At 35.8% G+C, this 72089-nt stretch overlaps 1 non-coding gene across 1 annotated transcript; it reads left to right on the top strand.

The window, feature by feature from the left end:
- Positions 1 to 58028: 58028 nt before the first annotated feature.
- On the top strand, positions 58029 to 58135 carry LOC128281982 (small nucleolar RNA R71). The gene has a single exon (XR_008272292.1). It is a non-coding gene; the product is annotated as a small nucleolar RNA R71 (small nucleolar RNA).
- Positions 58136 to 72089: the final 13954 nt, after the last annotated feature.

Raw genomic sequence — 72089 nt, 5'->3', positions numbered from 1 at the left:
GGATTTGTAGAGGATTTTAGGGAGGTAATCTTGGGAAGTTGAAGAGGGAGAGAAGGTTGTGCTGAATATGGACTCTACACACCCATTGAGTTTTGGTTTAGTAAGTCTTAGCTTTAGGATTGTTTGTTTTGGGAAAATTGATTGGTGTTATGGGTTTGGCTGTGTTCCTCTCACTTTAGTACTTTTGGGGTTTTAGTTTTGGGTTTTATTTTTCCATTGCCAATTTCTTCTTCTTTTCTGTCTTCCAAACTTTGGCCGAGCTATTCCATTCTCTTATGACCGAATACTGACTCTTCTTTTATCTTCTCTATTTTCCCTCTCTGACCTTTTCCGATTGCATCTTTGGTTCTTCGTTCATGCTGTATACCCTTCCTTTTCTCCTCTTTTCATGACATCCGTTTATCATAACACTTCGACTAGTTACCGCACTCCTTCCCCTTTTGTGCTTCGACTGCCATAGTTGCTCCTCGAGCAATTAGATTCAAGTGTAAGGTATTTTCACTCCTTCCATAACGATCTTTCTTTTCTTTCTCTGGTATTGCTGATTATTCATTTTTGGTATGAGGGTTCAGTTACTAGTCTTCTTTCTCCTGCCGAAATAATATCTGTCTGACACCTCTTTTCTTTGACATTTTCTGCTAGGAAGCGAGATTGTTTCATCTTGTGCCTTGGATTTTAGAAGTGTTTTTGGGTGTTGGCCGAATATTACTATTCTTTATTCTTGGCTTTCATTTACGTAAGGCACTATACATTTGGTTTGTGGGATATGTGGATGGAAGTAGTTTACAAGTAGTATTTGGGTTGCAGGAAATCTCTAAGGATTGGAAGCGGTTGTTGCAACGGTGCTTGGGTGATCAAAGAAGGTAAGTGATAGGTTTAATTGTGAGCAAGTGTTGGTTAGGGTCTCTTGCAATTTGTTGTTGGGTATCTAACTGAAGTCTTGATTGTGTTAGGTTTTGGGCGCGTGGGCTAGTAAGCGCATTCCTGCAACTAGGTGTGTAATCACACTACTTAAATCGTTAAACGACAAAAGCTGAAAAACTGTTAACATTGGTGCCATGCGAGCGTGCGTTCACCCATATGGTCAGATAAACATATAAATGGGAGCACGCGACTGTAGAGGTCACCACGAGCGATCCCGTGGGCATAGGTCATTTTGGGCCACATTTGGCTGAACTGGGTTGTGTGGGCCACACGGAATTGTGAGCCCCACACAAGCAAATCACGTGAATGTGTGAAGTATAACAGGCCAGGCTGTGTAGTTCACATGGCCAAGGACATAATTGAGCTTAATAGGACAGACGAGCGAGTAGGCCCACATAAGCTGTAGTAAGGGCGTGGGCACATTTTCGCTGTTTAAATTGTGAAGGTTGCATGGGTCGCTCGAGATGACCGTGGACCTACTAGCAAGTCGGTAAGTATATCTAGACCCTAAACTATGAAATGAATGTTATACCCCTATAAGGTAAATGATGGATATACCCCTGTATGTTATATGACTATTGAGCATGCCATCTTTATTGTATGAACATTTATATTATGTTGCATTGCATGGGGTGGGATATATGATATTGGAGGAAGTGTATTGAAAGGCTATAAGCCTATACTGGCAGCTTTGCTACAAATAGTGTTAGTGCCGAGACCAGAACTATATTTTGGAGTGTAGGGATGGGTGGGTCGATTTTATCCCCAAATAGAGTGTAGGACTAGACGGAGTGGAGTGTAGAGGATGGATGGGTAAGATCTTTGTATGCACATTGATACTGTTACTATATTGGGCTAAGGCCCACACTGATATTGCTACTGATATGGGCTTAGGCCCAGACTGTTAAACTCTATATGTTTGACTGTCTGATAAATATGGATTACACACTGAGTGTCATAAACTCACCTTTTCTGCCTATCTATAAAGGTAATCCTTAGGCGGGCCGGTGCTGCAAGGGACTTAGGGATGGCCACACCACTGTTTATGTTTCGTTTTGGATTTTTAGTAAAAGTAGTTTTATTTGGACAAATTTTATGTAATAAGGTCGTTTTAAGTTTTTATTTTTACTTGGGTATTTATTAAAATTGATTTATATTTGTTAGTAGTAGGACACGAGTTTTTCAAAAAGTAAATGATTTTAAACTACCAAGCTACACAACTTGTTTTAAAAGCTTCTGCAACGAACAATGTTTTCAAAGCGTAATAACGATTTAATATGGATCATGTTTTGCTAATCAAACCCATAAATTAACAAATGAACAAATAAGTTAACTTCTCTTAAAGAACACAGATGAGGTTTCAAAACAAACACACTTTTCCAGTGAAACTACGCTGGTCAAAACTCACTCCAATGTGACATCACAAGTTTAGCCATAACGCCTAGGCCGAGTTTGGGGTGTTACATTGTACGAATTCGAAGAAACAGAATCAGCTACTAGATGACTTTTAACTTTCCCCGATCTAATTATGTTTTCTTTGGTGCTTGATCTATATCAATTCAAATTTAATTTATTCACTTTCACATTCATTCAAATCAATCCAAAAACACATATTTTGGGTACTTTACAAACTAGCCCTCACATTTTCATATTTTGACACTTTAGTCCCTATTTCACAAAATCACAAAATACACATAATTTCTTTATACACATGCTTAGCTAAATTTTTATGGAGTTCAAACAAGTCCATATATTTCATTTATTTCACATTTTAGTCCCTCAATTTACAGATTTCACAATTTAGCCCATTTTACTCAAATTCATCAAAAATTCAAAGCAAATATATGCTAACCCAATACATGTCTTTCATTTACTAACATCAAACTTCATAAAACTCCTAATTTAATCAATGGCTCAACTTAGAATCATCAAAAATTTCAAAAATTCAAACATGGGCTTGATAGAACTTTAAGCAACGATCACAAAAACGTAGAAACTATAAAAAAACGGAACAAAATTCATACCTCTATTGAGCTTTAGCATAGCCAAACCCTAGATGGCTCTTTTTATTTTCTTTTTCTTTGATTTTCAGTTGAGGAAGACTTAAAATGAGCAAACTTTAGCATTTCTTTTATTTAATTCATCATTTATACATAGATTACCATTATACCCTTAATTAATAAACATTTAAATCACTAACATATAAGGCTATTAATGTCCACTCATACTTCTAATGTTCAAATATCAATGTAAGGACCTTTCATTTACAAAGACATATCAAATAGGCACTTTACCAATTAGAAGGCCACTTTTATGTTTTACGCGATTAGGTCCTTTTATCAAATTAAGCACACAAACGATTAAATTTTCATACGAAACTTTCACAGATGTCATTTCATATATTATAAGCACTGAAAATAATATTAAAATATTTTTTTGACTTAGGTTTGTGGTCCCAAAACCACTATTTAGACTAGGGTCTAAACTGGACTGTTACATCACCAATTTAACAACACCCTTAACAAAGTTTCTCTAAAAGAAAAAAGAGTTTGAGTGGATAGGATAATGGCAAGAGAGCTTCGAAAAACTTAAAACGATACTCACCAAAGCACCTGTGTTGATTCGACCATAGGGAAGGAATTTATGGCTTACAACAATGCCTTACATAGTGGGCTAAGTTCCTCATGATTCAGGAAGGAAAGGTAGTCGGTTATGCTTTCAGCAACTGAAGGTTCATGAGAGAAACTACCCAACCTACAATTTAGATGTAACACCCCAAACTCGGCCTATATGTTTAGCTCGAATCTGACGTGTCACATTGAAGTGTTTTACAAAAACCATGTTTCCATTAAAAACCCTTCTTAATAATTAAAAACTTATACCCTTTTTAAACCTTATTAGAAAACCTCAATTTGAATAACATTCTTAACAACTTTGTAAAAATCTTGGCGATTCTGGAAGCTTAATTTAAAAACAATTGCGGATACGTGATGTTTTGAACAACGATGAGTTGCTTTGGAAAACCGTGTTCTAATACTAGCAATTATAAGAACAATAAATAAAATTCCAAATTAGAAATCCGAAAAATTACAACGACTTTACTACAACCCACATAAAAATATTTAGAAGTAATAATAAAAATGTAACATAAGCGGTGTGTGTGGCTTTCTCAGAGCCCTTCGCAATTGCGATCCGTCTAAAATGGAAATTACGAAAGGTTAATAAGCAGGTGAGTTTACTGAAAACTCAGTGTGAAATTCCCTACTATATAAAAGGAACAGTCAGTCATATAAAAGAATTAAAAGTTTGGCCCCAGCCCTACTTACAATTTCAGTATCAATTGGGCCTTAGCCTATTATAACAGACAGTACCAGATGGGCCTTAGCCCATTACAGAATAAGAAACATTATCAGAACTAGAATCAAAATGAGAATTAGAATTAGAATCATGTGACAGAATCAGAATCAGAATCAGAATCAGAATGTGAATGCAATCCCAACCCAATCCAGCCATCACACCACCTGTACCAGCCTATCACACCATGCGGGGAATAACTCAACCCACCTAGCCCACACACCAATATGTAGCAAAGCTGCTAATAACAGAATATTGTGGTAGAGCCACCAGAATCAGATAATATGGCAAAGCCACTTAATAGAATACGTGGCACAAAGCTATCGATAACGGGTCTATAATTGGCACTAAGCCCACAATATCAATACAAAGCCTACAATAACAGCACACAGCCTTCGGTAACATGATCGACACTCAGCCATCGATCGGTCCACAGTCGTCTCGCCACATTATCAGAAACGTGGCACAAAGCCATCGATAATGGGTCTATAATAGGCACGAAGCCCACAATAACGGCACACAGCCTTTTGTAACATGGTCGACACTTAGCCCTTGATCAGTCCACAGTCGTCTCGGGTGACCCATGCGACCTTATCAAATTAGTACGAACATACGGCTCTTAAGCCTTTGGTGGATCCATAGTCGTCAAGCAACCATGCGATACTAATAGATTAGATCTTCCTCCGTACAAAATCCCAACCCACGCAACATGTCATGTATGCAGAATGTCATGCCCATATTTGAATCAAACAATCACAGTCAAGTCATTCATATCACCAACATATATTCACAATCAAATCCGTCAACCACACAGTCCAAGTCAGTCACTTGCCAACAAGGGCAAAACAGTCATTTAACACCCTAAGGGCAAAATGGTAATTTTACCCCATAAGGGTATATCGGTAATTCTACCTTACAGGGGTATTTCGGTATTTCTACCCTACAAGGGTATTTCGGTAATTCTACCCTACAGGGGTGTTTCAGTAATTTTACCCTATAAGGGTATTTCAATAATTTTGTAAATCGAAGGTAAAACGGTAATTCTGTAAATCGGGGGTACTTTGGTAATTTTACAACTTGAGGGTATTTCAGTAATTTGGTAAACTAAAGTATTCTAAATAGAGATAACAATACGAATGGGCCTAAAGCCTATTCTATGCCCAAATGGGCCCATACGCTCGTATGGCCCTTTTAGCCCAAATCTAGCCACAGATATGAGATTTACCTAGCCTAGTCCAATATTTACTACACAATCAAACAACTTATCCAATTGGGCCTGTAGGCCCATTGGGGCCACATGGCCCCTTTCGGCCAATCGTGGCCCGAAGTAGCCATCCTATAGCTAGAGTAGTGAGAAATACACACCTGATAGGAGACTGGAGTTAATCCGCACTCCTAGCACTCTTAGCCGACACCCAACCCAAACGAGAACGCCATAAAGCGAAAGGGATCAGCCAAGAAAGGTACCTTTACTCTCCTTATGGTTCTCTCTATTTAAAGCCAACTTCGCATCCACTCTTATGTTAGCTTCCCGATGTGGGATCCCTCCATCATCAGAGTTTAAATTCAACACCAACTCTTGCCGCCCCTTGTTAGCAAAATAAATGCTCTTTGATTGCCATGAGTCTCGAGCCCCAGACCTCCTTGCCAACTCTATGACGCCACCTTCCTGCCTCTTATGTGGGGCTACTTTGCCACTAGACCACAAGGCTTTTTGTGGCACAATTTATGCAACAATATTCTTAAGGCCTACCTACTACACCTAGGGTTTGATTCACCTTAAACCAAAATTTTTGCTAGAGTCCAGGTTTGAACCCAAGACTTCTCCAACACTTCTTAGCACACTTAACCACTAAAACAAGCCTTCATTAACGAAATTTACATGCACAAAAAAATATTATAAGTTGTCTTCAAACGCTTCCATGCTCAAGGCCCAAAACTTCTAGGCCTAAATTCAGGGTGTTAAATTGGACCCTGCAATACATGTTACATAAATCTGGCTGGAACTTTCATAGTATTGCTAAATAAATTTGTGTATTGTAGCGAAGAAAAAAAGAAATAAGAATGTTGATAAATTCTAGCAATGCTGAAAGGGAAGAAATCAAAAGCAACGCCCTATTACCAATGAGTCACCCTACGCTTTCTGTGTACCGGGGAGTTTGTGGAACAGAGGCTAAGAAGGCCTTAATGGAAATGATTGGCCAGGTTATGGGACAATGGTTTGACTGATACATGGAAGTTGCACCAACCTCGTCCCATAGATATCATGATGAGTTGATGAGACCTGAGAAGACGGCGAGAACAACAAAAGTTACACCACTAGCGAACCCTGCACCTCTATTATCAACTATAGTAGTGCTTATATGGGACCCTATAGAAGTCATAAGTAAGAGAAGTGCCAAGGAATTTAGAGGCGGGAAGAAAGACGATCTAATCGTCGCATAAAACTAGATTTTTAGAGTACTAGTGTAACAGAAGATATGCAGTGCTCCCCAACTAAGAGTTTGAGATACGTCATCTCCTTGCTTGAAAATGAGGCATATCAGTGGTGGACCACAGAAACTAGCATGGTCCCAATAGAGGAAGTAAATTTGGACTTTTTCCTAAAGAAGTTGAGAGAAAATTTCATCAATAGACTCTTTGTCGAGCAGATGAAGAAAGAATTTTTAGAACTCAAGCAAAAAAAGATAATCGTGTTTGAATATGAGAGGGAGTTTATTGGATTGAATAAGCACATTAAATGTAGCAACCCATTTTTTGTGGTGTCAAAAATAGTGGTTTTGGGTCCACAATTTTGACGAGAATTACTATTGTATTATTTTTTAATGTCTACGAATTTTTTTAATGTCGTGTTAAAATTTCGTTAAAAAATTTTGAAGTTTAAATAGTTAATTAAGTAAAAAGGACTAAACTGTAAAAGGTGTAAAAGTTGAATTCTATTAGTTAAAAAGGGTTATATGGCTATGGAAAGGAAAGCTATTGGACTTATATGGTAAATATACCATATTGCATGTTAGTGGATGTGCATGGATAGGTTTTAATGAAATTTTAATAGTTTCTAAAGGTTAAATTTGTAATTGAATAAATAAACACCTAATTAAAATAATCAAATAGTATCATCTTCATCACTTAGTTCTCCAACTAAAATTGAAGAAGAAAATAACCATTTTTAGGGTTTTAATGTTCAGTCAACATAGGTGCTTGCATGATCAAGATAAACAACAACCAGACTTAAATCATGGAAAGGCTAAAGCTTCGGATTAATGTTCAACTTTACTTCTTCGACCAAAGTATTCGAGGTAAGTTCATATAAATTATAATGATATTAATGATAGCTAAATTAATTATTTACTATATTATGTTAATATAAACGGACTTGAAATTGTATAAGTACCGATGTATGAATAATTGATGGACAACGAATCTCGTTTGAACCTTAAGAATTCATAGGATAAAATGACATGTCATTAGGGATTTCATGTTTCAGGTGCTGATTTTGAATGTCTTACCGATGGCTGAGGTCCTACATTTGTTGTGAATTCTCCACAGCTCGTGTGAGTAGCATCATGTAGCTAACATTCCGACCCACAGTTCGTGTGAATAGACCTATTTCACAGCTCGTGTAAGCACTATTGGAAAGGAAAGGTTACATTTATATGGAAAGACACACTATGTGTGAGCATTCCCGAGTACCCGATTCAATTCTAGATGGTTTAACAGGTAAGTAAAGGAAATGGAATGGTTCATGGTCTTATGAAAAGGTTGATGAATAAATGATGTATCTTATGAAATCTAATTATGTTATAAATGAACTCATATGTATTATGGATGAAGCTATTAACCTGTGAGTTTGATGGTGTTTGAATAGGCTTTTACTAAGATATTGGTCTTAGTAATGATATTATGTTTATTTCATAAATTGTGCTAATGAAATGGTAAGTTTTGATTGATTTTATACGAGCTTACTAAGCACTAGTTGCTTACGTAGTTACTTTCCTTTGTTTTATAGATTATCAAAAGCTCGATCGATTAGAAGCTTATAGGCGATCAATCACACTATCCAGCAACCATTTCAGTAGTTTTTGAGTAATTTGGCCAAGGTTATATATGGCATGTATAGGACCTTGTATAATGGTAGTTCATGAATGTGTTAATGGTTGATTTGGCATGTATATGCTTTTGAAGTTATGTTTGGTTTGATGGACTTTTAATGTTTGTTCAAGTTAGGTCATTTTGGCCATTCTTAAGTGCTTGTTTATAAAACTCTTTTGGTATGTTTTTGATGGCTTGGAAATGGTCATTTGTGATATCATGTGGTTGTTAAATGAACTAGGTTTTGTCCTTTAAATATGGTCAAATTGATTTCTTGGTTAATTGTGACACCCCTAATTTGCCCTAGTCAGAAAGTGGTTTCGGGACCACAAAACCGAGTCACAAAAATAATTAATTGTTATATTTTATGCTTATTATTTATGAATAAGTATGTGTGAAAATTTCATGCTTTAAATTTTGTCATTTGGATGTGAAATAAATAAAAAAGGGGGCTTATGTGAAAAAAAATCTTGAAAATGTCATAGGTTAATTGGAAGTGGTTAAAAATTGCATGGTTTGAAGCATGAGGGACTTGCATGTCAAACATTCCCTTTTCTTGGTAGTGGACGGCAAGGATGGGCATGGATGACACAATTTGGCATTTTGTGCTTTGTATGTTAGTAAATAATGTTAATAATATATTTGTTTATATTAAAGAAAATGGTTTCATAAAATAGAATAATAAAAGTAAATGAAATAAATGAATAAAACATGTTTGAGGTGAAAATAACAAGGCCATTTTCTTCTTCTTCTTGCCGTGAGTTGAGAAAGAAAATAGAAACCTTTGAGCTTAGGGCATTCGGCAAAAGAAGGCTTCAAATAAGGTAAGGTTCATGTTATTTTCTTTGAAAAGTTGTGAATTTTGGTTGGTTTTGAAGCTTGCAACAAGATCCATGTGAAAATTTTTGTGTTCATGAAGCATGTAGCAATCGGTCATAAGCTTAATGGGGTATATTTTGTATGTTCAATGATTTTGGGAGGATAATTGATTCTAGTTGAGTATGAACAAACTAAATGTGCTTGATGGCTCAAATGATCTTGGAAAGTTGGCCAATGTTGTTTAAGTTCATGAATTAGGGCATAATTTCATTCGCCATGGAAATTGAGCATGAAAAAAAATCTAGTGGGGATATATGAAGCTGAAAATTTAGTTTGAAGTGTGATAATTGTGTTAAAGATGAACATTAAACCTTTATGTTTTATGGTCTTGTAAGTTAGGTGTAAAACCAATGGCCTTTTTATGCTTGGCATGGAATTAGTGGTCAAATGTGTTAAACCTTAAAGCATGATTTAGTTTAACCAAGGGAGAACTTATATATTTGTAGGAGGGCATGTTTGAACGTGTATTGATAATTGATTTTGAAGGTCCGGCTTTATGCTATGATAGTTGGTTTTGAAGTATATGATGTCTTGGTATAAATATATGTGCATTCGGTTACTTTCATAACATGCATTTAAAGTGTCCTTTGGATGCAATTGCTTATGCACTTGAGGGTATATGAGTTAATTTTCTTTATGGCAAATTTGGATAAGAAGCTAACTAATAATATGCTAAGGTTGTCATGTGGATAATCGGCTTTGTGAATATTATTAAAGGTGTAATTAGTTATATGCATAGGTCATCGGTGAAATTGTCCACATAACTAGTATATGTATATAAGGCGACATGGTGATACCTAGGTAAATGTATTTGGGATGGTTTTTATGAAATACCGAATGTGTGCAAATGTATCGAGGTGTTGCCTTATGTATGAGTTTCATTGAGAAGATTTACCTTGTTGTTTTTAATGATATAACAAGGTGATTAAAATAGTTTAAATTTTGTTAATTAAGCTCAAGAGCATAGAGGGGCAATTTTGGATAAAGAGAAAGTAAACGAATAGCCGTGGATATCTAGTCGTCGACCTCTTCCGAGGTAAGTTTTAAGTGATTAAACGTTGAGTAAAATCAATCATAATAGGACATGATGAGTTGATTTAATAAGATATGATGTGGCCATGATATGTTCTAAAAAAAAATGGTAAGTTCTTAAGTGTTTGAGCTTGGAAATTTAAGTGTAATTTGAAATAATCTGCTTAGGACAGCAGCAGTAATGTGACTTTAGAAAATCACCATATATTTATGGACTTGAATTAGAGGCTGAATAAAACATGAAATTAGAGCTTAATGAGTCTAGTTTCTTATAAAAGAAACCGTGTAAGCAAAGGAATTTTCGATAATGAGATATTTAAAGTTGTGTGAGACAGTGCAGAATGACACTTTAATCCTCTGTTTTGTTTTTAGAAAATCGTCATAAATTGTACAAAAATTGTTAAAAGACAAAATTTTCATGCTAGATGCCTTAGTGAGTCTAGTTTCAAATGAAATAAACTAGAACATATTTTGAATTTTTTTACAATGAGAAATTTGATTCGTAGTGAAGAGTGGTCAGAATAGTCAAACAGTGAAACAGGGGAAACTTTAAGAAAAATCTGGTATTGATTGGCCAAACCAAAAATTCTGAAAATTTGTATAGCTATCTCACACGTGCTACGTTAGTCCTAGAATCAACTAAACCGTAGCTCTGATACCAATAAAATGTAACACCCCTAACCCATATCTATTGCCAAATTAGGGTTACGAGGCACTATTTAATTAAAAACATTTTTCCGAACAACCAAACACATACAAGTTACATTCATATAAAAAAAGCATAAATTTCATTAAATAATAAGCACGATTCCAATAATCATAATATAATGTACAGATCATAATAAAAGCATGACAAAATTATCCGAATGCTAAGAAGAAATCAAACTATTTATAACTTATTTTACATTGGCATATCTTAAACACTTAAAAATGTTTACATAATAGTTTATTCAATAACATATACATACAATATTGTCAATGTAACACCCCGTACCCGGGACCGTCGCCGGAGTCGGACACGAGGGGTTTGCAGACTTAAATCACTTATTTTTACAGTCCATTTAAAAATTTCTAGAAAAGCTGGTTACTGCATCACTGTCGCCTTAAAAATCATATCTTGAGTTTCAAAACTCTAAAACAAGTTTCGTAAATTTTTCCTGAAACTAGACTCATATATCCATCTACAATTTTTTTTTTTAGAATTTTTGGTCGAGCCAATTAGTACAGTTTATTAGTTAAAGTCTCCCCTGTTTTAGGGTTCGACCACTCTGAGCTTCACGCACTACAACTTATATATTTCCCTGTACAGGGATTCAATACTGATGACGTTTGTTTCTATAGAAACTAGACTCAAAAAGGAATCTATGCATATATGGCATGACTTCTAATTATCTCTGGTTAATTTACAATGAATTTCCAAAGTCGGAACAGGAAATCCAGAAACCGTTCTGGTCCTGTCTCACGAAAACTTAAATATCTCTTAACATACTGTTCATATGATCGTTTCATTACTTTCCTATGAAAATAGATTCATCAAGGTTCGTTTATATATTTATTCACTATTTAATTCCATTCCTACTATTTTTAGTGATTTTTCAAATCTACATCACTGCTGCTGTCAGCATCTGCCTTTAAGGTCGACTTTACCTATTTCATAGTTTCCATGATTCAACTAGCCCTTTAGCATAAATAGCACAAATTATGATAGTGATTAACCATTCCAATGGCCAATCCTTGCCAAGCATATCCACACCTCTCAATTACCATATCCATACTGTAACACCCCTAACTCACGTCCGTCGTCAAGGGGTTACGAGGTATTACCGAAGAAAAACATAGTATTCGTACATTCACATAATTCTATAGATCTTATTCAGTAAAATAAGATATAATAAATTATTAATCACACTGTATGCACAATTATAATCCCCAAGTTCAAACGAATTCAAATCAAATATTAAACCTTTGACTTCATAATTATTTACAAGTACTACTTAACCAAATAAAACATTTCACATAGCTTACTATTCAAATCATGTACAAGATTAAAATTTGATATTATAAAGAAAAATAAAATAAAACATACTTGGCAGTTCATTTAAAACCAAACATGTCTATTTGCTAATTACAAAGCCATAAGCATTTGACCATTTTAATATAACTAATTTTAGGAACACATACCAACCACTAGTGTATTAATTTCCATATCATCTATCATTTGTAGAGTATAACCGCATAATTAAAACACCAATTATATCTTAAGAATAATTCACATCCTATAATAGCATATTAATACATCCAAATATCATAATAACTTGATATAACTCAATCGATTCATATATCAACAATGACATATGCAAAATTTAAAAGTATATATGTTCTATTAATTAACACCCTATAGCCGAACATATATATATATATATATCAATTATGCAAATTATAATCTATATTTATCAAATGGATTAAAATCGCAACTAAACCATCAAACCAAACATATCAAAACATCTAACTAAGAAGATTTTAAACCAAGCATAACATATAATAACTAAGCCATTTTCAAGTGGCTTAAATAGCTTCTCATTCATATTGGATTCAAAAGATAGAATAGCTTATACATGCCATAAGTTTAAACTTAAGCTTTCAAGAGTACCAAAATATAGACGATAGTGTGATGAGCTTCACTGATGATCCCGAGCACGTAACAATGTCCAAAATCTATAAAATTAAGACAAATAAACACATTCTCAAAGTAAGCTATTTTAGCTTAGTAAGTTATAAGCAATTTAAACAATTTAAAAGACATTAAAAACTCAATTTGAGTAACCAAGTCCTGCTACTAAAATCACATATTCAACCAAACTTGACTACCAATATATATCAATCAGTCAACTTTAATCCCTAACATGTTCGAATATACATAAACTCTAAAAATAATAATAATAATTACTTAGCACTTCCCATCTTACCATTTAATACCTAGTCGAATGTTCACTCATATATAAAATAAATAATCAAACATTATTATTATTATTATTATTATTTATTTTATTTTATACTTTTCAACTCATCCATCTCTCATTTTTCCAAATCTATCATACATATTATATTTATAACTACCCACCATATAATTTCAAGTTCAATAATATCAACCACAAAGGTTTGATTACGTACCTGCATTATTACGAACATAAATATTACACTACTACTCTTGCATTTGATAATTAGATCGTCGATCATTTTCCTTCACCGTTGTATTCGCACACTTAGTGCTATTGTTTAACTAGAAAAGCCATGAAATCGCACACTTAGTGCTTAATATTTTCTTTCGCATACTTAGTGCTCGATAATCAAACTCGCACACTTAGTGCTCATTAACCAAACTCGCATGCTTAGTGAAATTTTCATATTTATTATTTCTATTTGCATTCGACAACACCAAGATTTTATATATTTCAACTCGGCTCACACAAATATATAAATTATATTTATTTAAACCAACAATAAATATTTGCTTAACGACTTACCTCGGATTTCGACGGACAGTTGAATTCGACTACTCAACGATTTTTTTTTTATTTTCCCCGATACACGTCCGATCTCTTTTGGTTCTTGATCTAAAAATTTCGAAATTAAACTCATTCAAATAGAATTTCCTTCATTTAGGTCCAAATACACATAATTGAGCAATTTACCAATTTACCCCTAATATTATGCACTTTTACAATTTAATCCAATTTTCTCAAAACACAAAATATGAAGAATTTGCATATACAATGCTAGGGCCGAATGTTCACTAAGCTTATATAAATCCTCCCATTTCACTAATTTCATAATCTAGTCCTTCAATTTAGTATTTTTTTTTCAATTTAACCCTAAATGCTCAAAATTACCAAAAATCCCAATACCAAAATGTTAATCTAACACATTTATTTTATTTTCTCACATCAAACGTAAATTTTATCAAACTATTAACAATGACACTTCATGAATATATCATCAATTTCAAAATTTCAAGCATGGGCTTTATAGTATTCAAAGCAACTATCTCAAAAGTGTAAAAATTAACAAAAACCAAACTCAAATCACTTACCTAATTGAACATGCAAGGACCGAAAATATCAAAGCTGAAACTTTCTTTTCTTTCTCTTAGTTTCGGCCAAATAAAAATAAAAGAAAGATGAACACTTTCATCCTTTTATTAAATATAATATATTAACATATATTAAAGTATACCATAATGCCATAAAATATAACAAACAATTCAAGTCATTAATCCATGCATATTGGTCGGCCACCAATTCCTATCTATGGCCAAATTGCAACCTTAATATTCCATAATATAAAAACAATCATAATTTGGCCCTTATACATTAACCCTTAAATTTTCCATGTTTTACTAAAGTAGAAGTCCCTATTTATCAATTAAACCATTACTTTATAATAGTGGAGATTGGTGGTTTGGCATATATGAAATTATGTATTATTATAAATTATGTAATCGAAGCTCGATGAGTCTATTTTCATATAGAAGAAACGAAGCGACCATGTGAGCCGTATGTTAAGAGATATTTAAGTTTTCGTGAGACAGGGCCAGAACGGTTACTGGAGTCCCTATCCTGACTTTGGAAATTCATCGTGAATGGACCGGAGATAATTAGAAGCCATGCCATATATGTACAGATTCCTTTTCGAGTCTAGTTTCTGTAGAAAGAAACGGAATCAGTATTGAAGCCCTGTACAGGGAGATATCCAAGTTGTAATGCACAAAGGTCAGTGTAGTCGATCCCTGTAACATGGGGGACTTTAACTAATAAACTGTACTAATTGGCCAGACCAAAAATTCTAGAAAAAAAATTGTAGATGCATATATGAGTCTAGTTTCGGGAAAAATTTACAGAAATGGATTTTGAGTTTCAGAACTCAAGATATGATTTTTAATGCGACTCGTATGCAGATTGGCAGCTTGTCTGGGAAATTTCTAATAAGTGGTTTGAAGTCTGTTAACACCTCGTGTTCGACTCCGGCGATGGTCTCGGGTTCGGTGTGTTACAATTTAAATTGATACCAATAAAATGTAACACCCCTATCCCGTAACCATCGCCGGAATAAGTAAGGGGCATTACCGGACTTGTAACTCATGACAGAACGGTAAAACTTTTTTTTTCTTTTTTTTATTTATTTTTTTGATCATTCATTTGGATAAACACTAAACACAGCCAAGGTTAACTTGTAAACTTCTATAAGTAAACATTCAAAGATGCCATTTTCATATGGCTTATATACAATAGTCAAAATATCATTCTACTATATTGTCTATCCTATACATGCCATAAGCTAAGTCTAATCACATAGTTGCCGTAATGGTAGATAGTGTGACGAAGTCGATGATCCCCGAACCGGTAGTCGAATCCACAACCTATAAACCAAAACATGATCGAACAGAGTAAGCTTTTGTAAGCTTAGTAAGTTTTAAGCAAAACGATAATTTTGTTGAATCAATGACGTTTTTCACATATACTTAATCTAGATAAAATCTCATTTGACCCAATATACCTAACCAAAATTTCACATAATTTAATTCGCCTTTCTTTAGCCCTGAGTTTTAAGTCGCAAAGTGTTTTCATTCAATATCTTTGGTCATTCATTTCAACTGTTCGATGAAGTTAATCTAGAGCTTCATCTCGAACTATAATATCAATAAACACATCACTTAACTCTCACATATATATACTTTCGTACAATAGTGATCTAGATGGTCGAATATTTCCAAAGCACATTCTTCATCAATTTTCAACTCTCAATAATCCTTTCCACTTGTTCATATTCACATCCATATTTTTAAGTATTTCAACATGACAAGTACTAAATGACCGTAGGCACATAAAGAATCAAACATATTCCTTATCACATATACGTAAGCTTACAAAACATAATCCTTACCTTGTACTGGCATATCTAGCTGAACCCAACCCATACTCAAATCATAAGGCTTTTGGGCAGAATATGCACTAATACATAAGAATATTTCATCACATACTTCATTATACAAGCATACCATTACCAATTAGATCATTCTCATATTTGGAGTTATAATATTAATCACATTTACCTACCTCTTTGATACTGATAATTCAGCTCGAAATCACTCCACCGATGAGTAAGTAATACGTACCTGAACATCTTAAATACATAATACTTATTTGATGGTAACTTATTGCAGATACTCAATATCAAAGTCTTACTTGAATCCTAGCATTTAACCGTCGGGTCTTTAAAGCTCGGATATAGTATGAGCACGAAGCCTACGGACATTAATCAGGATAATATTCTCGCATAAAGCCTGCGGGATTTTAACCCGGATATAGTACTGACACAATTGTCCTTCAGGACTTATCACAGTTATACACTTCCACTTCCATCACATTGACCATTCGGCCTAATCATATATATATACTTTCACATTCATCACATTGGCCATTCGGCCTTATCACATATACATACACCATCACATTCATCACATTGGCCATTCGGCCTTATCATATATATATATACTTTCACATTCATCACATTGGCCATTCGGCCTTATCACATATACATACACCTTCGCATTCATCACATTGGCCATTCGGCCTTATCACATATACATACACCATCACATTCATCACATTGGCCATTCGGCCTTATCATATATACATACTTTCACATTCATCACATTGGCCATTCGGCCTTATCACATAATACACTTGCACATTCATCACATTGGCCATTCGGCCTTATCACATACATACACTTGCACATTCATCACATTGGCCATTCGGCCTTATCACATATACATATCTTGTACATCAATTTCATCATAACAAAATTGACTAGGTATACTAGTCATTTACGGCTTATAGCTTCACTTTAATACAGATTTGGTACTTTGATTACCAATATTTAATCGATAGCTTATAAGCAACTCAAATAGTTTTATTAAGGTTTACAACATAATCACAAATTCAGCACAAGCTATTTTTCCGGAGCAACAGTCATTAAATTATTCGTAAATGGAGCTACGAAACTCCAAACGAAGTGCCGTTAATTTTCCCTGAAAATAGACTCATACATATTTTATCCAATAAATTTTCAGAATTTTTGGTTTGGCCAATCAATACCAGATTCTTCTTAAAGTTTCCCCTGTTTCACTGTTTGACTATTCTAACCACTCTTCACTATGAATCAAATTTCTCATTGTAAAAAATTCAAAATATGTTCTAGTTTATTTCATTTGAAACTAGACTCACTAAGTCATCTAGCATAAAAATTTTGTCTTTTAACAATTTTTGTACAATTTATGACGATTTTCTAAAAACAGAACAGAGGATTACAGTGTCATTCTGCACTGTCTCACACAACTTTAAATATCTCATTATCGGAAATTCCTTTGCTTACACGGTTTCTTTTATAAGAAACTAGACTCATTAAGATTTAATTTCATGTTTTATTCAGCCTCTAATTCAAGTCCATAAATATATGGTGATTTTCTAAAGTCACGTTACTGCTGCTGTCCTAAGCAGATTATTTCAAATTACACTTAAATTTCCAAGCTCAAACACTTAAGAACTTACCATTTGTTTTTAGAACATATCATGGCCACATCATATCTTATTAAATCAACTCATCATGTCCTATTATGATTGATTTTACTCAACGTTTAATCACTTAAAACTTACCTCGGAAGTGGTCGACGACTAGATATCCATGACTATTCGTTTACTTTCTCTTTATCCAAAATTGCCCCTCTATGCTCTTGAGCTTAATTAACAAAATTTAAACTTTTTTTAATCACCTTGTTATATCATTAAAAACAACAAGGTAAATCTTCTCAATGAAACTCATACATAAGGCAACACCTCGATACATTTGCACACATTCGGTATTTCATAAAAACCATCCCAAATACATTTACCTAGGTATCACCATGTCGCCTTATATACATATACCAGTTATGTGGTCAATTTTACCGATGACCTATGCATATAACTAATTACACCTTTAATAATATTCACAAAGACGATTATCCACATGACTACCTTAGCATATTATTAGTTAGCTTCTTATCCAAATTTACCATAAAGAAAATTAACTCATATACCCTCAAGTGCATAAGCAATTGCATCCAAAGGACACTTTAAATGCATGTTATGAAAGTAACCGAATGCACATATATTTATACCAAGACATCATATACTTCAAAACCAACTATCAAAGCATAAAGCCGGACCTTCAAAATCAATTATCAATACACGTTCAAACATGCCCTCCTACAAATATATAAGTTCTCCCTTGGTTAAACTAAATCATGCTTTAAGATTTAACACATTTGACCACTAATTCCATGCCAAGCATAAAAAGGCCATTGGTTTTACACCTAACTTACAAGACCATAAAACATAAAGGTTTAATGTTCATCTTTAACACAATTATCACACTTCAAACTAAATTTTCAGCTTCATATATCCCCCACCAGATTTTTTTTTCATGCTCAATTTCCATGGCCGAATGAAATTATGCCCTAATTCATGAACTTAAACAACATTGGCCAACTTTCCAAGATCATTTGAGCCATCAAGCACATTTAGTTTGTTCATACTCAACTAGAATCAATTATCCTCCCAAAATCATTGAACATACAAAATATACCCCATTAAGCTCATGACCGATTGCTACATGCTTCATGAACACAAAAATTTTCACATGGGTCTTGTTGCAAGCTTCAAAACCAACCAAAATTCACAACTTTTCAAAGAAAATAACATGAACCTTACCTTATTTGAAGCCTTCTTTTGCCGAATGCCCTAAGCTCAAAGGTTTCTATTTTCTTTCTCAACTCACGGCAAGAAGAAGAAGAAAATGGCCTTGTTATTTTCACCTCAAACATGTTTTATTCATTTATTTCATTAACTTTTATTATTCTATTTTATGAAACCATTTTCTTTAATATAAACAAATATATTATTAACATTATTTACTAACATACAAAGCACAAAATGCCAAATTGTGTCATTCATGCCCATCCTTGCCGTCCACTACCAAGAAAAGGGAATGTTTGACATGCAAGTCCCTCATGCTTCAAACCATGCAATTTTTAACCACTTCCAATTAACCTATGACATTTTCAAGATTTTTTTTCACATAAGCCCCCTTTTTTATTTATTTCACATCCAAATGACAAAATTTAAAGCATGAAATTTTCACACATACTTATTCATAAATAATAAGCATAAAATATAACAATTAATTATTTTTGTGACTCGGTTTTGTGGTCCCGAAACCACTTTCCGACTAGGGTCAAATTAGGGGTGTCACATTAATAATGTTTTGATATACATATGTGGTGCCTTTGAGTGGCATATTGGTTAGATGAAATAGGATGTTTGAAATGGTATGTTTAAGTGTGTTTGAATGATGTTTAAGTCTCTTGAATCTGTGCACTAATGGAAAGGTTGGTTAGGTATGGTTCGGCCTTGAAATGGCTTGAATTTAAGGTTAATTTTCCATTACACGGCATGGAAAACAGGTTATAACAGGACCGTGTAACACACAAGGCCTGGCTACATGGCTGTGTGTCATGTGTAAATTCATTGTGTATTAAGTCAGTGAGTTACACGGCCTAGCACATAGCCTGTGACACGATCGTCTGTCGTAAGTCAAAGAGTTACACAGTCTGGCACATGGTCGTGTGACCTAACTTAGTGAGTTACACAGATGAGAAAACGAGCTGCGACATGGCCGTGTGTCCCTTGTTCGATTGTTACATGGCCTAGTCTATGTCACACGACCTGGCCACATAGTCATGTGTCCCCTATTTTCAAATTTTGTTACTTTTTCCCTAATCTTCTATTTTGTTAGAAATTAGTCTCAAATTGCTTTTAAGTTATTTTTAAGGCCTCAAAGGCTCAATTTAGGGACAAAATGCATATGATTGATTGGTTTATAATAAGATTAATTCATTTAATGTTATGAGGTTAAATTATTTCTAATTATTTATTGGTGCTCCGTAATCCTAATCCAGCGACGGATGCGAGTTAAAGGTTTTACACTAAGGACCTGGATTCAGATGAGGAAAGCTTATGTATTAGGTTCGAATGAGGGCTAAATGACTGACCTTGAAATTAAAGATTTTGTTGCCTTATCTGCAAAGTCTCAAAGAATGGAGACAACCATTCAAGAGATAAATAAGGTTCGAGACAGAGAAATGAACAAGCACGAAGCTTTTGATGTAGTGTCTAATGTTGGGTTCAAAAGACCTAAGGATGTAAAAGGGTATTCTACTACCTTAGCAAGGCAGTCACAGACTGCAGGCTTCAACAGAGAGTAGAGTTGTGACAGCCCTAATTTGACCTTAGTCAGAAAGTGGTTTCGGGACCACAAAACCGAGTTGTAAAAAAATAATTAACCATTAAATTTTGTGTTTATTGTATGTGAAAAAGGCATGTGTGAAAGTTTCATGCTTAAAATTTTGTCATTTGTATGCGAAATTATTAAATAGGACTTATGTGAGAAAATTTAGAAATGTGTTAGGCAAATGTTGAAGTGACTTATTAATGCATGTTATAAAAATGATGGGTTTGCATGTCAAATTTTCATTTATGATAAGTAGTGGCCGGCCATGATGGGATTATATACATATAATATGTATTAATTATTAGTTAGTAGCCTTATATCTTATAACATAAATAAATAAAAAGGAAAAGTAATGAAAATAAGGAAAGGAAGGGTGATGAAAACAAAGCTTGAATTTTTGGTTCTTCTTGGCTGAATGTAAAGAGGAAGATGGGAGAAAGGCATTCGGTCATCTTAAGTTAACATTAAGGTAAGAAGTTTATGTTAATTCTTGAAATTTTGGTTAATCTTGAATGAGATATCAAGTTATTTTTGTAACCCATGTTGAATTTTTGATTGTGGGAATGATTAGGGCTTTCGGCTATGGTAATTAATAAAGGTGATGGTTGTTGTTTCATGTTAAATTTAGATGAACAATGGTAGATGAGTGTTTGAACTATACAAATAATCATATGTGAGCATTGGGTGCTAAGGGAAAAGAATCGGCTACCTTATTATGTACCAAGACCGAATGTGAATTTGATTATGTTTGAGTAATTTATATGCTTAAAATTGATGTAGTATAAGTTACCATGTTCTTGCCGAATATGTATTTGATAAAGGAGGAGTTTGTTATTGAATATTTAAATAATTTAGATAATTATAAGTTAAGTCAAGCTTGGTGAAAGATATATATATATATGCGGCTATTAGCTAGATTTTGTTAAAAAAAGATTGGATAATTAAAAATGATAAGTTTAATTGAAGAATTCATGCTTTGTGTGCCTTAATTGCTTATTGAACATTAGGCTATGTCCCTAGTGAATGGATGAATTGATAATAATTGTGTATAAAGATTTGCTTTACTATGTTTTTGTTAACAAGATGAGAAATGAGTTAAGATGGTCTTAGTGTACCGATTAGGAGCTAGGAAGTTGAGCTAAAGATAGAAGATTGTGAGTAAATATTTCATAGATATTTTCTTTTTAGCACTTAGTTCGCATGAATTTAAGCTTATTAAGTGATTACATATTCAGCTCTTGATGATTTTATACCATGAAAAAAATGAGTTCGATTAAAAGGCTATGTAACTTGATTTAATCAATAATTTAGTTGTGACTTGTAACATAGTTGTATTTGGCCGAATGTTTTGTAAAGAAAAAAATTCTGTGTGTGTGTATATGTGTCACATTAGAATGAAAGTGTAATTATCAAATGAGAGGAATGGATAAGGTTTAATATGACTAAACTTGTTTAACATAGCTCAAGAGCATAAAGGGGCAACATCGGATAGAGGAAAAGCTAAAGTCACGGAATAGCTAAACTGAGATTTGTTCAGAAGGATATAAGGTAAGTCTTTGAGTAATGAAATTTAGCTTATGATTTAATAAGGCAATTATTTATCTGTGAGCATAATAATTAACTTGTGACCTAACGATTCTACTTGAATTACATGACAAAATAAATAAGTAAGGTATTTACTTGGAGCCGAATGGTTATGGAAATCTTGTGGATTAACGAAACGGGATCATGTTATTTGTTTAGGATTAATGAATCGAACGATGTATGGTTAGTAAACATGCTGTAATTGTATTCGAGTATCAGGAATGATATCCAGATGTGATATGATATATATATATATATGCATATATGTGTGAATGCTAATCGGGGTCTAAATCCGAGCTTGGTCTCGAAGGGCTTTTGAGCCAGTGCTAATAACCGAACTTAGTTTCGAAGGGCTTTAGAGCCAGTGTCATAACCGGACTTAGTTCCGAAGGGCCTTCGAGCCAGTGGTCTAATCCGAGCTTGGTCTCGAAGGGCTTTTGAGCCAGTTCTAAGAATCGGGCTTGATTCCGAAGGATATTTGTGCCAGCATAATATTTGAGGGTGAAAACCCATAAATGTTCGTACGAGAAATCATATAATACATGTTGGAATAATTTTAATCACATGTGCTACTTACTGTAAGATAACCAGGTAAGTAACTCACTCTCGTTGAGAATACGATTGATTTTAAATTTCGACTACGCAACTCGGTAGGCATGCTTAGACCATTGTTAAAATCATTCAAATATTTACGATCTAATCATGATGTATGAGTTCCAAATTAGAGAATTCAATTTCACAAACATGAGATGTATGTGTATATGCATGAGATTGACATAGAAATTTGGGATGAATGGATTCGGCTATAGATTGAATTTTATTGGATATATTGATTTTACCTTTGTGCTATGAATAAAAAAAAATGGTACCTTAATAATGTTACTATTCGGCCAAATGATGATACGAGTAAAATTTGATATTATTATGCCACTCTTTTAAATGATTTCGTTACTTAAACTTACTAAGCATCAAGTGCTTAATCTTTTGCTTTAATTCTCTGCTTTATAGATTTTGTTCGTCACCATCGGACTCGGAGTGTCAAAGTCAAGTCGTCCACACTATCTAAGCCCTTTTGGTATATCTTTAGTTGAACTTTGATAATGGCATGTATAGGGCTGACCCTTGTTGTTAATTAAGTATCTTTTGGTAATGTATATTCGTATAGCCATGCGAAAATGGCTTGTATATTTTGAGTTTAACATTATGGTCATTTTGTATATATGGTCTTATGATATGGTTATTAAGTGGTGTGGAAATGTTTGATAATGATTAGCCATTGGAATGGCCAATCATGGTCCTATTGGTGCTACGTACGTCATGGCTAATCGTGATTATACTTGAAAATAATGTATGTCAAGTTACTAATTGATTCATGGAAAATTATGAAATAGGTAAAATTTACCTTAAAATAGATGCTGACAGCAGCAGTGATGTGAATTTGAAAAATCACTAAAAATAGTAGGAATGGAATTAAATAGTGAACAAATTATGTAATCAAATATTGATGAGTCTATTTTCATATGAAAGAAACAAAACGACCATATGAGCCGTATTTTATGAGATGTTTAAGTTTTCGTGAAACAGGGCCAGAGTGTTTTCTGGATCCCCTGTTTTGATTTTGAAAATTTACCATAAATTAACCAGAGACAATTAGAAGTCATTCTTTATATTTACAGATTCTATTTTGAGTCTAGTTTCATTAGAAACAAACGGCATAAGTATTGAAGCTCTGTATAGGGAGATATCTAAGTTGTAATGCATGAAGGCAGAGTAGTCGAACCCTGAAATAGGGGAGATTTTAACTAATAAACTGTACTTATTGGCGCAACCAAAAATTCTAGAAAAAAATTTGTAGATGGATATATGAGTCTAGTTTCAAGAAATATTTACGGAATCGATTTTCGAGTTTTTGAACTCGAGATATGCTTTTTAAAGTGACTGTGATGCAGTTAGCCAGCTTGTCTGGAAATTTTAAAAAGAACTGTGTAAGTAAATGAATTAAGTCCGTTAACACCTCGTGTTCGACTTCGACAATGGTCTCGGGTACGGGGCATTACAAGAGTGGACACCAGGTGACATCTATTGCCACTACGGGAGGTTCTTGGAGGATGAAGGTTCCTATGTGTAATAGTTGCAAGAAGAACCATATTGGTATATGTTGGAGGGCCATCGAGGGATGTTACAATTTTGTACCCCATGACCATTATAAGAAGGATTTCCCTATAAGAAGAGGAAGAAATACTAAATAATCTGTTCAGGTAGCTAAGGAATCCCAACCTGAAGTGAAGACTGGGATGGCAACAAACTCAGGATTAGTCTAAGGAGCTTCGAGAAGAAATATAGTTAGGCCTAGTCTAGAAGCATCAGCAAGGGTATATGCGATGTAAGCAAAAGTGGATGTTAAAGCCCTCGACGTCATTATGAGTAAATTCTCTTTATTTGACACCTGCATATATGCATTAATAGACCCTAGGTCTACTCATTCTTACATTTTCCATAAGTTTGTTACTGTAAGGAGTCTTAGAGTTGTTGTCGCGTGTGAATATGGTAGGTGAATTGTGCAAGTATACACATTGAATTAGGAAATAAAGTGATAAATGAGATTGTCTCCACAGGGATCAGATTAAGTATACAAATGGTCAAGTTATTATAACAAATTTAGATTAATGTTATAGCAAAATAATGGTAAGAATGTCGTGGTAAACAAAAGGAATATTAATGTGAACAAAATGTGTAACTGATGAATAATTGAAAATGCTATGGCAGTGCAAGAGTAAAAATGCAAAAACAATTATGAAAATAATTATATGAGTAATATGTAACTGAACAAATAAACGACTAAGGATGTGAAGTCAAAGATATTACGACAAGGGATAAGGGATATACAATTTCGATAAGGAAGGTTGGAATTACTAAGAATCTACCCACGCTGTTAGAAATGCCTCGGCAAAATTGTAATCAATTTAATGCGCAAAAGAGTTCTAATGTAACACCCCTTACCCGTATCTGACACTGGGACAGGGTCTGAGGCATTACCGGACTCAAACATTAACATTCATACAAAATCGAGCCATAAGATTTTGCCGAAATTAAAACTATTTATTAACATGCATATCGTCCTTCATATGGGCCCACGAGGCATAAAGCATACATTGGGTGTGGTTCGGGACTAAACCAAAAACTTTCAGAACTTATATAGCTCTTAGAAAATTTACTTATTTTGGAGGGTTACATGCCCGTGTGGGTAGGCCGTGTGGTCACACACACCCATGTGGCTTGGGACACTGTAACATCCCGATTTTGGGCCTAGTTAGAATAGTGGTATCGGGACCACAAATTCGATGAGGAAAATTTTATTTTTATTATATTTTTATGGTCTAAAATTTCACGGAATGATTTCATGAAAATTTCGTTCAAAAATTATGACGTTTGGGCACTCAGTTTAGTCAAAAGGACTAAATCATAAAAAGTGCAAAAGTTGAGTTCTATATGCTAAAGTTGTCCAATTGTTATGAAATTTTAAATTGGAGGTCTTTATATGGTAATTATATCATTGATTAAGTTGGTGGACAAAAATGGAAATGGTTAGGCATGTTTCTAAAGTTTTTAAAGTTTTTCATTGAGGGTATTTTGGTCATTTAGTTATTAAAATGAATTAAAAACAAAATTAAAAGCCAATATTTTTCCATCTTCAACCTCTTGGCCAAACATTTCATGGAAAAACCATGGCTAGGATATTTCAAGCTTCCAAGCTCGATTCGAAGTCTGTTCTAGCCTCATGTTTAATGATTTTTCTGTTTTTGCAATCCCCGTAACAAGATCTATCTATTTCTACCATTAATTTGAGTTAGGGTTCATGTTTAAAAATTGACCCATGTGTGACATGCATGAATTTTGATGTGTAATGGTAGAAAATAAGTGTTGGATGTTAAATAAACGACTTTTACTAAGCGATTTTCAATGAAAACGTCCGAAAAAACCATTTGTAAAAGTTATAAAAATGGAATAAAAGAGAACTTTGTTTTGCTATAGTTATGAAAATGGTTTGGCTAGGCTTAAAGAGGAAGGAAATTGAATAAAAATTATTTTACGAGCCCAGGGGCAAAAGTGTAATTTTGACAAAGTTTAGGCGCAAAAACTTAATTTTGCCAAAATATGATTTTTGGTTCACATTAAATGATGTGACTAATAATTAGACTAAATGTGATATATAGATCAAGGAAAACAAGAATTAGACCTAGATCGGGTGAAAAATGGAAAATCGATGGTTAGGTTCCTTTTTGCTATTTTGGTGCCGAGGTATGTTCGTGTGTTAATAGTATTGCAATGCTATATTTGAATTGAAAATTATATATTATTATTGCATGAATGGCATGATTTAATATATTGAAAAGTGATGAAAGAATGGTATATAAAATTTGTGGGAATAATTATATATGACTAGTAGCACATGAAATGTTCGATGGTTCAATCATTGATGGCTTGCTATATAATAGTTGAATATATTGAGAATTTGATATAACATGATGTTTTATTAAGTTGGATAACTTGTGAAAGAGTGAAAAGGAAGGTAAGTCCATTTTCAAGTAAATACGATGTGTGAGGTATGTTAATTGCTTAATTGACGATTATACGATAAATGTATGCTCTTGATAAGAATATGATTTGAGTGCTCAATGTATGAAAATTTATGAAACATTGACATGACTGATAATAAGAGGAAGAAAAATCTCAGTTGAATGAAATAGGATATTCGATGGATTCTTGGAAAGGAATTGATGGTAAAAAAGATCTAGCCTGGAAGGGTGATCCTATCCCTATATAGCCCTCCCGAAGAATATGTGTGAACGAATTTAGCCTGGACGGGTAATCCGAATTAGGTTTTGAATTTAGCCTGGACTGGTAATTCAGATTCGATCTTATTTGAGTATATGTCATTGTAGGGGATTTAGCCTGGACTGGTAATCCCACTATAAGAAAGGAGGTTCGCGGGAGTATGCTCTTTAAAAAGGTAAAATATGAATTGACGAACATGAACTTGTAAAGTGATTTACCCTCTTGAAGAATATGTGTGCTGAAATGGATTTAGCCCGGACGGGTAATTCGATTAGGATCTGAATTTAGCCTGGACTGGTAATTCAGATCCGAGCTCATTAGAGTATATGTCATTGAAAGGGATTTAGCCTAAACTGGTAATCCTGCCGTAAGAGCGAGGTTCACGGGAGCTTACTTAAAATGGTCACTTGTATGAATTGACGGTGAATGGGATATCCATCGAGATTCCGAGAAATTCAACGAGACTAATATGAAAAATGAAATAAAAAGGTTCTTGCCATGATAAACTCATTTATATTCTATGATACTATTATGATGCATATGAATTGTCATATTGGACGAGTCTTGTCCTAAGTGATAGCACAGGCAAGTACTCGAAACCTATGGACTTGTGATAAGAATGAAAAATAATGAGTGATACTTATGAGAGTAATTTCATGAAAATCTTCTTATGGTACCATTATATTGTACTAAAATAGTTTGGACAGCCGGAGTAGTCTGATCCACCAAAAATTTTGGAAACCGAATAAGAGACTGATATGAAATTAAAGGTTATTGAGTCTAGGTTTATATAGAGGAAACGGTGTAAGTAAAAGAATTTTATATTATCAGTTATTTGAATTTTTGTGAGACAAGGTCAGAGTGATTTCGGGCTCTCCTGTCTTAACTTTGGAAAATTTAGAAATTTTATGAAAATAAATGTCTTATAAATTACATGCTTAAAATCCTTAATGACTCTATTTTTAAGGGAAATAGATCCGAGTCCCGTACTATGAGATAAATAAATTTTAGTGAAGAAAGGTCGAAGCTGGAAAATAAAAAAATAGGGGAGACTTTGAAAAACAAACTGTACTTATTGGCTAGACAAAATTTTTTGAAAATTTTATGGTAAGAAGATATGTGAGTCTAGTTTCTGATAAAATTATTGGTTCTTAATTTAAAGCTCCGTAGCTCTGGATATAAATAATTTAGTGATTGTGGTTTGAGGAAACAACTTAACTGCACTCTGAATAAATAGAGAGGAATTGAAAAATAGCATGTTAATACATTGCTTATTATTTTTCATGCGAGCATACTAAGTGTAAAGCTAACTCCCTCCTTTCCATTTCTTTTAGTGTTGTCAGGTCGATTCAGGGTTGGAGATCGTCAAAGGCAGCATCACACTATAAAGCTAATACCTTTGGAATATTGTTACATAAGTTAGACTTTTCAAGTGAGTGGCATGTATAGGGACCTAGTTCTATGACATGTGTTATTATGATTTGGCCAAATGTATTGGCCCATTTTGAGCTATTGTATATGGCCATGAGATATGGCTCATATTGATTATGGCTTGTAAGTCTAGCTAGTCATGTTATGATTTATTGCTTATGATGTGATGATATGATTATGTTTGTTTGTCATGCATGGTTGGCAATATGTCATGTGTGTTGAATGCAAGTTTTATGACCATGAATTAAATGTGTAATATGGAGATAAAATAATAATGCTTTGAACATGGAAGTTTGATGATAAGTTGAAATAAATTGGCACAAAGATAACTATGGTATGACTAGTCTTGGTTTAATGTGGGAATGTGTAACACATGCATGTTCATAGGTAAATGATATGTTTGTATCATAATTGAGGATGTTGAATGCCATTGGATCCATGTATATGTGTGTGCATGTAAGGGTAACAAAAAGGCTTGGAAAATAGCCTAAGAGTTAACTATACGCGATGAGACACGACCGTGTGTGTCCACTGTGTGAGGGACACGGCCTGGGGACATAGGCGTGTGGCCTGGCCGTGTGGTTCAATTTATTTGCTGACGTCATAAACAGAGAGTTACACAGCCTGAGGACACAGGCGTGCCCCTATGTCCACAAAGATGTGTAACCCTGTTTCATGAGAAAAATTTCTATGTTTTTCCTAGAGGTTTCCAAAGTTCTCGGTTTGGTCTTGAACCCTTTTTAAAGTATGTTTTGGGCTTCATAAACCCAAATAAGGGACTATGTGCATGTGATAGAATGATTTAAAATATGAATGAAATTTTATGGCCCGGTTTGCATTATTGTTTGTGTTTAAGTCCGGTAATGCCTCGTACCCTAACCCGGCGTAGGATACGGGTAGGGAGTGTTACATTTAGTGGTATCAGAGGCACGATTTAGTCGGTTCTCGGACTAACCTAGCATATGTATAAGAGTCTAGCTATACATGCCACCTGTGACATCCCTAAATTGACCCTAGTCAAAAAGTGGTTTCGGGACCACTAAACCGAGTCATAATAATAATTAACCATCATAATTGATGCTCATTATATGTATATATGCATGTGTGAAAATTTCATGTTTGGATTTTGTTAATTGTAAGTGAATTTTTATCAAATAGGACTTATGTGAGAAAATTTAGAAATGTGCTAGGCAAATGTAAGGTGGCCTATTAATACATGTGGGAAAGTGTTGTCCTTGCATGTCAAATTAGCCAAAATGAAGCATGATGGCCGGCCATGCTATGGGTGGAAACATGTCTCCAACATGTTAGACTAGTGATGCATGTAGGAAACAATAAAATAAGAAAGTTAGCATTAAAGAAATGGAAAAAGAAAATGATGATAACAAAAAAAAAAGAGTGTGGATGCTTCCCCCCCCCCTTGCCGTACATGAGAGAAACAAAAACAAAGAAAGAAAGAAAAAAAAGGGTGTTCATTCTCTCATTTTCTCCTTGCTTGGCGAATATACTAAGAAGAAAGGGGAAAAGCTTGAGAAAATCAGCCATGGGAGCTTACTAGACTAAGGTGTTTTGATACAAGAAGGTATGTTTTATGCCACTCTTGAAAATGCATGCATGATTTGGAGGATTGGTTCAAAATTTTCCTTGAATCTCAAATCGAAACTAAGTTGTTAGGTGAGTTAAAATTCGCCATGCATGTTGTTTTCCTTGGTGAGTGTTTTGATGTTGTTGTGATGAAAGCATGGAAATGAGTAAGTTCGAATGTTTAACAAAAGGAAATTTTGTGCCATTGAGTTCTTGTTGTTATGTGTGTGTGCATGAGTATTCGCCATGCTATAGAATTTATGTTGCAACATGATTAATGCTTAATGAGATGTATAATAGTACTTGTGAATGAGCTTGAGAGTATTTAAACAATTAGACATGAAAAGGGTGGTAATGAGGCTGAAAAATTGTTGGATGGTTAATTGGGTAAGGAATGAAGCATTCGCCATATGGGGTACAAATGGGCATAGGTGTTAAATACCTTGTATTGGAAACTTTGATAAATAAGTAGCAATAAATTAAGATGAGATTGAGTAAATTTTCAGCTTAGTTGTGTTAAGTATTCGGCAATAACCATAATAATGCATGTGAATGTCGTATGTTTGTGTTTGATGGAGAGGTAAATTGTTTGATTTAGCTCAAGAGCAAAGGGGAACTAGATTGGACAAAGGAAAGGAGAAAGCAAACGAGTAGCCGATTTGGAACCGTTCTACCCCAAACAAGGTAAGTCATTAAGCACGATTTGATATTGCTTAAATGATTGTAAAATTTATACAATTGTGTTTAATGGGATGACATATATATATATGAATGAAAATGTATGTGTATGGAGTGATGACATTTGTTGAATGTCGGAGAAATAGTGAAATGTGTAGAAAGTTTGCTTTCGGCACTAAGTGTGCGGGCAATACGTGTACGGTGGCGAGATCGGCACTAAGTGTGCGTGCTGGAAATATATGGCACTAAGTGTGCGTGCTGGAAATATATGGCACTAAGTGTGCAAGCTGGAAAAAATACTGACCTTGGGTGTGCGAGCTCGGAGGGTATGGCACTGTGTGTGGGCTTAAATTACGTGGCACTAAGTGTGCGAAATCGAGTAGTAAGCACTGTGTGCGTGCTTTAAATATATGGAGGTGTGTCTCCATTGAATTGAGTATGGACAGCGGATCGGGTAAGTACCTCGAGCTCATGACGAATAGAGAATACGTTCATGCTTGGGGTTGAAATTGGTAAGCCTTAAATCTATGTGATGATTGAAATTGTATGGTTGTGCTGGAAAATGAGTTAATGTGTAAAAATGCTTGATTATCTTGTTGTGTAGAATATGAAATGTGGATGTATGAATTGGTACGAGATTGGACCGAAAGGTCCGAGGTATTATGGTATAGATTCGATATGGACGAGTACCTAGCCTCATTTGTTGTACATGTAGTAGTAACTTTATCGGTGGATTGATGAATGCTTATGACTTACTGAGTTGTAAACTCACTCGGTGTTTTCTTGTCACCCATTTTAGGTCTCTCGGACTCGTATTGTTTGCGTGATCGGGACCGTCGTTGAAGTCATCACACTGGCTGAAATCTTGTGGTATTGTTTTTGTTGTTGAAGAACATTTGGCATGTATAGGCTATTATATTTTGTCGAATTGTGGGTTGTAAACTTTAAGCCATGTGAAAATGGCCTATGTGGTCGCCGAGTGGGATGCTAGAACCTATAGCCACGAGTCTTAGAAACTCAAATTTTGATAAGGTGGCCATAATTTGTGTCATGTATGATGGATGATTAAGGCCAAGGAAAAATTCATGAAATTGGCATAGTCTACTGCAGTAACTGTTGCGGACAGCAGCAGTGAGATGAGATTGAAAAATCACTAAAAATAGTAGAAGTAGAACTAAATAGTGAGTAAATTATGGAACTGAACCTTGATGAATCTATTTTATATGGACGAAACGAAACGACCATATGAGCAGTATACTGAGAAATATTAAGGTTCTCGTGAGACAGGGCCAGAACGGTTTCTGGGTCTCCTGTCGCGACTTTGAAAATTTACCATAAATTATCCAGAAATAATTAGGAGTCATGCCTTATATGTACAGATTCCATTTTGAGTCTAGTTTCATTAGAAACAAACGGAATCAGTATTAAATCCCTGTACAGAGAGATATTCAAGTTGTAACGCGCGAAGGTCAGAGCAGTCGGTCCCTGTAACATGGGTGACTTTAACTAATAAACTGTACCAATTGGCCCAACCAAAAATTCTAAAAATAAATCCATGGATGGGTATATGAGTCTAAATTCAGGGAAAATTTACGAAACCAGTTTCTGAGTTTTGAAACTCGAGATATGATTTTTAAGGCGACGGTGACGCAGTTTTCCAGCCTGACTGGTAATGTCAAATTGGTTGGCATCTTGAGAGGGTTTGGCCGTTAACCCCTCGTGTCCGACACCGGCGTCGGTCACGAGTTAGGGGTGTTACACCACCGATCTGAGATAGTGTGATCTTTCCTGACGCATATGATAGGCACTTTGTTTAGATAAAGGTACTCTCCAACCGAGCTACATCCGACCATATTGATTGTGATAATGTGGTATTTGAGTAAAGCGCATTTATGAGAAGTTGAAATTTGGAAAGGTACGAATAAGATTCATAATACCCTGTTATGGATAAAATGTTATAGTCCTGATTGGATATTAAAATTTGATGGATTGCAATGAACTATTGAAATGAGATAGAGGATTATATGGCATAATGAGCTTACCTGTGATTGATTGATAATTCCATGATGTATGTGGCTGAATTGCTCGAATAAATGCTTGTGTTTAGATAACTTATCAAAAATATTAATGGGATGAGTATTCATGTATATCTGTTTGGATGATTATGATTGGCAAGCTCGTATAGCTTGAGTAAATGTGTTAAATTGCTTGGACTTATTTATATAATTATAATGATATCTCTAATTGATGGTGTACGAGGTAAAAGTATAGACTGTGATAAACTTATCCATGTTTGTTGGCCCTTGTATGATATCATGTGCATGACTTGTATGATTAAATGAATAGATAAGTGAAGTTATCCAGAAAACATGGAATTCATTCATAAGTATACTTGTTAAAACAGATAACTGGAAAGTTGGTGTAAAATCAGTATGAAAGTTAGTTTACCCGAAATGAATAACATGATTGGGATGATGTTACTATGATGATGAAAATTGTGTTACATGTATATGTATATGAGAGTTGAGTCAGAGGCCCTACGACTCCCTCCCCCTTACCAAAGTGGTGTTTTATAATGGAAATTCTTGAGATTTGTGTTGAATGAGTTCTCAGGTGAGAAACCAAAGAGTTCAGTGATAGAATGGTTATAAGCATGAATAGTGATTGAGAATGGGTTGATAAGTACAGACAGAGCTAGAAAGATATCGGATTGACTGAAAGATTATTTAATTTTCGCAACATCGCAATTAGTGAAAAAGATTGATTTTGGTAAAACGATCTATCCTGGTATGAAGTCAATAAATGTATTAGTTAAAATTCCCTCATGAGCTGATTCCCTTTAATGAAGGAATAAAATGGATTTTTTGATGTAGAAAATAGTTAAAGGAATAATGTTCGAATGTGAGATGTTGGGTGTGATAATTACAGTGACCAGATGATGGCAGTCTCTCTTAAGGCACTTTATGAGTCCATTTATTTCTAAAAATTTGTTGTAGTGGTTGTATATTCTCTGATGAATTTTTGTAATATGGAAATGTTCCCTGATCTTAATGATAGACAAAGGCATTGTCAGTCTGATTGGTACATAACCTACATGATCCTATTTCTTTTTGGTATTCTATTACCTTCTGCCTGATGGAAATTGATGAAAAGGGTACGTATAATGCTATGATTCGATTTCTTCTAATATTTGATTTGCCCAATATGTATATGGAAGGTATATTCTTCTCATTGCATCTATCTTTGGTGGTTAGAAGGATATTTTCTTCTAGATTTCTTTATATTGGATTTCTATATTCTGGATTTCTCCGTTATGGATTTCCTTATCTTAAATTCTTGGTCATCTTTATCTCGTAACTTGTCGAACATGGCTTATAGTTAAAGTATGACCTTTAGCTTGCGATATATATATAAAGTATGACTATGTTTCTGATTTGATTATGGTAATATGGTGATCTCAGTAAATGGGATTTTCAAATTTCTGTATAAGGATTTAACATTGGCAAAGGCTTAAGTGGTAAAATTTTTGTCTTGTGAAATTAATGGCTTAGTTCATGATTGGCAAAGTTTGGACAGATGAGAAAATTGTTAACCGAAGCCTTTGAACTGGTCTAGTCTTTGTTGAGCAAAGACTTTCGGATTTTCAGTGATGTATTGTTGTTTGAATGGTGATGTGTTTTAAGACAACAATATTAAGTGATAGCTTAAAGTATCTTATGTCATAGAAAGACCTAAGTTTGCTATAGTACAAATGACTTGGGTATTAAAAGATGATGAGATGGTTATTGTATGATCCTAGTGTAAGAATATTTGAAATGTTAATGGGGTTAAAGCCGAGCATCAGGTTCTACCAGAGTTATCTCTGCCAATATTGATATTAGAATGGAAAATGAGAAAGGATTATCCTCAAGGCCCTATCAGGATCATCCCTATCTTTGAAAGAGAAAAATGTCATGTAGCTTATTGTTAAATATTTGACGATATATGTAAATCATGCTGGTATGTACTGAATTTTCGATCATCAGGTTCGAGGAATTTCGTGTCTTTATGAATGTTGGACATCTTGATATTCTAGTCTCCACTAATCGGATTGAGATCTGGGTCTCATATCATGATTTCTTGGGAAAGATAGAGGAGGCTTTGAAATGAAAGGTAACTGAGAGTTGAACTGGCAAATAATCGGACTGTGTGGAATTACAAAAAGTATGAGGCCGAGATGAACTAGCTAGTTTCACTATTCAAATTTGAAAAAGATTCAGGTATGAATGTGTATGTAACATGATAGTATGTATCGGAATTTTGAGTACATGAACTTTCTGATAAAGATTAATTTTCAGTGGAAGTGTTGTAAAGCGAAGACCATTCATGATTCTTGTATGTGAAATTTAAAGAGATAGGTAGTAAAAGCTCAGCTTGAGTGAAATTTTTTTGGACATCGATTATAGGATTGAGGAAAATAAGTGAAAAACCAAAACCACTTTTCTGGTAAGATTTTCAAGGACAAAAATCCCTAAAGGGGGAGAAATGTAACATCCCGATTTTGGGCCTAGTCGGAATATTAGTTTTGGGACCACAAATTTGATGAGGAAAATTTTAATTTTATTATATTTTTATGGTCTAAAATTTCACAGAATGATTTCGTGAAAATTTCGTTCGAAAATTTTGATGTTTGGGCACTCAATTTAGTCAAAAGGACTAAATTGTAAAAAGTACAAAAGTTGAGTTCTATATGCTAGAGGTTTCTAATTGTTATGAAATTCTAAATTGGAGGTCTTTATATGGTAATTATACCATTGGTTAAGTTGGTGGACAAAAATGGACATGGTTAGGCATGTTTCCAATGTTTTTCATTAAGGGCATTTTGGTCATTTAGTTATTAAAATGAATTAAAAACAGAATTAAAAAAATTAAAAGCAAATTTTTGTCCATCTTCAACCTCTTGGCCGAAAATTACATGGAGAAACCATGGCCAGGGTTTTTTAAGCTTCCGTGTTCGATTGTATGTCCATACTAGCCCCGTTTTTAATAATTTTTTCATTTTTGCAATCCCCGTAACAAGATCTATCTATTTCTACCATTAATTTGAGCTAGGGCTCATGTTTAAAAATTGACCCATGTGTGACATGCATGCATTTTGATGTGTAATGGTAGAAAATGAGTGTTGGGTGTTAAATAAACGACTTTTACTAAGCGATTTTCGATGAAAACGTTCGGAAGGACCATTTTGTAAAAGTTATAAAAATGGAATAAAAGTGTGTTTTGATGAGAATTGTGGTTTGCTATAGTTTTGAAAATGGTTTGGCTAGGCCTAAAGAGGAAGGAAATTGAATAAAAATTATTTTACGAGCCTAGTGGCAAAAGTGTAATTTTGACAAAGTTTAGGCGCAAAAACTTAATTTTGCCAAAATATGATTTTTTGGATCATATTAAATGATGTGACTAATAATTAGACTAAATGTGATATATAGATCAAGGAAAACGAGAATTAGACCTAGATCGGGTGAAAAATGGAAAATCGATGGTTAGGTTCCTTTTTGCTATTTTGGTGCCGGGGTTAGTTTGTGTGTCAATAATACTGCAATGCTATATTTGAATTGAAAATTCTATATTATTATTACATGAATGGCATGATTTAATATATTGAAAAGTGATGAAAGAATGGTATATAAAATTTGTGAGAATAATTATTTATGACTAGTAGCACATGAAATGTTTGATGGTTCAATCATTGATGGCTTGCTATATAAAAGTTGAATATACTGAGAATTTGATATAACATGATGTTTTATTAAGTTGGATAACTTGTGAAAGAGTGAAAAGGAAGGTAAGTCCATTTTCAAGTAAATACAATGTGTGAGGTATGTTAATTGCTTAAATGACGATTATATGATAAATGTATGCTCTTGATAAGAATATGATTTGAGTGTTCAATGTATCAAAATTTATGAAACATTAACATGATTGATAATAAGAGGAAGAAAAATCTCGGTTGAATTAAATAGGATATTCGATGGATTCTTGGAAAGGAATTGATGGTAAAAAGGATCTAGATCAGACGGGTCATCCAATCACTATATAGCCCTCCCGAAGAATATGTGTGAACGAATTTAGCCCGGATGGGTAATCCGAATTAGGTTCTGAATTTAGCTTGGACTGGTAATTCAGAACCGATCTTATTTGAGTATATGTCATTGTAGGGGATTTAGCCTGGACTGGTAATCCCGCTGTAAGAAAGGAGGTTCGCGGGAGTATGCTCTTTAAAAAGGGAAAATACGAATTGGTGGACATGAACTTGTAAAGTGATCTACCCTCTCAAAGAATATGTGTGCTTAAATGGATTTAGCCGGATGGGTAATTCAATTAGGATCTGAATTTAACCTGGACTGGTAATTCAGATCCGAGCTCGTTATAGTATATGTCGTTGAAAGGGATTTAGCCTGGACTGGTAATCTCGACGATACTCTATCAGTTTATATTACGGGGGATTTAGCCTGGGCTGGTAATCCCTCCGTAAGAGTGAGGATCGCGGGAGTGCTTACTTGAAATGATCACTTGTATGAATTGACGGTGTATGGGATATCCATCGAGATTCTGAGAAATTCAACGAGATTAATATGAGAAATGAAATAAAAGGGTTCTTGCCATGATAAACTCATTTATAATCTATGATACTATTATGATGCATATGAATTGTCATGTTTGGATGAGTGTTGTGCTAAGTGATAGCACAGGTAAGTACTCGAAAACCATGGACTTGTGATAAGAATGAAAATGAATGAGTGATACTTATGAGAGTAATTTCATGAAAATCCTGTGATGGTATCGTTATATTGTACTAAAATAGTTTGGATAGCCGCAGTAGTCCTACTTTGAAAATCCTCCAAAAATTGTGGAAATTGAATTAGAGACTGAATAAGATATGAAATTAAAGCTTATTGAGTCTAGCTTTACATGGAGGAAATGATGTAAGTAAAAGAATTTCATATTATGAGATATTTAAATTTTTATGAGACAGGGTCAGAGTGATTTCTTGCTCCCCTGTCTTAACTTTGGAAAATCATTAGAAATTGTATGAAAATAAATGGGTTATAAATTACATTCTTAAAATCATTAATGAGTCTATTTTTAAGAGAAATAGATGGTAGCATCATCCGAGTCTCGTACTATGAGATAAATAAATTTTAGTGAAGAAAGGTCAAAGCTGTCAAACAGCGAAATAGGGGAGACTTTGATTAATGAACTGTACTTATTGGCTAGGCAAAAATTCTGAAAATTTTGTGGTAAGAAGATATGTAAGTCTTGTTTCTTCTAAAATTATCGGTTCTCAATTTAGAGTTCTGTAGCGCCAAATATAAATAATTTAGTGATCGTGATTTGAGAAAACAACTTAACTAGACTTTGAATAAATAGAGATGAATTGAAAAATAGCATGTTAATACATTGCTTATTATTTTTCATGCGAGCTTACTAAGCGTAAAGCTTACTCCCTCCTTGCCATTTCTTTTAGTGTTGTCAGGTCGGCTCGAGGTTGGAGATCGTCGGAGGTAGCATCACACTATAAAGCCACTACTTGTGGAATATTGTTACACATGTTAGAATTATCAAGTGAGTGGCATGTATAGGGACCTAGTTCTATGACATGTGTTATTATGATTTGGCCAAATGTATTGGCCCATTTTGTGCTATTGTATATGGCCATGAGATATGGCTCATATTGATTATGGCTTGTAAGTCTAGCTAGTCATGTTATGATTTATTGCTTATGATGTGAAGATATTATGTTTGTTTGTCATGCATGGTTGGCAATATGTCATGTGTGTTGAATGCATGTTTTATGACCATGAATTAAATGTGTAATATGGAGATAAAATAATAATGCTTTGAACATGGAAGTTTGATGATAAGTTGAAATAAATTGGCACAAAGATAACTATGGTATGACTAGTCTTGGTTTAATGTGGGAATGTGTAACACATGCATGTTGATAGGTAAGTGATATGTTTGTATAATAATTGAGAATGTTGAATTCCATTGGATACATGTATATGTGTGTGCATGTAAGGGTAAAAAAAAGGCTTGGAAAATACCCTAAGAGTTAACTACATGGGATGAGACACGACCGTGTGTCTCCACTGTGTGAGGGACACGGCCTGAGGACACGGGCGTGTGGCCTGGCTGTGTGGTTCAATTTATTTCTTGACATCATAAACAGAAAGCTACACGGCCTGAGGACACGGGTGTGCTTGATGGCACAGGGCATGCCCCTGTGTCCACAAGGGCGTGTGACCTTGTTTTATGAGAAAAATTTCTAAGGTTTTCCTAGAGCTTTCCAAAGTTCTCGGTTTGGTCCTGAAACCTTTCTAAAGTATGTTTCGGGCTTTGTAAACCAAAATAAGGAACTATGTGCATGTGATAGAATAATTTAAAATATGAATGAAATTTTATGGCCCGATTTGCATGATTGTTTGTGTTTAAGTCCGGTAATGCCTCGTACCCTGTCTCGGCGTAGGACATGGGTAAGGGCTGTTACAAACGCTCGTGTAACTGTCTATTTATGACATCATCAACAAAAAAGGGTCACACGGCCATGTCACACGCCTGAGTGCTTAGGCCGTGTGGCGAATTAAATTCCAAAAGTCAGGTGTAGACTTTACACGTCCAGGGCACACACACATGGAGCAAACCGTGTGCCACACTCAGCCTAGACACATGCCTGTGTGGACAACTATAAGGCTATTTTCCAAGCCTTTTGCCACCCTTAGACACTTACATACTTAGACATGTTTCATGGCACACAACATGTCACATTTTGACAATCAATCATTCCAAACCAAGACTAATTCATGCCCATATAATGACACCATTTCACATACTCAAATTAACAAGTTTATTTAAGGCATTCCACACCAATTTCATAGCCAATCAACATTATTAATCTACTCTTATTTCACACATTTAAACCATGATTATAACCATACCAATTTGTCATCATTCATTTACCATACTTATATGCCATATAACACCATCCATCATCATCAAGACTTTGACACATGCATTGATCGCATGATTTCGTGATAGGTTTTAAATATTTATAATTAATTGTTCTTGAAACTAACTATTAGCGCAATGTTGGCAAGTGTATCTATTGAACAGTAGTATAGTTTTAGCAAGACTGGATTGTCAAACCCAAAGGAACTAAAAGTACTAGTAATGACTATCTTTTTATTATCTAGCCTAAGAATAAGTTGGTTTTGTTTTAACTAACTAATTAACTAATCTAAGAATTCACAAAGAATGGAATTGGGGGATTACTTTTGGAAAACGATTGAATTAAGACAATACCTAAGGAAAAATTCACCTAGACTGTACTTGTTATTCTGGCTCCGAGTCGGACGATTTATTCATTTAACTTGTTCCGTAGAGATCCCTAAGTTATGCTATTATCCCTATGCAAGACTAATAACGTCTAATCCCTAGATTGAATAATTGAGACTTTACTTTAATTAACACCCTAGGGTTGCATTAACTTGATCTATGGATCCCCTTATTAGGTTTCACCCTAATCCAGCAAAATCTTGTCACCCTATGTCTAGGCACGTAAACAACTCCGCTTAATTATGACAAATGTACTCTTAGACAGGGTCTATTCCTCCTCTGAATAAGAGCTTATCTTGAATCAGTATCCTAGGATATCAAAACAAGAATTAAGAACACATAATTAAGAACAAGTTAAATATTTATAATACAATTCAAAAAATAATAACAAGATTCGTCTTAGGTTTCATTTCCATTAAGTATTTAGGGGATTTAGTTCATAACTAAAAAGGAAAACATCTCAGAAGAATAACAAATACAAAACATAAAGAAAACCCAAAACTCCTGAAGGGAAATTGAGCGGAGATATTCAGTCTTGATGGTGACTCCGACTTCTGAGATGGATCAATCGGCTTCCTTTGAGTAATTCCTTCCTTCCTCTCCGTGTGCCCCCTTTTCTTCCTCTTCTAGGGTGTATTTATAGGCTTTGGAATGCTAAGAGCCCTCAAAATTAGCCTTTTCCGAATTGGACTCAACTTGAGCTCGGTAGGGACACACCTGTGTGATACACCTGTGTGCGATTACTTCAGGCCATGCTCGAGCCTGCCAAATTGACATGGCCGTGTGGTCTGCCCGTGTGAGGAGGTCCAAGCCATGTTGATTTCGTAGTTTGGCCTATTTTCTTCGTTTTTGGCTCGTTTCTCGTCCCTTTTGCTCTCCTATGCTCTCCTAAGTATAAAACATGAAATTAAAGCATTAAGAGCATCAAATTCACCAATTTTAATGGGAAATCATCCATAAAATGCGTTAAACATGGGGTAAAAAATATGTATAAATTACGGTTTATCAAATACCCCCACACTTAAGCATTTGCTTATCCTCAAGCAAATTCTCAACTCATAATCAAAATAAATTCTTCTCAATTAATAATTTCTGTTGAAAATATCTCAAAATTAATCCATAGGTAATCATACATTGAGAATCCAACTAAAAGAACATAAAAGTTTCAAACATTCCAAGTTGAGTATTTAATCATGCAAGCATAGGTGTCTCCCCTTTTCTAAGTAATTACCTTTGATTCAGAATATCACAGAGTTTCACATCCTCACTAAAGATTCACTCAAATCACTTGAGGTGTAAGGACAATAAATGAAGCACTCAATAGTCAATAATGAAAAGTCATTACCATAGGCTTGCATGAAAATCAAATCTCCACCACTATAAATTGAGATGATACATCAATCAAAAGGTCTTTAGGGGGTTGTAATGAGGCTTGGTTAGGGGGTGTGGTCACAAGCTGAAAGAAAGGGTTAGAATCGAGATTGAATTGAAAAATCACTTAACTAGAAAAAGATTTAATATCACTTGCGTACAACAGAGCTTCTTCTCAGAATATGGAATTAAATACTTAAGCTCAAAAACTAAAGATTACTACTACTAATATGTATACATTTATATATATATATAATTAGAACAAGTTAAATACAAAGTAGAATAAAACTTAGCTAAGCAACTATTTCAATTCCAATCTCGACAAAAGATTGGGGATCAAATTAATTTAAGGGATTTCAACAATAATGGGTTAAAGGTTAATATTAAGGGTAATACAAGAAATGGCTTGTTAGCTCAACGGGGTTTACTAAGGGTTAATCTTGGAGGTAGGCTTTTCAAGGCATGAGCGGGTTAATCCTAAGTGCCTTAATCATTTTGACATATCAAATCAAATGGTGTGGTCTTGACATGCATAATCAAGCAAGTTCTAGAATAATAGTTCAATACTGACGCACTCAAAGTGATAATAAAAGTGAGCATGAAAGAATTAATAGATGCTCAAAGGGCTCAAAAATCTCACAAAAATTATGGCTTTTTGATGTTTAGAACTTGTGAATTCCAACTCAAAGTAATACCTAAACTTTGGGGAAACAACCTAAGATTTTAAATTCTTAAAAATCAACTTATCATGCTTGATTCTCTAATGTCTTAAAGTTTAAACAATCAATGCATAAATGCCTATGTTTTAATTCAAGATATATCAATCAAAATCATAAATCAATCAAAATTTATCCTAAACATGATATGAGAGCTTTTCAAAAGAACAAGGCAGCCATTTAGGGATTTTTCTGATAATGAAATCAATACCCCCCCACACTTAAGACGTACATTGCCCTCATTGTACAAAGATAGATAGGAAAAAATAAATTTGCAATCATAAGATAGGGGGAGAAGTGAAACTTCCTATATGATGAATTCCTCGAACTAGAGTTTTGGAGAGTAATCGATGCGAGAGTAGAGCAGGATACTCCGGAGGTGGTAGAGGTTCATTAGTCAATAAGTCCCGCGCCAAAAGAATATTATATCTAGTGGTAGCTATGGTCATGGTCGATCAAGACATGGCAGTCGTGGAGAAACTTTCCCGATGGAGTTTGTAGTTCCTATGTGATGATGAGCTTAAGAGCTCTATATAACTGTGATAAAATCAGGATCTTTTTAGGGGATATTAGGAAGAATAATTACTCATAAAGAAATAACTGAAATTGATAATTAAAAATAAGATTCTAAAATCTAATAAAAAGTAGTTCTAATAAAAATTAAAAACATAAAATAATAAATAAATGTTTTTAAACATCTACATCGCTGGATGGTTCACGAGGTGGGACTGGCGATGAGATGTGGAGGTGCTGACAAATCTGCTATAGAGTAGCATCAATGTTGTCAAATCGTTGAAAACACTACCACTTGAATTGAGTGAGGCGCTCAGAGATGTCAGCATGTGAAGTTTCCGCATGAACTGGATGAGAGGGTGGTGGTGGCTGATACGGTGGGTCCTCGTGCTGTGGAAGGACATCATCAGGAATATCCTCGTAGGCCTCCTACTCAATAGATTGGGTGAGACGATTTGAGGAGGGTAGGTTCCTCGACGCTTTTCGATCATCCTCATGCTCAGCATGCTTGATATGCCTTGTGGAGACATCTAGCCAATGAGGGTCAAGGTGCTCAATATTATTTCTTTAGGGTTTTTGCCCTTGCCATATATAACACCCTTTTAATTGGTATATCTTTTTTAAATGAATATTAATTCATTAAAATTAATCAACATAATAGTCATCATTAAAATAAATATAATAATGTTTAACCGCAAATTATAATTACATTAATTATATTAAAGATTTGATAAACTATATTTATTTAAACATATATACTGAACCAAATTCATATACTAATGAAATTATGTTCTGATTATGTGTACAACATCCTTGCACGTATAGTATGTTCAACAATTTGATTGCCCAATTAAATTAATTCTATAATTAATTTAATTCATCTGACAATCAAAATACAATACCAACTATGTTTTACTCTGTTCATTTCAACCATAGGGTGTGACCTTATAGGTTTTTGTAACGTTAGCAGTAATATTAGAACGATTCTAATGTTACAAACAATGAGTGGCATCTAGTAATTCATCATTGCTACCTAAGTTACGAGAAGTCATGATTCGACATAACCTTTTGTGATTAACCTTTCATGCATTAATCCTTAAGTCCTATGTCTTTGGAATGGACAGAAGTCATGGAATAGTCACACTTGCATAGTCCATCCCATGTTTCTTGATACATTAAGTGAACTATGATACACAAATAAGTATGTCTCATATCAACTTATTTGAGCATGGCCATGCATTTCTAGTCTCACTCAATCAAGTGGCCTAAGATATTACTCCTATTATGTAGGAGGGACTTATCCTATATTGATCAACCATATCCCTCTACATAGATTGTGGTATATCCAACATCAGTCTTTATAGAACAACCAGTTACGATGTTCGTTTGACTATATCAAAATATACAACTCACGATGTTGGGATAATGATGATCTCAAGTATGAGGATCATATACATATTAATCACTATGAGTAATGTTGTGGTAATTACATAATAATCCAAGAAACATACTCATAGCAGGTCAGTCCAATATGTTGTTCTCTAACACACATATTCATGCATTGATTTTGACACTCCATATCAATGACAACTCTTTATCATCAATCAACTACATGTTAGTCTTAATGCATTATTGTTGTCCTAGCCAACAATAATACTTGACTAAGGATCTTTTAAGAATAATCATATTATTCTCAAGACATTATTATAAAACAGTTTATTTATGTACACAGAAAAGAAACTGAAATAATAATGGCAACGCCTTATATCAATAAACATGATAAATCAAGTATGTTATTACAACCATCTCGTGATTGATCTTTGGGCATACTCTTACAATCTCCCACTGGCACTAAGACCAATCACTCATATATCTAATACCAAGTAACTTAGTGTGACGATCATGCTTCTGCTGTGTCAGAGGCTTGGTCAATGGATTAGCAATGTTATCATCTGTAGGTACTCTGCATATCTTTAGATCCCATCGATCGATAATCTCTTGAATAAGATGGTAGCACCTAAGTATATGTTTAGATCGCTGGTGAGATCTGGGTTCTTTAGCTTGTGCAATAGCTCCATTGTTATCACATCGAAGTTCTATAGCATCTGATATGCTAGGCACAACCCCTAGTTCAGTAATGAACTTCTTGATCCAAATAGCTTCTTTCGTTGCCTCACTAGCTGCAATATACTTGGCCTCTGTTGTAGAATCGGCTACTGTACTTTGCTTTGAACTCTTCCAGCTCACAACACCACTATTAAGGCAAAACACAAAACCTGATTGCGATCGAGAATCATCCTTGTCGATTTTGAAGCTGGCATCAGTATAACCTTTTACACTTAACTCTTCCTCACCTCCATATATTAGGAACGTATCCTTAGCTCTTCTCAAGTACTTAAGGATATTCTTGACTGTGGTCCAGTGACTTTCACCGGGATCTACTTGGTACCTGCTCATCATACTTAAGGCATATGAGACATCTGGACGGGTACATAACATGGCATACATGATAGATCCAATAGCAGAAGCATATGGAATTTTACTCATGCGTTCTCTCTCTTGTGGAGTTGAAGGACGCATTTCCTTCGAAAGTGAAATACCATGTCTCATAGGTAGGAATCCTTTCTTAGACTCTTCCATAATGAACCTTTTCAATACTTTATCTATATATGTACCTTGACTTAGACCTAGTAGTCATGTTGATCTATCTCTATATATCTTGACTCCTAAGATGTAAGTGGCTTTGCCTAAGTCCTTCATAGAAAAATAACTTCCTAACCAAGTCTTAATAGACTGTAAGGTAGGTATGTCATTGCCCATGATAAGTATGTCATCCACATACAGTACCAATAATGTGATTATGCTCCCACTAACTTTCTTGTAAACACATGGCTCATCTTTATTTTTGATAAAACCAAACTCTTTGATTACATCGTTAAAACGAAGATTCCAACTTCGAGAAGCTTGCTTTAATCCATAAATGGATCTTTGTAACTTACATATCTTTCCAGCATCCTTTGGATTGACAAAACCTTCAGGTTGTGTCATGTACACATCCTCTTCAAGTTTCCCGTTAAGGAAAGCTGTTTTGACATCCATCTACTAGATTTCATAATCATGAAATACAGCTATGGCGAGCAAGATCCTGATGGATTTAAACATAGCTACAGGAGAAAAAGTTTCATCATAGTCAACACTATGAATTTGACAAAAATCTTTAGCAACTAATCACCCTTTTTATGTTTGTACATTACCATCCATGTCCTTTTTCTTTTTGAAAACCCACTTGCACCCTATAGGTTTAACCCCTTCAGGTGGGTCAACCAAAGTCCATACTTGGTTTTCATACATGGAATCCATCTCAGATCTCAAGGCCTCGAGCCATTTCTCAGAGTCTGGGCTCGCCACCGCTTCTTGATAAGTCCTAGGCTCATCTTGATCTATAAGAAGAATGTCACCATGCATTTAATGAGAAATCCATATCTCTCAGGTGCATGGCGTTCTCTTAAAGATCTACGCAGTGGTTGTGCTTCTACACCAGTTACTTGTTCCTCAATTTCTTGTGGAATTTGCTATTATTCTATCTCTGGTTCAATGGTATCTTGTGATTCTCGAATTTTTTCAAGTTCAATCTTTCTCCCACTTCCTTTTCTAGAAACAAATTCTCTCTCTAGGAAGACACCAGTCCGAGCAACAAACACTTTGTTCTCAGTGGGATTAAAGAAATAATATCCTTTGGTTTCTTTTAGATACCCCACAAAGATACACCTTTCAGATTTGGGTTCAAGCTTAGTAGACATCTGACGTTTAACATAAGCTTCGTAACCCCAAATTTTCATAAAAGACATGCTGGGACGTTTCCCAGTCCATATCTCATATGGCGTGTTTTGAACCGATTTAGATGGAACACGATTTAGTGTGTAAATAGATGTTTCAAGTGCATGTCCCCAAAAGGAAGTCGGTACATCAACATGACTCATCATGGATCGAACCATGTCTAATAGAGTTTAATTTCTTCGCTCAGAAACTCTATTCTATTGAGGAGTACCAGGAGGAGTAAGTTGTGAGACAATCCCACATTCCTTCAAAAGATCATCAAACTCTAGGCTCAAATACTCTCCAACTTGTTCAGATCGAAGTGTCTTAATAGTTTTGCCTAGTTGATTTTGTACTTCATTTTTGAATTTCTTGAACTTTTCAAGGGCCTCAGACTTATGGCGCATGAGATAAACATACCCATATCTACTGAAATCATCAGTGAAAGTAATGAAGTAGTGAAATCTACCTCTGGCTTGTGTATTTATTGGTCCACATACATCTGAATGTATTAAGCCCAATAAATGACTAGCTCGTTCACTTTTACCAGTAAAAGGAGATTTAGTCATTTTTCCTAATAAGCAAGATTCACATACTTCAAATTGTTCAAAAAAAAAATGAATCCAAAAGACCATCTTTATGGAGTTTGGATATGCGTTTCTCACTTATGTGGCCCAAACGACAATGCCAAAGATAAGTTTGATTTGAGACATTTATTTTAGATCTTTTAGTATTTATGTTGTAAATGGGATTCATTTGATCTAAAATATAGAGGCCATTAATCAATTATGCCGAACCATAGAAAAAATTATTGAGATAAAAGGAACAACAATTATTCTTAATTATTATCTCAAAACCAATTTTCTCTAAACAAGAAATTGAAATAATGTTTTTAGTCCAACTGGGCACAAAATAACAATCCTCTAAAATTAAACCAAGTCCACTAGGCAAAGATAAAGTATATGTTCCCACAGCTAATGTAGTAACTCTTGCTCCATTTCCAACTCGCAGGTCCACATCTCCTCTAGCCAAAGTCCTACTCCTTTGTAGACCCTATATAGAAGTACAAATATGAGAACCAAAACCAGTATCTAATGCCCAAGAAGTAGTAGTTGATAAATTAATTTCAATAACATAAATACCTGAAGCAGACGTTCCGCTTGCTTTAGCCTTCTTGATTTCCTCAAGATAGACAGGGCAGTTCTGCTTCCAATGTCCAGTCACACCATAATGAAAACAGTTTCCTTCCTTAGACACCCCACCTTTTGGTTTCAGTGCAGACTTTCCTTTTCCAAGATTGGGCTTACCTTTGCCCTTAGGCTTTGTCGGGACTTTGGCCTTTCCCTTGCCCTTATTGTTACAGACCATCAGTATGGGCTTGGGTCCAACCTTTTTCATGTTGCCTTCAACAGTTCGTAACATGCTAAGAAATTATGGCAGAGTCTTGTCAATTTCATTCATATTGAAATTGAGGACAAATTGGCTGTAGCTATCCGGCAACGATTGCAGAATAACATCAGTGGCCAACTCTTGGCCCAATGGAAACCCAAGCTTAGATAGGCTTTCAATATAACCAATCATCTTAAGGACATGAGGTCCTATTGGGCTTCCTTCAGCCAGCTTACATTGGAATAGGGCCTTAAAGATATCGAACCTCTCTTGCCTTACTTGCCCTTGATATAGTTCTTTCAAGTGCTCGATCATATCATAAGCAACCATATCCTCATATTGCTTTTGAAGCTCAGGATTCATAGTGGCAAGCATAAGACATCAAATGTCTACCATATCATTGAGATGCTGGCTCGATGATCCCAAAAAACAACTCCCAAGGGTCGGTGGTTAGGAGGGCCCGAATCGCTTCAACCAGTTAAACTTGTTCTACCGTAGTCAACTTGATGCAGCGGCCCATAATTAAAGGTCGAGCCTGGAGTATTTTGAATAGTTCTTCTTGGGGTCCGATGGGAAACCTCAGGAAAGGGTGACGAACTTTCGCGGTAGGACCCAAGGAAGATGACGCTCCCTTCCTTTTCTTTGAAGTAGGAACAACAGCCTTTTTACCACATAAAGATGACATGGTACCTGCGATTAGAATCATCAAGTCATCTTGATGAGTGGTCAAAGTAAAACAAAGACAAATTTTAAATAAAAATCATAATTTCAGGCCACAAGTACTAAAACTAACTAAAACAATAAGTTCAATGGCATACTTTTGTGGCACTAGCATAGTGATATGAGTAAAAATGGTAAAGAATTTAATGGAAATATAAAGAGAATAAATTTAGCACATGGCATGGGTTGTAATGGTAAATGACAAGAAGCAATTGAAAATTATGAATATTTATTTAGAAAAAAGTGAATAAGGCACTAGAGTTTCATAAAAATATGTCATGTGGAATGAATGATAACTAATCTAAAAGAAATGAAACTTGAATGATAGCATAGTGTGAGATGCATGAAGATTATACCATTAAAAATGAGTGGAGTTAAAGGGAAAAGAGTGAACAAACGCTACAGAATAGAAGAATAATCGTCAGGAACGAAGTTGGAAGTGGCGCACGGGCGTGGCACGGAGGCCGTGTGGACTTGCAGCGGCTAGGGTAAGGGTTTTTGAGTGGGGAAGACAATGAATAGTGTAGGGTATTTATAGATTTTGGGGCACATGGCTAGGTAACACACCCATGTTCCCCAATTTCAGCCTGTGTGATTCGTGAATTTTGAATTTGGGCGCGTCTGACATTTAGTACACGCCCGTGTTCCTTGGGCGTGTGGGTGCACACGGCCATGTCGCACAGCCGTGTCTGGCGTTGTTCGCTTCTCCCACATCTGTGTATGTAGACCCACGCCCATGTCAATCTAACAGGTTCGACCATGGGTGCTAGTCACGGACGTGTCGCACACCCGTGTTGTTTTGGTAGGTTTGACCACAGCCATGTTGCACGGCCGTAGTGTTTTATCGTAGCCCGTGTTTTGGAAAATCATTGTCTTGTTTTCACACTACCCTAAGCATGCCTATGCTCTTGGTCGTGTCTCTGTGGAAAACCTGTATTCAAGAGCTCCTTTAGTAAGTTAGGTGTTGAAGACTAAATTTTGAAAAAGTTAATACAGTTAGTGCTTGGGTTGCCTCCCGAGAAGCACTTATTTATAATCTAAGCTCGACTTACCTCTCCATTGAATGGTCATGGTGGTTCGAGAAGTTTATACTCCTCATGTAACACCCTAAACCCGACCTAAACGTTATAGCTGAATCTGGTGCGTCACATCAAACCATTTTTCAAATTTGATCTTTCCTGTGAAAATCCATTACTGAATCTAAATTCCTTTATTATTATTAAACTAAAGTTCTCATCAAAATGTTTACCAATTTATTTGCCTTTGGTATATTACCTCATTTGAAATCACGGAAGCATTTTGAAAACTTTGTTGTTGGAAGCTCGTGTTCCTTAGAAAAATCATGCCATTTTGAAATCTCGAGCTTTCATGGGCTAGCAATTTAGTATAAGAAATCACAATCCAAATTAAAATTTAAAACCCACCAACGGCCTTATTACATAAATTAAAAACCCAAAACGAAATCTAATTGCAATTAAAAGAAACAGAAACAGTAGTGTGGCCATCTCCGAGTCCCTCGCAGCTCCAAACCATTTAAACTTAGGGATTAGCTGCACAATTAGAAACGGGGTGAGTTTACGAAAACTCAGTGTCTAATCCCAATAACAAACAAACAGTGAATAACACGGTATCAGTACAATCTGGGCCAAAGCCCTATTCATTCTCGACATATACTGGCTGAAGCCTTTCGTTTAATGGTTACTGGGCCGAAGCCTTTTCATAAATCATATCATTGGGCCGAAGGCTTTACTGTAAACGATATGGCCCATAGGCCCATTTCACTATCACATGAAATACCAATGAATGTATGCAAGCCCATTTGGGGAGACTACTCAACCCACTATCCGCTACTCTCCACCCGTACCAACCAATCTCTCCATGTGGGGAATAACTCAACCCACCCAACCAAACTCTCCACCGGCAAAGATAGTCGCTTTATCATATAACTGGAGGCCTAGCCTCTTTTAATAACTGGGGCAAAGCCCTTTTTGATAAACTGGGGCAAAGCCCTTTTCGGTAAACTAGGGCAAATCCCTTTTTGGTAAACTAGGGTATAGCCCTTTTAGCACTTCCCCCATTTATAAAACCCAACCCATACAACATGTCATGTATGAAGAATGCCATGCCCATATTTGAATAAAAAAATCACAGTCAAGTCATTCATATCACCAACATATATTCACAATCAAATCCGTCAACCACACAGTCCAAGTCAGTCACTTGCCCACAAGCGCAAAACAGTCATTTAACACCCTAGGGGCAAAATGGTAATTATACCCCACAAGGGTATCTCGGTAATTCTACCTTACAGGGGTATTTCGGTATTTCTACCCTACAAGGGTATTTCGGTAATTCTACCCTATAGGGGTATTTCAGTAATTCTACCCTACAGGGGTATTTCGGTAGTTCTACCCTATAGGGTTATTTCAGTAATTCTACCCTACAGGGGTATTTCGGTAATTCTATCGTACAGGGATATTTCAGTAATTCTACCCTACAGCGGTATTTCGATATTTTACAAATCAAGAGTATTTTGATAATTTCATAAATCAGGGGTATTTTGGTAATTTACAAGCTAGGGATGTTTTGGTAATTTTACAAACTAGGGGTATTTTAGTTATTTTACAAACCAGAGGTATTTTGGTAATTTTACTGATCGAGGGTATTTTGGTATTTTGTAAACGAAGGGTATTTTAGTAATTTTGTAAATCGAGGGTAAAACGGTAATTCTGTAAATTAAGGGTAAAATGGTAATTCTATAAATCGAGGGTAAAACGGTAATTCTGTAAATCGAGGGTAAAATGGTAATTCTATAAATCGAGGGTAAAACGGTAATTTTGTAAATCGAGGGTAAAACAGTAATTTTACAAATTGAGGGCATTTCAATAATTTGGTAAACTAAAGTATTCTAAACAGGGATAACAATACGAATGGGCCTAAAGCCTATTCTCGGCCCAAATGGGCCCACACGCCTGTGTGGCCCTTTTAGCCCAAATCTAGCCACAAATACGAGATTCAACTAGCCTAATCCAATTTTTACTACACAATCAAACAACTTATCCAATTGGGCTTGTAGGCCCGTTGGGCCCACATGACCCATTTCGACCCATCGCGACCCTAGCCATCCTATAGCTAGAGTAGTGAGAAATACACACCTGATTGGCGACTGGTGTTAATCCACGCTCCGAGCACTCTTAGCCGACGCCCAACCCAAACGAGCACGCCATAAAGCGAAAGGGACCAGCCAAGAAAGGTACCTTTACTCTCCTCATGGTTCTCTCTATTTAAAGCCAGCTTCGCATCCCCTCTTATGTTAGCTTCCCAATGTGGGATCCCTCCAACATCAGAGTTTAAATTCAACACCAACTCTTGCCGCCCCCTGTTAGCAAAATAAATGCTCTTTCATTGCCATGAGTTTCGAACCCTGGACCTCCTTACCAACTTTATAACGCCACCTTGCCACTTCACCACAAGCTTTTTTTGTGCCATATTTTATCCCCAATTAATTATAAGGTCTAAAGGCCAAAGTCCAGGTTCCCTTAAAAAAAACCAAAATAAATTGCAAGAGCCAAGGCTTGAACCCAGGCTCCCACACAACTTTAATTACGCCAAAACCACTAGACCACATGCTTCCTTGTGTCATTTATTTAACACTATAATTTAAAAGGCCCTCATCCAAGCATCCAGGTTTTTTTCACTTAATACCAAAATTTTTCCTAAAGCCCAGGTTTGAACCCAAGAATTCTCCAACACTTCTCAGGGCCATTAACCACTAAAGCAGACATTTAATTGTGTCATTTCATTGCACAGTTAAATATCTAAATACAACCTCCTTACGGACCCACACTCAAGGCCTAATACTTCTAAGCCCAAATTCAGGGTGTTACAATTCTACCCCCTTAAAGAAATTTCATCCTCGAAATTTCCCACTCTCAGACTACACCATCACACTTCTGCTATGCACTCTGATACTAATAATACTAACATACACCCAAAACATTTATCCATCGGAGCGGATAGATTTCACATGCAAACAATTTCTACATTTCTAGAACACACACCAAATAAATACTAAATCTAAATTGAAGCATTACAGTTTACTCTAACTAGAGAGTTCCAGTATAGTGCTACTATCTATAGTAGTTTCTCAATATAGCCTTTTAATCTATAACAGTAAACAGAGTTAGAGAACTTAGCGATTTGGTGCCGGAGACTCAGTGTGCCACACTTCCAATAACATCTTTTCAGAAACAAGTCAAGTTTTGTTGATAAATTTCAAAAAAAATTTTAGAAAAACCCCAATTTCGGAAAAAGAAAAGAAAAAAATAAAAAAAAAATTTCATCTACCTATAACACAGCCGAGTTTTGTAACCTGGCTCTAATACCATTAAATGTAACACCCCAAACCCGGCTTAGACGTTATGGTAGATCAAAAGGCCACATCAAACCATTTTTCAAATTTGATCTTTCCAGTGAAAATCCATTACTGAATCTAAATTCCTTTATTATTATTAAACTAAAGTTCTCATCAAAACGTTTACAGATTTGTTTGCCTTTGGTATATTACCTCATTTAAAATCGCGGAAGTATTTTGAAAACTTTGTTGTTGGAAGCTCGTGCTCCTTAGAAAAATCATGCCATTTTCAAATCTCGAGTTTTCCTGGACTAGTAGTTTAGTATAAGAAATCACAATCCAAATTAAAACTTAAAATCCACCAACGGCCTTATTACATAAATTAAAAACCCAAAACGAAATCTAATTGCAATTTAAAGAAACAGAAACAGTAGTGTGGCCATCTCCGAGTCCCTCGCAGCTCATAGGGATTACCTGCACAGTTAGAAACGGGGTGAGTTTACGAAAACTCAGTGTATAATCCCAATAACAAAAAAATAGTGAATAACATAGTATTAGTACAATCTGGGCCAAAGCCCTATTCATTCTCGACATATACTGGGCCGAAGCCTTTCGTTTAACGGTTACTAGGCCGAAGCCTTTTCATAAATCATATCACTGGGCCGAAGCCTTTATTGTAAACGATATGGCCCATAGGCCCATTTCACTATCACATGAAATACCAATGAATGTATGCAAGCCCATTTGGGGAGACTACTCAATCCACCATCCGCTACTCTCCACCCGTACCAGCCAATCTCTCCATGTGGAGAATAACTCAACCCACCCAACCAAACTCTCCACTGGCAGCATAGCTGCTTTATCATATAACTGGAGGCCTAGCCTCTTTTAATAACTGGGGCAAAGCCCTTTTTGATAAACTAGGGCAAAGCCCTTTTCGGTAAACTGGGGCAAAACCCTTTTCGGTAAACTGGGGCATAGCCCTTTTAGCACTTCCTCCATTTATGAAACCCAATCCATACAACATGTCATGTATACGAAATGTCATGCCCATATTTGAATCAAACAATCACAGTCAAGTCATTCATATCACCAACATATATTCACAATCAAATCCGTCAACCACACAGTCCAAGTTTAACACCCTAGGGGCAAAATGGTAATTATACCCCATAAGGGTATCTCGGTAATTCTACCCTACAGGGGTATTTCGGTATTTCTACCCTACAAGGGTATTTCGATAATTCTACCCTACAGGGGTATTTTAGTAATTCTACCCTACAGGGGTATTTCGATAATTCTACCCTACAGGGTTATTTCAGTAATTCTACCCTACAGGGGTATTTCGGTAATTCTACCCTATAGGGGTATTTCGGTATTCTACCCTACAGGGGTATTTCGATATTTTACAAATCGAGAGTATTTTGATAATTTCACAAATCAGGGTTATTTTAGAAATTTTACAAGCTAGGGGTATTTTGGTAATTTTACAAACTAGGGGTATTTTAGTAATTTTACAAACCAGGGGTATTTTGGTAATTTTACCGATCAAGGATATGTTGGTAATTTTGTAAACCAAGGGTATTTTAGTAATTTTATAAATCGAGGGTAAAACGGTAATTCTGTAAATCGAGGGTAAAATGGTAATTCTATAAATCGAGGGTAAAACGGTAATTTTATAAATCGAGGGCAAAATGGTAATTTATAAATCGAGGGTAAAATGGTAATTCTATAAATCGAGGGTAAAACGATAATTCTGTAAATCGAGGGTAAAACGATAATTTTACAAATTGAGGGTATTTCAATAATTTGGTAAAACGCTCTTGTGGCCCTTTTAGCCCAAATCTGCCACAAATATGAGATTCACCTAGCGTAGTCCGATATTTACTACACAATCAAACAACTTATCCAATTGGGCCCGTAGGCCCATTGGGCCCACATGACCCCTTTCGGCCCATCGCGGCCCGAAGTAGCCATCCTATTGCTAGAGTAGTCAGAAATACACACCTGATTGGCGACTGGTGTTAATCCACGCTCCGAGCACTCTTAGCCGACGCCCAACCCAAACGAGCACGCCATAAAGTGAAAGGGATCAGCCAAGAAAGGTACCTTTACTCTCCTCATGGTTCTCTCTTTTAAAGCCGACCAGATCCCTCTTATGTTAGCTTCCCAATGTGGGATCCCTCCAACATTAGAGTTTAAATTCAACACCAACTCTTGCCGCCGCCTGTTAGCAAAATAAATGCTCTTTCATTGCCATGAGTTTCGAACCCTGGACCTCCTTGCCAACTCTATGACGCCACCCTGCCACTTCACCACAGGCTTTTTTTTGTGTCATATTTTATTCCCAATTAATTATAAGGTCTAAAGGCCAAAGTCCAGGTTCCCTTAAAAAAAACCAAAATAAATTGCAAGAGCCAAGGCTTGAACCCAGGCTCCCAAACAACCTTAATTACGCCACAACCACTAGACCACATGCTTCCTTGTGTCATTTATTTAACACAATAATTTAAAAGGCCCTCATCTAAGCATCCAGGTTTTTTTCACTTAATACCAAAATTTTTCCTAAAGCCCAGGTTTGAACCCAAGATTTCTCCAACACTTCTCAGGGCCATTAACCACTAAAGCAGACATTTAATTGTGTCATTTCATTGCACAATTAAATATCTAAATACAACCTCCTTACGGACCCACACTTAAGGCCCAATACTTCTAGGCCCAATTTCGGGGTGTTACAATTCTACCCCCTTAAAGAAATTTCATCCTCGAAATTTCCCACTCTCAGACTACACCATCACACTTCCGCTGTGCACTCTGATACTAATAATACTAACATACACCCAAAACATTTATCCATCGAAGTGGATAGATTTCACATGCAAACAATTTCTACATTTCCAGAACACACACCAAATAAATACTAAATCTAAATTGAAGCATTACAGTTTACTCTAACTAGAGAGTTCCAGTATGTGCTACTATCTATAGTAGTTTCTCAATATAGCCTTTCAATCTATAACAGTAAACAGAGTTAGAGAACTTAAACCTCATTCCTACTATCATTCACATCAAAAGAAGGTTTTAAACGGGAGTTGTTTACCTTAAAAGTTCCGAATTTGGGATGACTCACCTCGACTGTACCAAATGGGAAAATGCTGATTACCGTAAGAGGGATTTTTCATTCGGTGTGGTAGTGACAATGTGGGGATCTGTGACATCTAATAAGACTCTATCTCCAACCTTAAGTTGATTTGGAAAGGTATTGAGCTCGTCTTGGCATAGTTTTGGTTTATCGTGTGTTCTCAGTTTATGCGTCCACCATTCATCCAGCTCCTCGATTTGTAACCTTCGATCTTCATGAATAGGTCCTCTACCATTGCTTGAGAATGGTTAATGTACTTCCTTCAGACTCATTTCCTGCAAAGTAGGTTGTACCATATTGTCAGTTTTAGTAGGATAGGTTAAACGATCACCTTCATTTTCCGATGTGTTACCAGAATTGCGAGCTTGAAGGGTGATTTTTTCGTCTCCCACACGGAGTGTGAGTTCACCTGTGCCAACATCAATGATCGTTTTAGCAGTTGCTAAAAAGGGCCTTCCTAGAATTAAAGGAGTGTTGCTATCCTCTTCTATGTCTAGAACAATGAAGTCCATGGGAAATATAAAGTTATCGATTTTAACTGGCACATCTTCAATAATACCCCTAGGAAATATTATAGTTTTATCTGCTAATTGAATGCTCATCCTAGTCTATTTGGGTTTCCCAATACCTAATTGTTTGAACATTTTGTAGGGCATGACGTTAATACTAGCCCCTAAATCAGCTAATGCATTATTAACATCTAAACTACCAATTAAGCAAGGAATTGTAAAACTCCCTAGATCTTTTAATTTGTTCGATAGCTTCTTTTACAGAATAGCTGAGCAAACTGCATTTAGCTCCACATGCAATGCCTCGTCCAACTTTCGCTTATTTGTTAAAAGCTCCTTTAAAAATTTCATTGTGTTTGGCATCTTCGATCGAGCTTCAATAAACGGTAAGTTAATATGTAATTTTTTTTAAGTGTTTAAGGAATTTACCAAATTGTTCATCTGAGCGGTCTTTCCATGTCGCGTTGGGGTATGGCACATGAGGTTTATATTTGACATTCACTGATTTGTTTTTATTATGACCTACCTCACCTTGGCCTCTGCTTACCATAGTTTCTTGCCTCGATTCTAGCTCAGGCTCAACGAATCCTTCTTCATCTTGAACATTAATCATGTTGAGTTGTTCCCTTACATTGGGTTCAGTATTACTTGGCAAGCTACCTTGTAGTCGTTCAGAGATTAGTTTCGAAAGCTGGCCTATCTGAGTTTCGAGCCCTTAGATCGGTGCTTGTTGATTTTTAAATGCTATCTCGGTGTTTTGGAAATGAGTTTCTGATACTGATATAAACTTTGAGAGCATCTCTTCAAGGTTCAGCTTCTTTTCCTGTTGGTAAGGTGGTTGTTGGTAGCCTGAAGGTGGTCTCTGATTTCCTTGGCCTCCCCATGAGAAATTTGTGTGGTTCCTCCAACCTGCATTATAAGTGTTACTATATGGATTATTTTGAAGTCGAGGATTATTACCCATGTAATTTAACTGCTCATTATCCATGTTCTGGCCACAAGGTTGGTATTCTGAATGGCTTGTTCCACCTCCACTTGCTTCGCATTGCATTACTGGGTGAACCTGTGAAAAACTAAGAAAACCATCAATTTTCTTATTCAAGAGTTCTACCTGATTAGAGAGCATGGTGACCAAATCGACATTATAAACACCGGCTGTTTTCGTTGGTTTTGTCCTCATCACTTGCCACTGATAGTTATTCAATGACATCTCCTCTATAAACTCATAAGCATCTTCAAGTGTTTTATTATTGATGGTTCTGCCAGTAGCTGCGTCAACCATTTGCCGAGTCGAAGGATTCAAGCCGTTATGGAACTTTTGAACCTGAAGCCAAAGTGGTAACCCATGGTGAGGGCACCTTCTTAGTAAGTCCTTGTATCTCTCCCATGCATCATAAAGAGTTTCTAAGTCCATCTGCACAAATGAAGAGATATCATTACGTAATTTAGTCGTTTTAGCCGGCGGGAAATATTTTAATAGAAATTTTTCAGTCATTTGTTCCCAAGTAGTGATTGACCCTCATGGTAATGAGTTAATCACTGTTTAGCTTTGTTCCTCAATGAAAAAGGGAATAACCGAAGACGAATGGCATCATCGGAAACACCATTAATTTTAAATGTATCGCATAGTTCCAAAAAGTTTGCTAAGTGAGCATTGGGATCCTCATCCTGCAAACCATCAAACTGAACAAATTGCTGTATCATTTGAATAGTGTTAGGTTTTAGTTCAAAAGTATTCACAGCTACAGCAGATCTAACTATGCTCGATTCAGTTCCTGTTAAAGAAAGTTTAGCATAATCATACATAGTGCGTGGAGCAGGATTTTGATTAACCGCAATTGCAGGAGGTAGCTAATTGTCTTGGTTTTCAACCATCTCTTCTGTTGGGGGTTGAGTATCGTCCTCTTACTCGTTCTCTGTGTATCTCAAGCTTCACCTTATTTCTCTTTGGTTTCTGCGAACTGTGCGATCAATTTCTTTGTCAAAAAGTAGTGGTCTTGACGGGTTTCTTCTAGTCATAAGCTATAAAAAACTTGCGAAGAGAAAGAAAAAGTAAATTAATAAAGAATAATAATAAATAAAAATTAAATTGCAAGAAAAATAAATGGCTAAAGTAATAAAAATTGAGCGTTCCTAATATCTTAGTTCCTCGGCAACGGCGCCAAAAACTTGATCCCGTGATTTCGTGATAGGTTTTAAATATTTATAATTAATCGTTCTTGAAACTAACTATTAGTGCGATGTAGGCAAGTGTACCTATCGAACAATAGTATAGTTTTAGCATGAGCTGATTATCGAACCCAAAGGAACTAAAAGTACTAGTAATGACTGTCTTTTTATTATCTAGCCTAAGAATAAGGTGGTTTTGTTTTAACTAACTAATTAACTAATCTAAGAATTTACAAAGAATGGAATTGAGGGATTACTTTTGGAAAACAATTGAATTAAGACAATACCTAAGGAAACATCCACCTAGACTGTACTTGTTATTCTGGCTCCGAATCAGACTATTTATTCATTTAACTTGTTCCGTAGAGATCCCTAAGTTATGCTATTATCCCTATTCAAGACTAATAACGTCTAATCCTTATATTGAATAATTGAGACTTTTCTCTAATTAACACCCTAGGGTTGCATTAACTCGATCTATGGATCCCCTTATTAGGTTTCACCCTAATCCGGCAAAATCTTGTCACCCTATGTCTAGGCGCACAAACAACTCCGCTTAATTATGACAAATGTACTATTAGACAGGGTCTATTCCTCCTTTGAATAAGAGCTTATCTTGAATCAGTATCCTGGGATATCAAAACAAGAACTAAGAACAATAATTAAGAACAAGTTAATTTTATCTCACAATTTAGAAATAATAAGATTCGTCTTAGGTTTCATTCCCTATAGGTATTTAGGGAATTTAGTTCATAACTAAAAAGGAAAACATCTCAGAAGAATAACGAATACAAAACATAAAGAAAACCCAAAACTCCTGAAGGGAAATTGAGGGGAGATCTTCAGTCTTGATGGTGACTCCGGCTTTTGAGATGGATCAATCGGCTTCCTTCGAGTAATTCCTTCCTTCCTCTTTGTGTGCCCCCATTTCTTCCTCCGCTAGGGTGTATTTATAGGCTTTGGAATGCCTAAGAGCCCTCAAAATTACCCTTTTCCGAATTGGACTCAACTTGCACTCGGTAGGGACACGCCCTTGTGACACGCTCGTGTGCGATTACTTCAGGCCGTGCTCGAGCCTGCCAAATTGACACGGCCGTATGGTTTACCCGTGTGAGGAGGTCCAGGCCGTTTTGATTTTGTTCTTCGTCCCATTTTCTCTGTTTTTGGCCCGTTTCTCGTTCCTTTCACTCTCTTATGCTCTCCTAAGTGTAAAACATGAAATTGAAGAATTAGGAGCATCGAATTCACCAATTCTAATGGGAAATCATCCATAAAATACGTTAAACATGGGGTAAAAAATATGTATAAATTACGGTTTATCATGCATGCATAAATAATTAGGTTTACAACCCAATAATCAATATGAACCATATCTCATGGCCATATACAAAATGAATCATCAAATCATTATAAAGCCAACACACTTGGCCAGATTAATATGAAACATAATCAAAAAGACCAAGTCTCTTATACATGCCATACTCAAAATGTTGAGACTAACTATACCCAAATGTCCAGTTGATTGTGTGATCAAATCTGTGATGTCCTTCGATCCTCGAGCTAGCTTGGCGATACTATAAGAAAATGGAAAGGAGAGGGGAGTAAGCTTAATGCTTAGTAAGTTCACATGTAAATAAATAGCACTATCATCATGAATATTGTACAATTAACGTAACATAGTTTACATATATGTCATGATAGCTTCATAGGCATAACTTACTCATTTTCAATCTTACCAATAGTTCATGACATACCGAGCTCATTCATATGAGTGTTTCGTACATACCTGTTCCAACTCGTAACACATTCTCATAATTCCTCATCATTGACTTACTTGTTGAATAACTCACTGATTTACCCGTTGAACACTTGGAATACTATCGAATACGCGGAAAGTTTTCACAAAATGCTTCATAGTAGCCACATGCTACCTCATATCACATATCACACATTGCTCGCTCTTCACCTAATCATGGCACTACTTACACAAGCTAACAGTCAGGACGTAACTACAGGGGCTGCTCACATAAACTGACAGGTACCCGCAACACATGCCAGGCTACCTATCCACCGGTAGGACGTACATGACTAGTACCCGGATTCACATTGTCATATATACACATAATCTCAAGAGCTCATAAACACATAGTTCCTAGTGACATGTCACTCGTATCCTAATCTATTCCTAAGGTTCAAACGGGGCTTTCTCGATGTCACATATTCGTCGAACCCTTTTGCAATGTCATGCTCATATACTATAACGTCGTTCATAAACTCGCCATAACAATTAAACATAGAGACTCATACATTAATAAAACATTAAAACATGATATAACATTGCATTATTTACACATGAACTTACCTCAGTACCAAAATATGGCTAATTATTCGATTTAGTCCACAACGTTGTTCATTCCTCGGTTTAGGTTTGGCCTCCGTTTTTCTTGATCTGTAATAGCAAATTTCACTTATTCAATTATCGCATTGTTCAAAACAGCCAATAAATCATACTTTGGTAAAATTATAATTTTATCCCTAAACTTTCACATAATTACAAATTAGCCTCTAGGCTCGTAAAATGAAATCTGTTCATTTTATTTGTTACACAAGCCTAGCCGAACTTATGTCATACTTATAACAACCAACATTTTCTTTCAAATAAAATTTTTACCACCTATGTTACCACTTTTACAAAAAGGTCCTTTTTAGGTGTTTTCATGAAAAACCCCTTAGTAAAAGATGTTGATCATACATCAAACTTTCATATTACTCCATCAAATATCAAAGTAAATGCATGTCACACATGGGTAAGTTTTTGATCATGAACCCTAGCTCAAAATAATTGTAGAAATAGCTAGATCGATTGATAACAAATTAAAAAATACAAATTCTTTCAAAATTTTCCTATTCATGCCCTTTTTTTCCATAAAAATAGAAATTGGACAAATTGCTATTTAAGGACCTCTAATTAATAATCCATGGCAATGTAATGCTTAAAGCTTTTAGAACTCACATTTTGCAACCTTTGTAATTTAGTCCTAAATGTCAAATTGGACACTTTATTAATAAAAGTTCTTCATTAAATTTTCACAGAAGCATGCAATCATATCATAAACCTCATAATAATCATAAAATAATTATTTCTACTTTGGATTTATGGTCTCGAAACCACTGTTTTGACTAGACCCTAATTTGGGATGTTACAACTCTCCCCCCATTAGGGATTTTCGTCCCCGAAAATCTTACCGGTGAAAAGGTTTGGGTATTGGTTTCTCATGTTTTCTTCTGTCTCCCATGTAGCCTCTTCAACCCCATGTCTTTGCCATAATACTTTCACAAGGGCAATACTTTTGTTTCTTAATAGTTTGACTTCCCGAGCCAAAATCTTAACCGACTCTTTGCCATAAGTCATATCCGGTCCAATCTCAACCTCTGTCGGTGAAATCACATGAGAAGGATCAGATCAGTATCAGCGCAACATAGACACATGGAACAAGTCATGAATTCTTTCCAACTCAAATTGCAAGGCCAACCGATATGCTACTGGCCCTATCCTTTTTGTAATCTCATACGGTCCAATAAAGTGTGGACTTAATTTGCCCTTCCAGCCAAACCTCAAGACTTAATTCCAAAGAGGTACTTTCAAGAATACCTCATCACTGACTGGAAACTCAATCTCTTTTCGTTTTAAGTCTGCATAGGATTTCTGTCTATCCAAAGTAGCTTTCAAACAATCACGAATTACCTTCACTTTTTCTTCAGTTTCTCTGACTAAATCAATTCCATGAATCTGATTCTCTTTGAATTCGGTCCAATACAAGGGTGTTTGGTACTTACGCTAATACAATACCTCATAAGGCACCATTTTTAAACTTGATTAAAAACTATTATTGTAGGCAAATGCCACCAACGGTAAATACTTTTCCCAACTACCTTGGAACTCAAGAACACAACACCGTAACATATGTTCAACAATCTAAATTACCATTTCAGATTGAACGTTAGTTTGCGGATGGAAAGCGGTACTAAAATTCAATTTCGTACCCACCGCTTCTTGTAACTTTTCCAAAACTGTGAAGTGAACCTCAGGTCTCTATCCAATATAATCGACAAGGGCACTCCGTGAAATCTCACAATTTCAGAAATATACAATTTGGCTAAATTATCAAGTGAATAGTTGGTACGCACCTGTATAAAATGAGCCAACTTTGTCAATCGATCTACAACAACCCATACAACATCTTTCTTTCTCAGTGTCAAAGGCAGACCCGTCACAAAGTCCATAGTAATACGGTTCCATTTCCACTCGGAAACCATTACAACCTGAAGTAAACCTGAAGGTACTTTGTGTTCGGCTTTCACCTACTGACAAATTAAACATTTAGAAAAAAACTCTGAAATGTCTCTTTTCATTCACGACCACCAATGCATTTTCTTCAAGTTATTATACATATTCGTATTACCTAGATGAACAGATAAACTACTACTATGTGCCTCATACAAAATCTTTTGAATCAATTTGGTATCTTTACGAACACAGATCCTATCTCGGAACATCAAACACCCATCAAAACTAATCCAAAAATCTGATTCCCTACCCGATTCACATTGGACTCTTTTGGCTTGCAAATCACCATCACTTTTTTGAGCTTCATAAATCTCTTGAAGAAACATCAGTCTACCTCTTAACTTAGCTAGACTCGAACCATCATCTGATAAGGCCAACTAGTGTTCGTAGCTCTCAAAGCAAATAATGACTTCCTACTCAAAGCATCAACGACTATGTTTGCCTTTCCCTGATGGTAGTCAATCACTAACTCGTAATCTTTTAACAACTCCAACCATCTCCTTTGTCATAGGTTCAAATCTTTTTGAGTCATCAAGTACTTTAGACTTTTATGGTCAATATACATACGACATTTCTCACCATACAAATGATGTCTCCAAATTTTCAACTCAAACACAATGGAAACCAATTCCAAATTGTGTGTTGGATAATTCTTGTCATGCAGTTTCAGCTGCCTCGAGGCATAAGCTATTACTCTACCTTCTTGCATAAGTACACAACCCAATCCATTCAAGGATGCATCACTATAAACCACAAATTCTTTTCCTGGTTCAGGTTGTACTAAAATTGGAGCCTCAGTCAACAATACCTTTAGTTTCTCAAAACTCTGTTGGCATTTGTCCGTCCATTCGAACTTGACATCTTTCTATAACAACCTCGTCATCGGAGTAGTAATCATGGAAAATCCTTTAACAAATCGTCTATAATAGCCGGCTAAGTCTAGAAAGCATTTAACCTCTGACATATTCCTCGTCGGTTTCCATTCAACAATAGTCGAAATCTTACTCGAGTCAACTCTAATACCATCACCCGAAATAATGTTGCCCCAAAAATCTGACTTCTCGAAGCAAAAATTCGCTTTTACCAAACTTAGCATACAACTGCTTGTCTTTTAAAGTTTGTAAAACCGTTCTCAAGTGCTCGGCATGCTCGGTCTCATCACGAGAATAAATCAGTATATCATCAATAAAACAACAACAAATTTATCCATGTACGGTCTAAAAATTTGGTTCATTAAATCCATAAATATAGCAGGAGCATTCATTAAACCGAATGGCATAACCAAAAATTCATAGTGACCATACCTCTTCCAAAAAGTAGTTTTCGACACATCCGAGTCTTTAACTCTCAACTGGTAGTAACCGGACCTCAAGTCAATCTTGGAAAATACTGTGGCTCCCTTCAATTGGTCAAACAATCATCGATTCTTGGCAAGGGATACTTGTTCTTTATGGTTACCTTATTGAGCTACTGGTAATTTATACATAGTCTCATTAAACCATCCTTCTTCTTCACAAATAGCACCGGTGCGCCCCACGGAGAATAACTATGTCTCGCAAAACCTTTATCCGTTAATTCTTGCAAATGAACTTTCAACTCCTTTAACTCCGTAGTACCCATCCTATATGGAGAAATCGAAATAGTTGCAGTACCAGGAATTAACTTAATACCAAACTCAACTTCCTTAATTGGAGGCAATCCGGGCAACTCTTCCGGAAACACATTTGGATATTCGCATACTACTGGTACTGACTCAATTTTCAACTCAGACTCTTTTGTATTCAACCCAAAGGCAAGATAAGCTTCACAACCCTTTCCCATACATTTTTGAGCAGTCTTAGAAGTAATCACTATAGGCAAGCTATCCGATTCATCTTATTCAACCCGAAGAATATCCCCAGTTTCACATTTCACTTCAATAAATTTCTTCCACAATTTACTATCATATGGTGAGTAGTTAACTAATCCATACCAAGTATTATATCAAATTCATCAAACGGCAAAAGCATAAGATTAGTCAGAAAACAATAACCTCTAATCATTAAAGGAAAATTCTTTCATACTTTGTCAACTAACACATACTTGCCTAGACGGTTTGACACTTTTATCACAAATTCTGTAGACTCAACAGGCATATTCATGCTAGACACCAATCTCACACAAACATACGAACGGGTAGATCCCGGATCAATCAAAGCAACAACAGAAGTATCATAAAGAGAGAAAGTACCTATAATCACATCAGGAGATGAAGCCTCTTCGTGAACACGAATGGCATAAGTGCTCACAGGTGCTCTACCCTCAATCTTCATAGCCAGATTTCTAGGTTCACTCTTGCTACTCGCTCCATTTCTCGAATTTTTCTGTGGCCTCCCTCTAGAAGCTATATTACCAAATCTTGCACTCTGAAATTTCTCGTTCTCAACCATCACAGAACAATCCTTGATAAAATGATCATGTGATCCACACTTGAAACATGCCCGATTATTCATCCAACACTTACTGGGGTGACATCTACCACACTGTTAACACTCGAATCTATTAGGTCGAGCATTACCAATACTCGCTATCGAAGTAGTCTGAGCCTTATTACCCGAATACTGTTTTCCATGGTTTCTGTTCGAAAGCACTTGATCGAGTATTAAACTCTTTTGATTTCCTAGATGAGGACTGAAATGACTTACCCATCTGTCTCTTCTTCAAATCTCGAGACTCTAACTCAACTTTCCTTTTCTCTTTAGCTAATTCCTTGGCCTTACAAGCTTTTTCTACGAGCACAATTGTAACACTCCTAACACGTATCTGTCACCGGACTAGGGTTAAAAGCAGTACCAGACGAATCAGAACATTTAACTTTCATTTCATAAACATCAAAGCATCAGAGATCAACATCAATATAGAGTCCCTTATAAAGGTCTTCAAGACCTAAAACATGCATCAAGACGAAACCAAAGACATACAAAATTCTCCTAAAACTTAAACATTTTTCAAAGAAGTACAGGTTACACGCTCGTGTATACAGGTGGTGTGCCTTACATGGCATTAGACACGTCCGTGTGTCTAGGCCGTGTCAAAACAGGGCATACATACTGACTTACTCACACAGCCACAAGAAACGCATGTGTGCCTTGGCTGTGGTCGAAACTGACTTGGGCCACATGACTAGCCACACACCCGTGTGCCTTTGCCGTGCTCGGGCTTGACTGACAAATTGTAGGGTACCCCAGAGGACACGCTTCCGTGCCACATAACCGTGTGTCATACACGGCTGAGATACACACCCATATGGACAAACATAGGTCATTTGAATAGCCAATTTGCCACCCCAATTTGGGTCAACCTACAAACACCAAACCAAACAAATATGCACAATCGTTTTAGCCAATATCTATACCAAATCATACATAATTCATGCTATACATTATCAATCATTTCAATTCTCAATTCATCAATCAATTCATAACAAAACTTAAACTAAAATCATACCTAAACATATGATCAACACATTATCCGATCTCATATTTAAAACTTATGAAAATTCTCATCATTTACAGTTTCTTGTATCCATACATAAACACACCAAATATATCATATTGACTCACATTTCATATACCAAAAACCATATCATAATCATATCCATACCAAGCCATATCACATGACTAAATATATACATCACAAAACATAATATAAACACTTCTAGCCTATACATGCCATCCTTCAATATATACATTTTCAAAAGTACCAAAATAAGGTTCGATAGTGTGGTGACGATCCTCGACAACCCCTGAGCTCACAATAGCTTCGATATCTATGAAACAATGTAATCACACACAAAGTAAGCTTTCAAAAGTTTAGTAAGCAATATAGAAATAAACATATCATTCAAAGCAAATAAGTATCATCAAATCGTTTATACTTTGTATACCAATGCTTACACAAATCTCATATTCAAATACTTACCTTTCATTCTCAAATAGGCTATACAAAGTAAACATACCTGAATCTGATATGATTTCACAAAGTTGTTCGTTTTCTCAGAATGCCCGTTTGAACCATTCGGAAACGTAAGGATACGCGGATAGCTCAGAGAACATATACAATGCCAACGTCCCAGACGTGGTCTTACATGTAATCAAACATTGATGCCACTGTTCCAGATAGGGTCTTACACGAAATCAGATACGACGTTGATGTCTCAGACATGGTCATACACGTAAAATAAAAGTTGATGCCAACGTCCCAGATGTGGTCTTACACGAAATTCCATAACAAAATCCTATGTCATGACATATGTATCCTAACTATTCCTAAGGTTCATACGGGGCTCTTCAGACGTTGGAACTTTGTCGATACTTTCTCAGATAGTAAATATTTAGCTCGTACATTCATTCATCACAATTCAATATCAAATGAATAATAATAATTCAATTTAAACAAGCTTATTTGTATATCGACTTACCTCGTACGGATTCAGATAAATTGAATCGGTTACTCAACGACTTTCAACTTTCCCTGATCTAATTCCATATTCTTTAGTTCCCAATCTAAATCAATTCAAATTTAACTTATTCAATCACACATTCATTCAAAACAATCCATATACACACAATTAGGGCATTTTTGCAAACTAGCCCTCATATTTTCACATTTTGACATTTTAGTCCCTAATTCACAAAATCACAAAATAAACATAATTTGCTTGTACACAAGCTTAGCTAAATTTTCATAGCTTGTAACACCCCGAACCCGAGACCGTTGCCGGTGTCGGACACGAGGGGTTAACAAGCCAAAACCACTTATGGCACCGACCAATTTGACATTTCCAGGCAAGCTGGAAAACTGCGTCGCTGTCTCCTTAAAAAGCGTATCTCGTGTTTCACAACTCGGAAACTGATTCCGTAAATTTTCCCTGAATTTAGACTCATATATACATCCATGGATTTATTTCTAGAATTTTTGGTCGGGCCAATTGGTACAGTTTATTAGTTAAAGTCACCCATGTTACAGGGGTCGACTACACTGACCTTCGCGCGTTAGAACTTGAATATCTATCTGTACAGGGTTTCAATACTGATGCCGTTTGTTTCTAATGAAGCTAGACTCAAAAAGGAATCTTCACAGATAAGGCATGACTTCTAATTCATTCTGTATAATTTATGGTAAATTTTCAAAGTCACGACAGGGGACCCAGAAACCGTTCTGGCCCTGTCTCACGAGAACTTTAATATCTCTCTGTATACTGTTCATATGATCGTTTCGTTACTTTCATATGAAAATAGACTCGTCAAGGTTCGATCGCATAATTTATTCACTAATTAACACCATTCCTAAAAATTTTGGTGATTTTCCACATCCACGTCACTGCAGCTGGCAGCATCTGTTTTTAAGGTAGGCTTTACCTATATTGTAGTTCCCATGGACCAACTATAGTCTAGTCATACTTAGGTCCAACATATGATCATATTTAGCCATTCCAATGGCTGATCGTGTGACCAACTCTCTCATTCCAAACCATAATCACATCATGAAACCAAATATAATTACAAACCACATATGGTCAAATTCCATACTCCACTTTTACGAACCATTTTCGCATGGCCGCACACATATACATCACAAGTACTTAAAAACAACCGAGAGTAGTCCTATACATGCCATATCCAAAACTCAACTAAAGGAGTACCAAAAAGGGCTTTGATAGTGTGGTTGACTTCAACTTATATGATCCCGAATCCGATCGCTAACGAGCAAAATCTATAAACAGAGAAACAAAGAAACGGAGTAAGCAATTTATGCTTAGTAAGTTTCGAGCCATAATATACACACAACCAAAGCATAGCATTCAAGTAGCTAAACAATAATTCATATGCACAATTTCTCAAAGACATGCTTACTTCACAATCCCAACTCTTATATTCATACACAAATAACGGCCTAGTTAATGCCGATAGCTCATTTATCATTAGAGCGAATATTCATACGCACTTACTCATAGTGTGCGAAGCACACAAAACATACCTTGTTGTTGGGAATTTCACAAGTGCATTAACTGAAAATTTTCCAGCAAGTTCAAAGTTCTCGAATAACATACCTTCGAGTTTATCCAGATATAGCTACTCGTTCAAACGCCTTGGGACATAGCCGGTTATGGTAACCGCACAAAGGCCTTCGGGACTTAACCCGGATATCACAATTTGCACAATTGCCTTCGGCTTAGCCCGGATATCACTCGAACATTCATACACATCTTTGTTTCAATTTCATAACACAACTTTTATGCACAATTCCCTTAGCAAAAATATCATTTCGCTCAATGGCCACATACAAAGGCACAAATTCGATTGCTCATTACTTCATTCAATCGAATCAAAATCTAAGTTTCGATACTCAAAACTTACCTCGGACGTGGTCGAAGGATTTCGACGGCTATTCGACGACTTTTTCCTTCCCTTATCGGATTTAGCTCCCTTTGCTCTTGAGCTTAATTTAACAAATAAATTGGTTTTATCATTTGAGCATCGAAGAGGAACTCAAGATACCTAGCCAATATATATGCTCATTAGGCATCAAAGTCACATATGTACGAAATCACGAATCGAACTCAACACATTAGTTAATATTCCTCTTAGCGAATTTTCTAAGCCAAGAATAGGCATCAATATGCTTGCCTCTAACCGAATGCATGCACACCAATTTCCCCTCATGTGGCGAATATGCATGTCCATGTTGAGGCCAATTATGTACTTAATACCACACAAAAACAGCATGCATTTTACTAACTAACGATTACATATTGTAGCTCAATACACATCTCTCATGTACTTCATAACCAAACATCATCACAAGCAAATATATACCTTGAAATAGTATATATGTCATGCCAATACATCATGTGCAAACATGTATACACATATAGGTGCAAGGTCAATCTCAAGGGGTTCATACCCATCCAAACACAAATTTTACCAATCAAGTAACAAGCATAAATCATGCTCATGAATGCACCATGGTGAATACATCACAACCATACTCTTTCAACTTCGGTCATGGTTAAACAAAGAATTCAATGTCTTACTCAAGATTGCTACAAAGAAATTTCAAGAGTAGTCAATCCATCATTGCATGCATCATTAGCAAGCTTCACATTTAGCATGCAATGGCTTCAACACAATAACAACCTTGGCCAAATACCATTTCCATGGCATAACAAGGATTTGAACCATGGCTAACATGAACATCAAGTTAGCAACTAAAACATGCATGAATCTCATGACACAACCTCATACATACCTTAATCTTGATGCAAGTATAGCCAAAATCTCCTTCTAGATCTCTTCTAAACCAAAAATGGAGCAAAATCCTCCTTCTTCCTTAGTTTTGGCTCAAAGAAAGGATGAACAAAATTTTTCTTTCTTTCTCTACAACTCACGGCAATGGGGGGGGGGGGGGAATACCACACTCACACACATTTTTTTTTCATTCTTTTCTTACCCATACACCTTTGTTTATTATTTCTCCCCAATGCACCAACAAAACATGTTTCATGACATGTTTTGCCCATCCTCTCTTGCCATGGCCGGCCACTTCATGTTGGGGGGGGAAATTTGACATGCAAATCCCTTATTTTTGCATGCATGAGCAACTAGTCATCACACATTTCCCCATCATACTTTCAAAGTTCACTACTAGGTCCTTTCTAGTGAAATTCACATTTATAACACTAAATCGAAACATCAAAAATGTCACACACAAATTAACACATATCATAGGCATCAAAATAAATTTTAAATTATTTTTATGCCTCGGTTTTGTGGTCCCGAAACCACATCCCGACTGGGGTCAATTTTGGGCTGTCACAACTCTTCCCCACTTAAGAAATTTTCGTCCCCAAAAATCTTACCGGTAAATAGGGTTGGGTATCGCTCTTTCATAGAGTTCTCGGTTTCCCAAGTAGCTTCTTCTATCCCGTGTTTGAGCCATAACACTTTCACTAGCGGAACCAGCTTGTTTCGCAACTCTTTCACTTCACGTGATAGGATACGAATCGGTTCTTCCTCATAACTCATATTGGCTTGAATTTCAACCTCTGATGGACTAATCACGTGAGATGGATCAGATCTATAGCGTCGAAGCATCGAAACATGAAAGACATCGTGAATCTTTTCGAGTTCAGGGGGCAAAATCGGATGATATGCCATCGGACCGACTTCGCTTCGGATATGGCCCAATGAACCTCGGGCTCAACTTGCCCTTACGGCCGAATCGAGTATCTTTTTCCAGCGAAACCTTGAGAAACACTTTATCTCCCACGATACTCGATGCCTTTTCGTTTCAGACCAGCGTCACGACTTCGACGATCGAGGCTATCTTCGACTTTCACGGATTACTTTCACTTTCATTCAAGATTCTAATCAAATCCACCCGAAAATTTTGCTTTCACCGAGCTCACCCAAAACAATGGCGCATTTACATTTACGACCGTACAAAGCCTCGTAGGGTGCCATCTTAATACTTGATTGAAAACAATTGTTGTGGCGAATTCAATCAAAGGCAAATACCGTTCCCATGAACCATCGAACTTGAGGATGCAACATCTTAACATATCCTCAAGTATCCGAATTATCCGTTCGGATTGACCATCGGTTTGGGGGTGAAAGGCGGTCTTGAAATGCAACTTGGTACCCAAAGCTTCTTGCAACTTCTTCCAAAATCGCGAGGTAAATCTCGGATCTCTATCCGACACGATGGAAATAGGCACCCGTGTAATCTCACAACTGAGAAGCGTACAATTCGGCTAGTTGGTCCATTGAAAAACCCGCACGTACGGGGACAAAGTGAGCCAACTTAGTCAATCTATCTACAACGACCCAAATCGCATCCTTCT

The sequence above is a fragment of the Gossypium arboreum genome, chromosome 1 (assembly GCF_025698485.1).
Source record: "Gossypium arboreum isolate Shixiya-1 chromosome 1, ASM2569848v2, whole genome shotgun sequence".
In the NCBI taxonomy this organism is placed as follows: Eukaryota; Viridiplantae; Streptophyta; class Magnoliopsida; order Malvales; family Malvaceae; genus Gossypium; species Gossypium arboreum.
The sequence above is the reverse complement of the archived record's forward strand: the minus strand, read 5'-3'. Positions and strand labels throughout refer to the sequence as shown.